General features: G+C 46.1%; 1 protein-coding gene across 1 annotated transcript; it reads right to left on the bottom strand.

Moving 5' to 3' along the window:
* Positions 1 to 3,410: 3,410 nt before the first annotated feature.
* Positions 3,411 to 31,816, bottom strand: LOC133027678 (thyroid hormone receptor alpha-B). Its single transcript, XM_061094752.1, has 8 exons — positions 31,761 to 31,816; positions 21,221 to 21,282; positions 16,575 to 16,675; positions 15,274 to 15,421; positions 14,690 to 14,895; positions 7,059 to 7,205; positions 4,650 to 4,908; positions 3,411 to 3,661 (listed from the first exon to the last, which is right to left on the bottom strand). The coding sequence occupies exons 1-8, from the start codon at positions 31,814 to 31,816 to the stop codon at positions 3,411 to 3,413; spliced, it is 1,230 nt and encodes a 409-aa protein (XP_060950735.1).
* Between the last annotated feature and the right edge of the window lie 40,273 nt (positions 31,817 to 72,089).

Consider the following 72,089-nt stretch of genomic DNA (forward strand, 5'->3'; position numbering starts at 1 on the left):
TCCTGTCCCACGTATTTTATTTTTCTCTTTCTTCTCTTTCATCCTCACATTCTCTTCCAAGTCTCTCGCTCCTGTTTGCCGCTGCTTCGCCGTTCACATTCATTCGGTGGCGCTGCTCGTAAAGGACAGGTATGGCCGGCCTTGTCTCACAAGGGGAGGGGCCAGGAATCCCAATTTGGTGTAAATGATTCTGAATCCAAACTGCGGGACCACCCACCCACCCGGCGGCGAGTGGGTGAGGATGGCTAGGGGGGGCTTAGGGAAAAGGAGAAGGGAGAGGAGGCTGTTTGAAGGAGGAGGCTCCGAATTGTGAGAAGTCACCGGGCTGACTCTTTGCTGCAGGACGGGGGGGTGGTTGGGGGCGGGACTAAGTGCTACACTTCCCTCTCTACCCTTCTACACAGGGATCTCTCTCCATCCCTGGCCGGGTCGGGGGTGAGGGTCTAATACTGACAACAGGACAGGTTTGGGACTGAGCCCACTGCAACTGTTACACAGAGCAGGTCAGACCAACCCACATGGGGTCACTAATGGTTAATCTTTGACGAGTAAGGGGGAGGGGCCTAAAAGGGGGCGGACCGCTGCAGTAGTGCAAAGAACTCCCACCAGCCTGGCTAGGTGGGGCCGTTATAACGGTCAGTCAGAGCTAGGCTCCAGAGAGAGGTGGGGTGGGCCGGGGCAGGTCAGGTGGTCTCTGGGAGAGGTGAAGTGCTTGAGGGGGGGGGATTCTTCTGCCACGGCGCCCCGAGGTTCTTCTGAGGGGGGGGGGGTGCACGTCCACCCGTCCTGTACAAGTGCTCCAGTATGAACTACTGCTCGGTACTGCTGAGTATAAAATAGATTTTCTTTTAGTCTCTCTCTCTCTCTCTCCCGTTTTTTTTCGTTTCTCTTCCTGCGAGAGTGGTAAACCCAGTGAGATTTGGCTTGGCCCCAGAACTGGAATGAGCAGAGTGGGCTTTTTAAAAAAAATCCAATCGACATTCTCCAATGGTCATTTGGCGAATACACGATGAAACCTGCCATGGGTAGAAGTCCCCAGATGTTTCTGTTCTGTGCACGGGACTGAAAGAGAAGTCGAGTGTCTTCTGATTCTGAAGAGGCTTCATCTCAGTGGAGAACATCTTACTTCTTACGTCAGATGCATGAGAGCAACGTGTGTTTCCATGGAAATATTCATCCTGATCCGATGGCAGCAATCATACGCGTAGTTTGGAAGATCGCCATGTTGCAGACAGAAGCCGCCCTTTCTCTGCACGCTAATTCAACGGACTCGGCCGCCACTGGTTTCCTCTTCGCACTTGGACGGGCGTCACGTCCACGCCGTCCTTCCTTTCTCCTTCCTGTGAGTTTGTTTCTGCTTCCACAGAAATGAGTAAAATCCAAATCTCAAAAGATGACACTTGGTCCCATATAACAAAAAAACGCGATAACCCGGGTGAGATGGGAACCAATCCCTGGAGCCGGTGACCCCTCCCAGGGGGACGGCCGGCCCTCCTGTCTTCAGTGGCATTTCATTTCAACCAAGTCATAGCACTGAGGGTGTGTGTGTAATATGCTGTGAGTGTTTTGTGTCTCCGTGACTACAAGTGTGCACCTACACAAAGATCCTGCACACCTGCGTGTTACTCTACACGTGCGCCAACTTGAATGGGTTGTGTGTCTGTGTGTAGGCTGCGGGCAGCGGCCCTGTGTCCACGGAGGTGAGGTAGTGCCTGAAACCACAAGGGGCAGTATTGCTGCACCAGCCTGGGGGGGGTGTGTCCACATTGAGGTAAATGGTAGCCTGCTTGGCATTTGCCTGCTCTCAGTGTCGCCCACGGTAAAAAAAGGCAAATGTGTATGGAAGCCTGGAGGGGCCACACTGAGCTGAGTCCGTGAGGAGAGGACTCGGCACAAACCCTGCAGGTCGGGCTGTGTACTACACCGCCGCGCAGTGCATACAGTAAAATGAGGCATTCACGTTACTCTGAGGTGATGTTGTCTGTTTTTATGTACATGTGTTTGTGTGAGTGTGTGAGAGAGAGAGAGAGAGAGGAAGAGAGAGAGAAAGAGAGAGAGAAATTGTGTGTGTGTGTGTGTATATAAGATGAGCTTTGCCTTCCTGCTGCTGCTGCTTTACAAACCCTCCTTGGAGGCTGCGCTGGGGAGATTTACTTCTGACCCCTGGCTCTGAATCTACAGTCCAGCTATTAAATCCCTGCTCCTCCTCCCTCCTCTCCGCTGCCAAGTGTCCCTCTCTTCCTCCTCTTCCTCCTCTTCCTCGGCTGCTTTCTCTCTTTCCCTCAATGCAGTAACTCCTTGGAGAGAGAAGGGCTTAATTGTGATTCATAAGACGCCGGGCTGCTGGCATAAGCAGCGCGGGCAGTGACTAGGCAAGTCTGCTCGTGTGTGTGTGTGTGTGTGTGTGTGTGTGTGTGTGTGTGTGTGTGTGTCACAGGAGCCGGTCCAATGACAAAATGAAGGTAGATATGGAGCCATGGTCTGCACGGTTTTCAAAGGTAGACATATATAGTTGTATAAATATAGCACCGAGTGGGATCTAAGAAGAAGTCGATCCAAAAACAGCTGTAACGGCTCAGATTGATTTGAGGAATTGACAAAAAAGTAGATCTGGTGGCTTCACTACAGCCGATATACACCAGAGTCATCAAGCGTCTACCGAAATTTTCAATGTGCAGTGTTTGCTGATTGTGTGTGTGTGTGTGTGTGTGTGTGTGTGTGTGTGTGTGTGTGTGTGTGTGTGTGTGCCTGCGAGTGATAAGATGTCACTGTTGACCATGTTTTCTTAATTACAGCTTTAACACTTATTCATAAATAATACTGAGAGGTGCTGGTCAGCGTTGGAGCTGGAGACTCAGGCTCCGAGACGAGTAAATCTGTGACCGCTACAAAACACCAGAGAGGGAGAGCGGACCCCTGCAAAGACCCCCGGCTCTGAGGAACTGAGGTGGAACAGGCTGCGGCTGTGTGTGTGTCTGTGTGTGTGTGTGTGTGTATAAGTTCGTGCACATGTATTTAGTATATCTCTGTGTGTGTGTGTCTTGGCAAATGGCTACAACTCTTGCTAGATAAGACATCATGCTCAGACAGAAGGGCCCCCAGACGGATTTCCAAACAGGGGTAAGTAGAAGGAGGGGGTCGAGGTGGAGGAGAGGGCGTTCAAAAAACAAAATCCTTTTGTTTGCTTGACTCTCCTGATGCTGGTGTGTTGTTTCTGTTTCCATTGTTTCCAGTTTTTTTTTTTTAAAATCACATAGTGTAAATGTGATGTCGGAGAAATGCGGATTCCTGCCGAGAGGTGGCGCTCCCTCCATCCTTCCCCCGCGAAAAAAACCACAGACGACAATTTCCCATCTCCCATTTTTCTCCCCCCCGACTTCCTCTTCGCTTTGCGCGTCGGCAACTGTGGTTCACACCTCCTGGTCCTCGAAGACCTCCAGGAAGAGCGGAGGGAAGAGCTCGTTGGGACACTCCACCTTCATGTGAAGGAAGCGGCTGGCGTGACACGCCCCGATCATCCGCAGGTCGGTGACCTTCATCAGCAGCTTGGGCCAGAAGTGGGGAATGTTGTGCTTGCGGTAGTTGATGTAGTGCTCGAACGCCAGCAGGTAGGTCTCCTGGCACTTCTCGATCTTGTCCACGCAGGTCAGGCCAGAGCGGTCTGTTGGAAGCAGAGGATGGGGTGAGTGATGGTGAAGAGGAGAGGAGGGAGGAAAGAGAGGAAAGATGAGGGTAATGAGGAAGATATGGAGGAGGAGCAGACAAGAGGTGGAGCAACCGAGGAGGGAGAGAATTTGAAAATGAGAGGAGAAGTACTACGCTAATAACTAAATATTAAAAGGATGAACAATTTCATTCCGTAAAATTCTACAAAAAACAACTTAAATGTAGGGCTGGGCAAGTTAACTCGTTTCAATCGAGTTAACACAAGTGATGAGTTAACTCGATTAATTATTTTATCTCGCATGAACTCAGGTTTGATTATTTATTGTTTTATTGTGAAAGTCAGGCTTTTATTTTGTGAAAGTCTGTTGCTGACTGCTGCAGAACAGGAAAAAAGAAAATAATTGGCGGATAAACAATCGAGTTAACTCATCGCTTGAGTTAACTCGATTAAAACGAGTTAACTTGCCCAGCCCTACTTAAATGGTATAACATTATTGAGATTATTCATTTGATTTGATATTTTTATGATATTCAACAGCCTCTCTACCTCCGCTCAGATTAAAAAACACATTTTCTATTTGCATTCGTTGCATTAATTCAGATCCAGGAGCAAATCACGTGACGCTGCTGAATCCACAAAGTCTCACATCGGAGCTTTGACTGTAACCGTCTAAGAGTTGAAGGCTTTTTAATAACGTGAAGGATTGAGCTGAATATGTATGTGCGCTTTTATCTCCAGGCAATTATTACATCTTGATTCACAATAGGCTACAATATATATCCTGGGAGTCGCAGCGGGTAATCACCAGGAATATTAAGTGTCGTGAAATTGCGCCTCCAAGGGCGCTGCAGACTGGAATTTACATTTACATTACATTAGTCTCAAACTCCTGCACTTCCAATGTTATTAGCCGCCGCCGCAGAGCGAGGGCGCCGGCGAGCCCGAGACGCACAGTCATGAATTTTCTTAAATCAATAACAACCTGAGCTCATGAGCAGCACGGCCTGCAGCAGCGCCACCTCCGTGTCGTCCAGGTTGAACTGGGCCAGGCTCTTCCCCAGGTCGAAGATGGCGTCCGACACCACGCCCAGGCCGCCGTTCTTCAGCTGCTCGCGCTTCACGGCCATCTCGCCGCTCAGCGTCAGCGTCTCGCTCTCGGGGTCGTAGCGCATGGCGGCGCGCAGCGACATGATCTCCATGCAGCAGCCCTTCAACAGGATGATCTGGTCTTCACAAGGCAGCTGCTGGTCGGAGAGGACAGAGCTTTAACCACGAGTTCACACCATCAGCAAACTGTATCCACCATGATGCAACATCAAATCTGGGTTTTACAAATATTGATATATATAGTGCATCTATAATTACCTTGACCAGTTTACAGTAGTCCCATTCTACACACAGATTCTACACACAGCTCTTTTTCCTCACACACCGTTCATACACTGTCGGCACAGCTATCTGGGGACATTGTGGGGGGGGGCTGAAGGAGCCGCCGGGGATTGAACCAGCAACCTTTGGATAAGTGGACGACCTTCTCTACCTCCTGAACCACCGCTGATATAATCACAAGCTTCTCTTTTATTTTAGATCTATGGCAACAGTTCTAGAATAACAGGCCGTAAAACGAGTAAAGAAGGATGAACTGAAAGGATGTATTTTAGATTAGTAATCAATTCAAAATCTAATTCTGTTTCATCTCATCTTCATAGTTGAAGCTTCACTAATAACTTTATTTGTGCATTAACTGACATTAATGTTTTTATCGCATAGAAATAGAACCACAAAGTGAATAAATGTCAATCTCATATTAGCTCAGACTGAAATATTAGGATTCTAATCTGTGAATATAAAAGTTCTGTGTTCAAACTTGCAGGAGGAACTTTAGATGTTAACATGAAGTAACTAGAATCATGAGTGCATGACCCAGTCCTCCATAGAGAGAACATTATAACATGGGCACTGCTAAGTCAACCGGACAAGTTGAAATAAAACAATCCCAGTTATTACAGTTTGAAGATATCAGAATCAGGAGCAGCTCTCGACATCCGACCTCTCAGGATAACTCCTGTTTATTACCGCTGCTCTGACTGATCACCGGACTGCAGCGGCTTACTGGAAGAATCGAGCTGCGTTGCCGTAAGTTGCAATAAATCAGAATTAGTCTCAGAAAAAAAAAAGAGAAGCAGACGTCCAGGGAACAGGAAGTGAGAAGGAACATGACGACGGGGGTGAAAGGAGTCAGACGGTTTCTTCTCCTCCGCTGATGAACACAGATCTGCACTAACACCCCCTGATTTACATGGATATTACAATCTGAGTGTTGAATATCATCTGATTAAATCGACAGACTCTGGCGTGCTGAATTAAATCTCACCTAATGTAAGATGGTTTCTTATTCCGCTGCTCTCGACTACCGAGTAGATTAATTGGCATTCACCGGCTTTATTTGTCTTGTAAATTTGTACCTGGAGGGCAGGCTTAGAGTAAATGCTTATCATGCAATTACTGCTGCATCAATTTGCCTGGAAAAAAAAAAAAATAGAAAATAGATTTATTTTTTTGTGGCTCGATGAGTGGCGCCTTTGTTTCTGTGCATTCTTATCAGCAATTGACTGCAGCGCCATGGAGTGCGTGTAACAGGTTCTCGCCCTCCATCTCCTGCATCAGATTAAAAGAGGCGTCTTTCATAATGTAATTTATTATATTTGGAATAAAAGATAACATTAAACCGGGTGACTGATTATCTTCCTCAGTGTCTGGAATACTAACACTTTATCCTTATCTGCGCCTGTTGAGTTCCTCGACTTCGAGAATTAATAAAACGTCCGGCCGGCCGCGTAAAGGAGGAATTTATTATGGTTTACGCTCGGGTTTGAAAAGTCGCATTCATCATAAGTGTGAGATTCTTTACGGCGAGGGAACAAACCTGAATTACGTTTACTTTAAAATATGCCGATTGCAAAAGTACAGAGCGTCTGCGTTCACAATTTGCAAAACACGGTGATGGATTACAGCTACGACTTCTGCGGTCCTGTAATTCATTACACGGCAGACTCCCACACACACACACACACACACACACACAGATACACAAGACAATAACTCTTCATTCGCTGATAATTGTCCAATCACACAATGACTCATTACAAGCAGCAGGGACAAGAACACATAATCACATGTTGCTGGTAAAGCAAACTGGAGCGGGAGTTCCTCTCCGACTGATGGTGGAGTTACAGTACACTGGTCACAGGTCACACATCACACACAATGCTGTGGTCTCTCTACAAACAGTGAAATGACTAATCACACGACACACACTGACCTCCTGGAACACACTGTGGCTGTTTCTGCCGTTGTCTGTGGTTCCTAACGAGCATTGACCTCCGCTCACCTCAGAGAACATGGGCAGTTTTTTGGCAAAGTCGACGACGCGGGTGATGGCGGGCGTGATGATCTTGGTGAACTCGCTGAAGGCCTCCAGGTCCACCTTGTCTCCGTCCGACGTGGGCGTGACCGGGGACTGGCCGATTTTGTCTGGCTGCGTGGGAAAATAAACACGGCAGGGCCGATTAGATCAGAGCGGAAAGTTAGAGAAGAAGGAGAGTTGGATAAGTCTGTGTAGACAAAGCCTGATGTGTCTCATTCCCTCTGAGCCCCAGAGCTGCACTTCTGTCCAACAACTGGAAACATACATGAGCGACAAGGTTGTTTATATTGAGTTAAACACACACACACACACACACACACACACACACACACACACACACACACACACACACACACACACACACACACACACACACACAGACACACACTCAGACACACACTCAGACACACACTCAGACACACACTCATACCATCCTGCTGCCAAAAATTACATATATGGACGACATGACAGCTCCTCAAAAGTGAAGCCAAATCGTCTCGATTGCCCCCTGGTGGTTGGATTCAGTACAAGCCATTAACCATGCCTCCTCCATGTTCGCAGATGGGACATGGACCAAACAAAAGAGTCAAAATAACAAATGCATGTATCTCAATCCACCGAGTTCAACTGAGTTTGTATCTGGGATATTTCGGTTTAATTTCTGGACAGTGTTACACAGTTTTTAAACATTATACAATCTATGACAATCTGTCTCGAGCTGAAAACAGCCCGACATCCTCTCACGGGCTGGAGACCGGGGTCATCTGGACGCTTATCTTTTTCAAAATTCTCCTCGATACGGGAAACAACTACATCATCCAAGCTTTTGCTGGGAATTAGTCATTTTAAGGACGATGCTCAACTTAAACAAATCCCCCCCCGAGGCAATAAAAAGCAGGAGCATCTTCGATCATTTTCCCGCTGGAAGACGAACCGCTGACAAACCGTCTTCCTACTTTTAAAACACATTTTCACAATACACTTCTTACATTTCAATAAAAACTGGGAAAATGGAAAAACCTTTTCGACCGGAGACAAAAGAAAAGAACCAAGTTGGACCAACACAGACACAGTGCATTAGCACAAGCTGCAGCTGAGGGTTCGGGTGTGTCCTTGGAATTGAAAAGCATAAAAGAATAAAATAAGATTAGAATCGATACAAGTGGTGTGGGGCTCAGAGCAGAATAAAGCAGAGGAAACAACACAGTTTTAAATGAGTTTAGACCCTTTCTGCTCCCTCTTACAGAGAGCTCACTTGCCTTGGGAGACAAATTAAAACCAATTTATCAGATAAGGACGGCAGATCGTGCTGCGTGAAAGGAATGGGACATGTCACCAGACTGATAATGCTTACTTAGTGGAGGACTGCAAGCGAGGAACTACCGAGCAGTAATAAATATGTTTACATGCTCGGCTGCGACTATGAAAAATATTGTTTCGCGCTCGGCTGAATAAAGCGCGTGTCAAGGCCGGAGTCGTTTGTTCAGGTTCGGCTTCGACAACAAACGGGACGAGATAAAAGTGTAAAGAATAATCACATCACACGAGGAACTGCCAATCATAACGCAGAGAGGAAACAGAAACTCATCCAGGTCCAATTACAGACATTTGAAATAATTGTGATAATGACTCTGATGGACTGCGAGTCCGGGCCAAACAAAACATCGGTTTCACTGGTGGAGGTCAGTGGCTTCTTTAATTCCAGTGCTGAGATCACAGCCGGCCGCAGGGGGAGAGAAAGAGCAGCTGAGGTTCAGAGCTGCTGAAATCCTGCCACGTTCCCGAGTGGAGCGGAGAAGCGTCGACACAAAACCACGAGACGGAGGTGGTGCAGGTGGAGGAGGAGGAGGAGGAGGAGGAGGAGGAGGAGGAGGAGGAGGAGGAGGAGGAGGAGGAGGAGGAAGAGGAGGAGGAGGAAGAGGAGGAGGAGATGGAGCCTCTAACACATTTTCTCAGTTACCTCCGGTGGCGTTCAGCCAGCGAGAGGGTTTTAGGTTTTTTATTTGTGCAGACTTCACGATGTAATAACGTTTCTGTCTCATGCGTTAGTGATGACAGAACTGAACGTCAGCCTCTGTTTCCAGTAACTCGCCCTCTTTCCCCCGCAGAGAGAGAGCGGTGCAGGGTGAGGAGTCCGGATCCACCATGACACTGATTCTGGAAACAGATGTTGCTGATTAATTTGATTTAATGTAATTTTCTAAATGGCATCGCTCCATCTCCAGTCGGGTGGCGGCAGAAATCTCAGTGACAGATATTTCACATGAGACCAAAACTATCTGGATACCATGTGATGTGCTGACACCGACACTTTAAAGCATCACTGTGGAACAGCGCCCCCTGCAGCCACACATGGTGATTCATTCTGCTGGGCTCGGGTTCCCAGTGATGAAGTGGAACTGAAACTCAACTGAACGCAGGATATTACCCACGATCCCCAGCGTCCTGAACCACAGGAGCTGCAGCTGTAACAAATCCACCAAACTCTGCTCGGAGACTTAATCGTTTCCTGCTGAATATTGGAGATAAACTCTGTTGTTTTTAATAACTTCCGAGTCTATTTTACCTGATCCTAACTCGTCTAAATGAAAGATCCTTTAACCGTCCTTTGTCTGCGTGTGAAATTTCACGAGCTAACTTGCTAGCGTCGGAGCTCTGACACGTTCACAGGGAAGTTAAAAATCTGTGTTAACGCCAGACATGGGTTTTAATCTGTGGATGTTCTCGACTTCTGAGGCTCCTGGAGCTTCATGTGCACCTTCTGGTGGATTAATGAGAGTTTTCCCGGAGCTGCTAATGTTTGTTTATGAACTGGACTCTGGGTCTTTGCTGCTGCACAGACACACAAAAGAAACATCGTCCCAGAAGAGCCACACAATATTCGGACACTTGGCTCCAACTGTTGACCTTTTACCGGATGGATTAGTTCTGGAAAGTTTGTTCCAGTCGAGCAGCCTGGGTGGGGGGAGAGAGAGAGATGACGACCATATATGGTCCATGTACTGTACGTTTCAATCTGCCTGATCAAAATGGATCGAGCCGTCACGGTTGTTGTGCAAACCGAGCGTCTGGGTCATACTTCATGTGATTAAGATACGCTCTAACCTAATAGAGCTAATCGCATTGTGTGTTTGGTTTTCACGTCACTTTGAGCAGAAAATATCACTGAGCAGTCGCAGAGACTCTGAGTCATAGCAGCTGTTTGTGTCTATTACATCAAATTGTAGTGGTTTGTACTTGTACATGCACTTTAAAGGGAGACCAGGAGGATTAATGGAGTTGGTGATTAATGATAATAGCACAGTGAACGCCTCACCAGTGCGAATCCGCAGCTCAAACTTTACGTTCTTTGTGTTTCACGTCCAGCTGTGATCAGTCCGTGTTCCCCCCCGGCTCTGAATCACGGCTGGTTTCTGTTTCTGATTGTAAAGTTTGAGTGTTTTTCACTCAGTCGGCTTTTTTTTTTTTGCTTTATGTGAATAAAAAACACACTTTAATCCAATAAAGTTAATAATCGTACTGTATGTTTTTGTTTTAGGATGAAAATATCACAGAGATCACAGGGAGAAGCGGCTCAATAACAGCTGCTAGTGTGAGTGAAAGAGTTTTACTGCCTCATAACTTACATACTGTGTAAATACTTTAAGAGGATGTCAGAAGGATTGAAGGAATCGTTGATCAGAACTAATAAGTCAGGAGTTACTGCCCAGGGCCCTGAGGTTTGTGAACGATCAGCTGGTAACGATGAGTTCAAACACACTGGACAGTGAACGCCTCACCAGCGTAGATCTGCAAGCGTTGCATTTAAAAATGTATGTTTTGGAACGTCTGCTTCTCTGTGAACTGAATCAAGGTGGTTTCAGATTGTAAAGTTTTAGTGTGATTCGGTTTCTGAACCCTGAACACGCCGAGCGGAGCTGGTTCCTCTCCGGTTGGTTTCTGCCAAGACAGCAGATGAAAGTTCACAAGTTCACGACCTGATTGAAAGAAGGAGATTTGTGTGATTTGAAACGCTGCCAGGCGGCTTCATGCTTCACTTGGCCTGGAGAAGGAAATAAAAAAGACTCGGAGCATTAAGTGAGGATTGACCTTTCCCCAAACGCTAGCAGGGACTATTAAAAAAATCTATTCTTTTACCTCTGAGGAGAATCTTTCACTGTGTTTTTGTCATTTTTATGCCATTTTCTTTTATGAGCTTGGATTGTTGGTTTTGGCTTCTGAGCCTGAAGCTGCATCATCTGAGCCTGAGGCCCCACAGAACTGTTTTTAACATCTACATCAATATGCATAATGACACACTCATAAAGTCATTCTAATTGCATTAACTTGAACGTTTGGAATCTAGGAGACGTTTGCAAAAAATGTATTAGGGAAGAATAAATCATCTTTCAATTAATAAAACGTTTAGAAGCAAATTGGATTCTTAACACACATATAGATGATGTCACTGATGCATTTAGAGAGTTATCCTCATCATCTTCTACTTACTCATTGATTAAATATTCTCTGTTTATACTCATCCTCAACCATTATATGAAAGGTTCCAATTTAAAATCCTGATGACTCATGGAGGTGTTGAGTTCCACCTGCTGCTCCTCTGCTCTGGACAACAGCTCGATGTGACACGGAGCTTCATCAGTGCTCCGTCATCGTTAGTGACCTGAAGTTCAGCGTCGGAGGGTCCGACTCCCTGCCGCCGCTTTATGGCAGCGATCCCCATCGGGATGAATAGACTCATCCTGCTGGGCTTAGCGTGTAATTTCAGATATTCAGGGTTCAGTGGCTGCAGCCTCTGGAGCCCGTTGTTCCTCTCGCTCGATTCCATAGATCAGAGCAGACTCTCCGACCCGCACCTGGAGGAAGTCCCTCTTCAATGAAAGAAGAGGGCAGGACTCCAATAACATATAAACTGGCCCTTTTGTTTTTGGTGGTACACGTCTTGGCTGATTTATTTTAATATCCACTTCTATGCTGATGATACTCTGTCATATATATGTGTTTGTGTGCTTCAGGATATCTAAACCTTGGAGGTTTCTGTGCACAGCAGATCCTAAATTCTGTCCCTAAAGTCTTGAAATGCCTAAAAATGCCGCAGTTTTGAACCAAATCCAGAAAATCTGAGCACTTTCCCTCCATTGGCTCTGTATCCATGTCAGATCAGACGTTAAGATGCTTTTAATGGCACGGGGGACAAACGGGTTTGCCCGTCTGATACCTGTCTGATCTCCTTAAGCCTTACACTCCATCATGAGCTCTGTGTTCTCAGAGCACAGGGCTCTCGTCTGTCCCCGGAGTTTTACAGCTGAAGGGCCTGATCTTATTGGGCCCCCCCCCTCTGGAATAACCTCCCCACTGACACAAGACGGGTTTGACCTTTGAAATCCAAAACTCATCTTAACACCTTCAGGAATTCTTTGATACCATTTCACTTGTCTTATTCTCACTTGTGCCCAGTAGAACTTAATCAGTGCCTGTGAACCACCTGCTGCTGCTGGTTCATGTCTGACCGCACCACTCCGATCCAACCAGCAGGGGCGGGGGGTTCATGTCAAGATATTTCACTTTACAACACCAACTCTGCTGGGATGTGAAAGAAATTCTCAGAGAAGTAAATCTGTGAAGTGTGCACGGAAACTTCTAATATCAAAGTAGGTCACGGAAATGATTGTGATAAATTATATAATTGTCATCATTTTGAAATTGATCAGATTTGAATAGAGTCCCATTAGAGAGTGAAGCCTGTGTGAATTAGAATTGATCATTTAAACCAGTGGTTCTCAAACATCTGCACCTCAACGACCCTTCAAAAGAAAAACTAGATCAACGACCCTCTTGTGACAAGATTTTTGCTTTTAGATGTTTAATCATAGAAAGAGTAAAAGCTCAGTATCTGACAGCACCATTTTTGCAGACTCTGCTCTCACAGGCTTTCGTCTCCTTCAGTCCTGATACACATGTAAGTGTGGACCTGACAAAATGAACTCTCCTCAGTAAAACAAAAAAAACACACAAAAAATAAAAACTAGGCTTTCGAGTGTGTGTTTTGTTTCTAATGGAATTCTTATACATCTTCCTCAGTGCTCTACACCACCTCACCTACGTAATCCCCATATGGCCCACTTCCCATCACACCCGGCCATGTCCTGCTTGTTGCCTAGCAACTCCCTCCTCGAAAAAGTGCTTTCAACCCTTCTTCATGTGAACACCCCTCGTTTCTCTCATCTAACAACCCATCTCCAAATCACAGCGTTTTTTTGGCTTTGGTCCTGTGCTGCTGCTGCAACTGTAGCTGGGAAGTGAAAGCAACTCAGATAATCCAAAAAACACGAAGGTCTGTGTCCGTGTCTGTGTCTGTGTGGGAAAGGGGAAGACTGATACTCGGCAGGGACGCCCTGACACGGCCGCCCGGGATAAATCTGAGCACCAGCACAGCAGGAGAGACAGTTACAGAGAGAGAGAGAGAGAGAGAGGGAGAGAGAGAGAGAGTCTCCGCCTGCCAACCTCGCTGCCAACTTGCAGATGAGCGCTCATGACTGAGGATTTGCTTTGGCTGAGATAAGCTGGGAGCTCACAGAAAAGCAGACGGGCAAAACAGAGGGGAGAGTAAGGGTAGAACGCCGAGGAACAGGGAGAGAGAGGAAACACAGAAGTGAAGACGGGGGAAAGAGATTAAAGCGAAAAGGGAAAGACTCGGGGTGTGAATGAACACTATGAAGGGAATTAGGTCTGGTGAGGAGCCCAGAAGGATTAGGATGAATAAACCCCCCCCAAAAAATGCTGGAGAGAACTGAGGAGGAGAGAGAGAACAGTCGGCAGAGAACACGGAGCGATAGAGTCATAAAGAGCTTCTGCGACAGTCAGTCATGTGAGGAAGAGAATGAACCCCTATCATATCTGACGTCAGCGTGCACGTTTGTGTGCGCACGTAATCCATATTGTCCTGTTGTGTGTGTGTGTGTGTGTGTGTGTGTGTGTGTGTGTGTGTGTGTGTGTGTGTGGTTAGAAACTGCTGAGGAAATGCAGCAAAAGCACTAAAGCAGCATTTTACAGTGAGAAATTATTGTGTGTGTGAGAAATTAAGTTGTGGAAGTGTTTCCTTGATTTCAGTAATAAACATTTTAGCGTCCAGGCAAATTTCCACCTTGGCCGAGTTACTTATATTTATATCGAGATTATTTGTTTGTTAGTTTGCAGTTTTTTAGTTTTTTTTTTGTATTGCTGTCCTGGCTCCTTAATGGTGGAATGAGCTCATCATCGACATCCGGACATCCGAAAGTTTACACATCTTCCGCCGCAAACTAAAAACATACCTCTTCCGACTATACCTTGAATAAAAAAATAAACAATTTTTGTTTATTTTGTTTGAAATTAACAATTTAGTAGCACTTAAATGTCACTTACTTATAGTACTTTGTAGTCTTGCTTTATTTTTAAAGAAATTGTACTTTCTTGATCCTTGCTGTTCTTGGTTTGTACCCTCTGGGTTGAATGCATATGGTTGAATCCACTTATTGTAAGTCGCTTTGGATAAAAGTGTCAGCTAAATGTAATGTAATGTAATGTAATGTATCATCCTCCCTCTCACGTCGTCTTACCAGGAATTTGCGCTTCTGTTTCCACTGGGCGCCCTGAGCGTTGGTGTGGCGGTGGGCCTCGGTCACCATGCGGATCAGCTCCCACTCGGCCCCGGTGGGCTCTGGACGGTTCTGGAGGGTCTTCACCATTTCCTCCTTTTTGCGTCGCTCCCTGTTCTCCTCGATCAGACGCCGCTTCGCTACCCGCTTGGAGTCGTCCAGGACCACTGGGAGGAGGAGGAGGAGGAGGAGGAAGAGGAGGAAGAGGAGCCACAGAGAGAGTGCCAAAGAAAAGGAAGCAAGAAAAAGAGGTATGCAATTAGTTTGCATGATGCCTGAAGTGGCAGCGTCTATATAATTCCTATAAGTAGGATCCTCCACTCCGTCTAAGAGCACAGCGCTTTTCAAATATAATATGGAGCCAGTCGTTTTAAATTCCTCACCAGCTCCTCAAACATAAAGAGCAAGAAAAACGCAAGACTCCAAATAGCATTAGATCCACGTGAAAGTGCATTAATGTGCTTTCTTTTCTCTTCTTCTCCCTCTCTCTCTCTGTGTGTGTGTGTGTGTGTGTGTGTGTGTGTGTGTGTGTGCAGACCACTCACAGTCCATGGCCATGCCCACTGCGATGCATTTCTTGAAGCGGCAGAGCTGACACTGGTTGCGGGTGATCTTGTCGATGATGCAGCAGCAGTCGTACTTGCAGGAGTAGCTGGGGTGGAGGTTCTTTTGAATGGTCCTTCGGAAGAAACCCTGGGTAGAGAGAGAGAGAGCGAGGGATGAATGGGAGATAGAGGCAGTGAAGGGATGTGTACGGGGGGGAAATGAACAGAACACGGAGGGTTTTATGGAGGGTACAAGGGCGAGATGAGTTATTACGAGTTATCAGGATGAGGGGAGGAACACCAAGAGGAGAGAGGGGGAAGGAGGAGTAAACACGAGTCTGACACAACCACGTCTGCAGTTTAACTTCCATTACTGCTCATTTATCTCCGTGTGATTAAATTAATTAGGAATTATTAATCTAATTTGTTGCTTGTCTGACTTCCTTCCAAATCTATGCAAATGCTGCCATCCAAATATAATTAGAAGAAGGCGGCAATGTGGGAGCGAGAGGAAATAAATCAAAGTAGGAAATAAATACCCATCTTTAAAGTAAAACCTCAGTATTGTGAGTTTATTATTAGATTAAACACGTCGGAGGGAAGGAACCTGTGCATTCAACTGCACACACACACCGAAATCAATACGCTCATCTTTTAGGAGGCTGCCAAAACAACCACACATCAAACACAGCATCGCTCTCTGAGTCTGAACCGAGCTGCTGATCCGGTTAGTTCTGGTTTCACGTCGTAATATTACTATTTACAGAGAATGATTTAGTGTGAGGAATGAAGGAGGGAATGTTATACATGTATAAATCCAATATATCTGGTAAGGTGCAAACAACAGTACGCTGTCGTATGGAGTCGCTGTGCAGTTTATGTGCTGATGCAGATGTGGTGTTCAGGGTGTAATAAATACGATGTGGGTGTATTTTAATTTATCGTAACACTGTTATTTCAGTTCAGACTGAACCTGTGTGCGTGTGGAAACGTCCTCAGATAAAAATGTAATTTCATGAAGAAGCAGCAGAGCCGAGGGAAGAGAAGCAGACGGATCACACGCCTGATACCAGGCTGACCGACGGGTTTAAATCTAATATCTTCATATATCATCTTCCTGCAGCTGCACATAGCGTGAGGAGCCATGATCCCGGTGTGGATGCGTGTGCTGACTTTGAAGGGACGCTGCGTGTGTGCGTGTGGAGGAGCACACGCCAGATATGGGACGGTAGCGTGTGCCGGGGGGGAGGAGATGACCTCAGGGGGGTTCACGTCAGGTTTCCTGAGGGGGGGGGGCCTACCTTGCAGCCCTCGCATGTAATGCAGCGGTAGTGGTAACCTGTGGCCTTGTCCCCGCACACCACACATGGCTCATCCTTTTCGAGGTAACTGGGGATGTACCCTGAAACACAGAGGAGCAGGAGAGAGGGATGAAGTCACACGGAGCAATAACGAGATCTATTTCATCACAGACAAGCCTCCTGTGTCCGTCACACTATTACACAACAGTAGAATCGTATCACTCTCGGGCTGCAGCTTCAGGACGTTTCAGATTTCATTACCACTGAGAGCCACAGGGCCGAGTTAATGTGCTGCAGCACCACACAAGGTTCGTACTCGTCTCCGTCGTTGAGCAGCAGCTCGGAGACGGAGACGTTTTTTTGCTGATTTACCAAAAACTATGGAAAAACTTCCCCGGTAACGTGAAATGAAAATGAAATGAAAAACACATTAAAAAGCTGAAATCACCACCGATCACGATCTCAGTTTTCCGACTGATGAATATAAAACGCTTTCTGGTCAGTGTCAGATGTCCGACCTGATTACATTGATTTCCTTGGCAGGGAGAGAAGCTCCGAGCTCGACCTCCAGAGTGAGAGAGCTCTGACGTCAGAGAGCCGGCCCCGGGATGGAGAAGCTCTTTGTGTGCGTCTTGCTCATGGGAGAAGTTTGCCTTCAGGGTTTTACAGCGAGAAAGCTTTTCTGGCAGAAAGCCTGAAGGAAGTCGGCTGAGGTGGTGTCAAGTGCAACCGAGTCTGCATGCAGAGCAGGTGGGGGTGCATGAGCGGGTCAAACCCACGGAGGCCGGGGGTTCAAATCCCATTTTTATTCTTTGACTTCATCGACTTTATTATTTTTAGTTTTCCACCGCTCTTTGGTTTGGTTTAAGAGACAAAACTTTTATGAGGAAGGAAAAAACACAAAAATACACATTTGTCTCTGGTGAGAAACACTAAATTTAAACATAACTATAGTTTGTTTACTAGTAAATTCTACAGGGTAGCCTTTAAAGGCCCATATAGCGTCTTCTACACACATCTTGTAAACTCCACCACACCCACACACAACGGCTCTGCTTCCAAACACGACCACTGTAAACCACAGCGTCTCGGAGAAGCAGACCGGTCGATCCCAACGTAAACGAAGCTGCATCTCGGAGGTTATGGAACTTTGACGACTGCCAAGAGCCGAGCGTCAGGACGTCCGTCCGCCCGCTCTCTAATTACTGTCTAATCGACGGACATGTCTTTTAATAGATCGACTAGAAAGTGGACGGCCAAAGTTGAGAATATGATGTTTTTTGTCTGGTCTCCGTGCTGTAAAAGGTTAATCACATTAGAAGAGTCTGTAAAACTTTTGACTTCTGTCAGACGCTTATTTTGAATTTGACGAAAAGCATGAGACCGCTCTGGTTCTGTGCTGACGTCCTCAGATCCGTGTGGTCGCAGCATCACAGAGTCTCTAACCTTATGAAAACTACATTTTAACTAAATTCACAACAATTATTTCAATATGTCGTGTACAGTGAGTCCTTCTCTCTCTCATTAATACCCGTCTCCCTCTCTGCACTCGTCTCTGCAGTTTAACTTGGGAAAAGGACAGTATGTTCTTTTTCCATATTGCCTGCGAGACCAGTGAGACAGAGGGCGTGAGCACAGACACACACAGGAAATAGCAGATTTCCAACCATCTCCTACGATATATGGCAGCGAAAGAGGGAGAGGGAGGAGATGGTACACTGCAAGTTGCAAATAAACACACACACGTGCACACACACACACGCACACACACACACACACACACACACACACAGCGCTTAAAGGCAGATGGTCGCATTAAAGACATACACTACATGTGATGTTTTCATGACATATAAAATTGCATGTGTGTGTATTTTTTTGACAGGATCTGTTGGGTTCTGCCCACGTCGGTTTAGTTACAGAAAGGGATTGTGGGAAAGAAAGAAAGAAGAAAGGAGACAGAGGGACGAGAGCAAGCGTTGAAGGGGCATAAGTGTGTGTGTGTGTTTGTGTGTGTGTGTGTGTGTGTGTGTCATAATGGAACCTGTTGATCGCCAGATGCTGCTGGTTTTTATATATTGTTAAACAGCTTAACAATTAGGGATCAAAATTAATTAAAGACACTTGATAGAGAGGAAAAAGTGAAAGAGTCAAGAAGCAGCTTCAGTCTGATCCTCGATCCTTAAGAGAGGAATGAGAGGAACAAAAACACACACACACACACACACACACACATATTGCAGCCAGAAGATGACAAGAAAATACAGAGAAACACTAAGTGGGGGAGGAGCAGAGGAGGAGAAGAGGGGATGAGAGGAAGCAGAAGAGGAACAGGCCACATGAAAGATAATGAGGACATCAGAGGAGAGAGAGAGACGTCAGCTCCAGTGAGTCGGGCGAGCGAAGCACGAGCAGCAACCGGATCCTCCAGTCAGTCGGCTGCGGCTGGGTTTGGAAGAGCCAAGCCCAGAATCAATACTGCTGCAGCTCTCCTGCTCTGCCCCCCCCCCACTCATACGACAAGCCCTGCAGTACACACACCCCCCCCTCCAGCAAAGACCTCCACAAGGGGGAAGACTATTTGTGTAGCGTGCCTCGGTCAAGACTAATATTTAAGCTCCTCGAGATATTTTTTTTGCAAATGGTAATAATCCATTGTTTCTTTGTTTTATTGTTGTATTTTGCATTTCGCTTTTTATATATTTTTTAGGTATTTGTATATAGATATGTTTCTGTCTAAATAAATGTTACTTTGTATAAATATGAGAAAAAGTGAGTAAATAAGAAGTAAATAGTGAGTAAATGTAAATATATATAGTTTTTTATTGTTTTTCTTATGTGTGTTGTATTTATTGTGTTTTTATGTTTCTATGCTCATTGTATGCACCAATAACCAGAGCAAATTCCAGGTAGGTGTAAACCTACTTAGCAATAAATACTTTCTGATTCTGATTCTGATTCTGAGTTTGAAGCGTGCGGAGCGGAGCCGGGGGTCCGATGTGGATCTGAACCCTGCACGGTGGTTTCTCCCGGGTCCTTTACACGACAACACAACTCCAGAGACGACACCCGAGAGCATACAACACCGAAGAGTGTCTGTGTTGAAACGACAGCTGGTCAATAAAGTCTAGTGTGCCCACTGCTGCGGTGTTTATTGGTCTCTTCACTGACTGCCACAGATACACTGAGGCTCCGTCAGGTTTTATTTAAAATTCAAAAACTCTTCACACTTGTAATAAAAAAAAGCCCTCGACACACACAAGGGAGAAATGAAGCTGCGAGTATTTGTGTCTTCAATTAATTTGCCGATTTGATGGTTTAGTTTCCTCAAATCGTCAGAACGTCCCCAGGAGGCTCAAGATGTCGCCTTCCAGTTTGTTTTTTTTTGCTTGTTTGGTTTATGAGTCGCTGGAATCGACTGTTTCACAGATGAGAACAACACGGGCAGCCTGGACACGTTATCGCCTTATGAACCCGGCTCCGCTCCATCGTCTGTTAACACGTCGTGGAGAAACGTCGGCGTTTATCTGGAGCCGTGTTCGAGTCCAGCTGATGAGTCGTGTTGTAATGTTCACAGCTCCGTCGCCTCCTGAGGGAAAAATACACGACTTTCTCTTCTCCACTATCTTCACCCGAGACCTGTTCCATTCATCACGGAGTAAACTGTGGTGAACCTGCTGCTGCGATTTGCTTCAACCGGCCCCTTTGCTGGCGTCTTTCTCTCTTGTGCTCTCAATAAACGTCTTTAAAAAACACAATAGGGGTTTTTCCACGGATTTTTACAGCCTATATATATTGTGTTTTTGGACTCTAAACTTTCCCTTCTTGCTACATCAATATTTCACTTCTTAAATATTATCGTCCCCACTGGTGCATCTCAGTAGCTCTGGTTTAAACAAAGACAAACACCGGTCGTGAAGCATCCAACGTCTGAGGCTGACATCCTCACAGCGTGTGACACTCAATCTCTAACCCTAACCCGCGATATATATATATAAATATATATATATATATATATATACGCCTCAGGCTGATATATTGTCATACTTTCCCAGTTCAAATGGAGCATGGCAGGCGGAATAAGGTACAAGGTTCCGGCAGCGATCCAGCTGGGGGGGGGAACCCACCAGGAGAGACCAGGTGTGTTTTATAAAACGCCACATCAAGAGTCCTGCGCTGCTCTTACAAACATCACTGTCAGTATCGCCCTCTCTCTGCTTCGGGGGGGGAATCCGGAGCCGTCACTCAGACAACGGGCTCCGTCCGACAAGGAAGCAGAGAGAGAGGAAGTCTTTGGTTCATTGATGACAGATGCCAAGATGTTTCACTTTTTCTCTCTCGGTGACAAATCCGAGGCGTAATGTGCACGAGGCCGCGGTGAATCACGTCCAGCAGCATCTGCTTCGGTCGCTCAGCTGCTGCCTGACAGCTCTTCCCTTTTCTCTCACTCCTCCAGAACATGTGCAGAGGCTCCAGATTTATATCAAACCTTCATAAACACGATTCAGGCGAAGGGATTGTCCAAAATGAAACTTGGAAGACTTCAGACTTAATTCGCACTCGCACTCGGTGGAAGGTTTGTTGTCTCCGAGGTGCCAACTGGCAGAGAGTGAAGCGATTAAAACCCCATCCATCACCGTACTCACCAGTCATACTCTTCACCGAACATTGGCTGTTCTTCCTCTTCCTTTTCGGGCCATTGAGCCACCTGACAGAGAAGAGAGAGAGAGAGAGAGAGAGAGAGAGAACAATACAGAGAAATCAGTGAAAGTACTTGAAATAAATACATTTAGTACATAATAGTGTATCTGGATTCAATACCTCTGCAAAGAAAAACACATTAAGGTAAATACAACCCACCCACTACAGTCCCTCAGTGTTTCCTCTCCCAGCGCAGAGCCAAGCATCTGGTGCTCAATTTAGATATTTAAAAAAAAAGGAGCATGTTCTGCATTAATTTCAAACATAGGAAGGGAACGGAGGAGCCGAGGTTTCTGTCATAAACACTGTGTGAAAGGAGAAGGGAGCTTTTCTTACTACTACGCCAAATGCATTTTGGCAGGAAAAGCTCTGATCCCGAGGCCGGGTCCGAGCAGCGGCAAGGAAAACAACAAAAAACTGATTTTGTGGGGCAACACAAATAAACCCACAAAACAAGTCTAATTATTGAGGGCCGGGTGGGGTGTTGGGGGGGTGGGGTGGTAGGGGGGGGCCTCACAATAACAGGAAACTCAACTCAAACATGACATGAATCAAGAAAAATGCAAAGCAACACGCGATCTCAACAAGTACCGACAGACACCTGCAGCCGCTCTGACACATGTGAGAGACATGTAGAGCACAGATGGGACCTGGCGGCTCGGGGGGGGAATTATGAAAGAGCCGAGATGGAGGGGGGTGGGGGTGGGGGGGAGTTAAGTAAGAGAGAGAGAGAGAGTCAGAGAGAGAGAGAGAGAGAGAGAGAGAGGGAGAGGGGTGAGTTTGGGAGGGAGTTCTATCCGTGGTGGATGTTGGATGTGTTCAGAATCCCAAGAAGCTCTGTGCCCCCCCCCCCCCATGGTAGAGAGGGAACCGGACTCCATTAGCGTCATTAATAAAACAACACACAGGTCCACGGTTTACAGTTGCCCTGCGATAGAGTTGTGTTACAGTATGTTTGTTGTCGTCTGGAGGAGGGAAGTGTCCTACGGAGAGTTTGGCCTACATAGGTAAAAGTACTATAGTTATTAACCTGAACACTCTATGATTAGGTTGGACAAAACATTATTTTGAATATTCAATTTTGTTTTAATTTAGTTGAAACTAAATAAGTAGTAGTTCATTGTAATTTTTTGTACTTGAATTTATGTTGTAATCATATCTTAGCAATTTCTGTGACTTTTGTATTATTTATTTCCATTTTATGCTGCCATATGTTCAGGTTGGGGAAGGGTCTTATATGTATGTAAATTGATGTAAATGTTTAAAACTATATAAAACCAATTAATATATGTTTAAGAAAAAAAAGGTTGGACGAAACAGCTTGATCGCCCCCTGGTGGCTGGCGGAAGAATACCTCATAAATCCTGCCTCCTCCACGTTAAGCAGATTAGATGATATCAGAATGAGCTGTGACGTCATGATTGACACGTTCTCGCTGAATTAAAACATATATTTTAATAAGTTTCCAATCTTTATCAGGAACCCTACATGCAAAGTCACCCTTTTGTTCCCTATTAATTATTTAAATGTAAACATTGCAAATCTGCTGTCATAGAAAAGACCCAAATGTTTCTTTTTAATTTGATAAGTCGGCGTGTTTTTATTTTCCGCTCCAGCAAACACAGTTTTCCCCTGTGAGGATCAAACTGCTGCTTGAGATGCGGAGCTGCTGTAATTGAGCTTAAATAGAAACTCACACTGCCGTTCACATTTCATCTTAATTACAGCGTCGTCTCGTTCTCACTTAGCGTCTCGTTGCCCTTTGCAGAGCACATCAGGAGGATCAGTGGGACGTTAAAGAGCAGCTCTGATTGAGTTCAGGCTCGATGCCTCGTGATCGTCGTGTCTGTTCAGTCTCACAGAACCAGGATCTGACTCGTGGACATGGTGTTCCTGTAGAGCTGGGCTGCAGGAGGGCGATCGGGGGGGTTCTAACCTGTGACGTTTCACCGAGACTCTGAACGTGGACGGTGATTTTCGTTCACTTTTCAAATAGGGTTGCAAAATTCCGGGAATATTCAAAGTTGGAAACTTTTCATGGGAATTAACGGGAATTAACAGGAATTAACGGGAATAAACTGGAAATGTTGTGGGTAATTTATACTAACTGTATTTACCTTGTCATATACAGACATAAATATAAACATTTTGTTGTGTCATAGGCTGATTTGAGCCCTGAGGAAACTTTGGACACTTGACTATATGCTTCAGCATCGTTGTGTCATTCTTAACATAGGTCTTTGCACAGTATTTGCAAATGTACACAGCCTTTCCTTCTACATTGGATGGGGTGAAATGTCTCCACACATGAGATAGTGCACGTGGCATTGTTCTGTAGAACAAGATGAGAAAAAAGTTTGTAAAAAAACACTAACGCAATGCCAGAGATATAAATAGTTAGCCAAACAATTGGAATCGTCTGTAAACATATTTTACAATTGATGGATAAATGAATGTAAATAGGCTAGATGAACAGATGAACAATCCTCAATCAGCATGCTAATATATTTTCCCAGTAATATCATGGAAACTTACCTGACTAGTCCTGCACACTACAGCAGGCCTCAATAGCCCTGCTGTAGAGTGAAGCATGCTGGGAGTTATCTGTGCATGTGATGGAAGAATGCACAGTGGAGGGTTGAAACTCAACGTTCCATACGTCTTTAAAATAGAGTTTTGAATGATGTTTTTATTGATCAGCGTTTAATTTGCGGTTTTTTTTTTTTTCAAAATTCCCCAAATTCCCGAGCTTAACTTCCCATGTACGTTTCTGCCCCTTTGCAACCCTATTTGCAAATAAACAAACAATTAAGGTCTGTGACAGCAGCAGCAGAAAGATCAGGTGGAGTTTTTCGCTGCCACTCAGAGGTAAACGTCTCCGTCTCTGTCAGCTGCCGTCACACGGGGGGGGGGGGGGTGGTGCTGCAGGCGACAATCATCAATCTGTCAGCTCGGTGACAGTTGAATGCACCCACGCAGCAGCAGGTTGTTTTAGATGTAAAACCGAAGCACGACAGGGACAAAACAACGCTCTTTATTCCGGTCTCCATCACTCCTGCGACAACTACACCTTCTCTGCTTCTCCGTACGACAACAGGTCCCTTCACAAAACGACAATGCGACAACCTGCCACATGTGAGAAGGCTTTGTTTTCCCTTATCGGAGCCGTGCAGCGTTCTGTTGTGTCAAGCACACATCACAGACCTGATGGCACAACAGCGAGAGCGTTGGCACAGCAGAGGTACGATAATGAAAACATCACAAGAACCAGCGGCTCCATTAATAGGCTGCGGCTCCGGCTCAGATCGGATCGATCCCTAAATAGCGCTGAGGAAAATATTAGCGTAAATAATAAGAGTGAGTGAGAAGCAAGTGGCCTCGGGAAGAGAAAGCAAATCAGGAAACAAACCACAGGAAAACCCGACGAGCACAGAGAGAGCTCCGTGTGACCGTCTGCAGTCCTTTTTGGATTTTTCCTTAAGAGGCTGCACCTGAAATATTAATCAACGTCTTGTCAAACACGAGGGTTTGAAGCGACGCTGCAAAACAACATGACGACAAAGTTTTGCTTATGCAAAGAGCGAGCGGACCGACAGGGTTTCAGACGCCATCAAACCGCCGGAGAACGTGCGGCCGTTTAGCTCCAGATACGAGTTCTCCTGTCTGCAGATCAACACATCGTGCATAATTGAGTATTTTTTGATGGAATGAGAGTTTTTTTGCAGGTTGGGGCACGACGCCGAGCGCAGGAATACCACAGAGCGATTCAATATCTCCAACTCTGAAGGAAATAGAGATTGCAACACATCTCTGAATACGTACTGTGCCTTTACAGAAACCTGATCCACCCGACACACACACATGTACTGTACTCGCTCTGCAGCTTCTCCCACACACACTTTTAAATCTTCAGTTGGTGCGTGAAAGAGAGAGAGGGAGAGAGAGAGAGAGAGAGAGAGAGAGAGAGAGAGAGAGAGGGAGAGAGAGAGAGAGCGAGAGAAAGAGAGCAACGCTTCCATTCCCGTGGCCCGATGGCCGTGCAGAGTTTGGACACATGTTGTACACACAGACACACACATGCACGGGTACTGTACTAGCTCTGCAGCTTCTCTCACACACACTTTTTTAAATCTCCAGTTGGCGCGTGAAAGAGAGAGAGTGAGAGAGAGAGAGAGAGAGAGAGAGAGAGAGAGAGAGAGAGAGAGAGAGCAACGCTTCCATTCCCGTGGCCCAATGGCCGTGCAGAGTTTGGACACATGTTGTACACACAGACACACACATGTACGTACTGTACTCACTCTGCAGCTTCTCCCACACACACTTTTTTAAATCTCCAGTTGGAGAGAGAGAGAGAGAGAGCGAGAGAGAGAGAGAGAGAGAGAGCAACGCTTCCATTCCCGTGGCCCAATGGCCGTGCAGAGTTTGGACACATGTTGTACACACAGACACACACATGCACGGGTACTGTACTAGCTCTGCAGCTTCTCCCACACACACTTTTTTAAATCTCCAGTTGGCGCGTGAAAGAGAGAGAGAGAGAGAGAGAGAGAGAGAGAGAGAGAGAGAGAGAGAGAGAGAGAGAGAGAGAGAGCAACGCTGCCATTCCCGTGGCCCAATGGCCGTGCAGAGTTTGGACACATGTCGTACACACAGACACACACATGCACGGGTACTGTACTCGCTCTGCAGCTTCTCCCACACACACTTTTTTAAATCTCCAGTTGGCGCGTGAAAGAGAGAGAGAGAGAGAGAGAGAGAGAGAGAGAGAGAGAGAGAGAGAGAGAGAGCAACGCTTCCATTCCCGTGGCCCAATGGCCGTGCAGAGTTTGGACACATGTTGTACACACACATGTACTGTACTCGCTCTGCAGCTTCTCCCACACACACTTTTTTAAATCTCCAGTTGGCGCGTGAAAGAGAGAGAGAGAGAGAGAGAGAGAGAGAGAGAGAGTGAGAGAGAGAGAGAGAGAGAGAGAGAGAGCGAGAGAGAGAGCAACGCTTCCATTCCCGTGGCCCGATGGCCGTGCAGAGTTTGTCCACATGTTGTGCGACTCAGCACGTGTCGCTCAGCCCAAAAACAACCAGAGACCAGAGGAATCAACAGCGTGAGCCAATCAGACGACAGGAAAACAGAGACTTGGCGTGCTGACCTGATGAAGCGCTGGTGGGACGGTAACACATGCATCTCCACGGAGGAGCAGCAGTCGGAGGTGAAGTTGCAGATGCAGCTGCTGCACTGACTCCCGAGTCACTCCCTCACACCCGGAGGTCTGGAGCTACAGGTATGTTTACTCTGCCAACCCCGCTCTCTTCCTCCAATCCGCGAGATGCTTCGAGTACCCCCCCACCCCCCCCCCTGTCTACCCTGATTGGAGCGCAGCCAGTTCCTCCACCTGTGCCTCTGACAGCCGGCGTCCTCGCAGGTAATTGCTGAGCTGTCAGGTTAACACGGCGCTCGCATCAGACTCAGCTATTCTCAGACAGTGCAGGTTTCATTAGGGGGTAATTGCATAAGACAGCAATCAATACTGGGTGAGAACTGCATGTCCTCAAAGCGCCGGTTCACCTGCAGGTCCGACTCCACCCGCGTCAAAAATGCCTAAATGGGTGGGTGGGGGGGGGAGCACAGCTGTTTCAGGCGCCAAAGCATGAAGCATCAAAACTCACAGCACTGATTACAGGGTTGGCAAATATTCTGCGAATGATGAGGACTCAGCCAGCAGAGATTCAAAAACTAAAGGTCGAAGATGAGCCTCCCGTGTCTGACTAGAGGGAGTTAACGTGTGTCAGGTTAATCATTTCAATCAAGGTTATTACTTGGTTTGCATTGTGCAAATGTGGAGAATCGTCTGTTCTGTGGAGGAGAGGAGCTCAGAGACAACTATCAGGTGGAAAGACAAACACATCCTATATAATCCTTTGAATCTACAGATGTGTTGAATTCCCAGCAACAACGTCTTGTTTACTCTCGACTCTGAACCTGGAAACACACAGATCAGTTTTCGGAGTCACTTCCTCCCGCTGCAGAACCCGTCCTGACAGAAGCTGCTGACACGGCGCTCCGTGGAACTCCGACACTGGATCTGAGGAGACATGTCGCTGCTACACCTGCTGAACGTCACTTCTCATTACTGCCAGAGCGCCGGGATACGGTTTCCAGTCCTTTGTGTCTGGATAGAAGCAGAGATCTCAGCGATAGACGTTTCAAAACGTGGACAAATATAATCCACACTACACAGCAAAATCGGGAGTGTTAATTCAACTCACAGAGTGTTAAATTAAACACTTTTTTTTGAGTTTATATAATCCTCACGGATTCTGAGTTAAAATTACACTTTGAAAAGTGTTAATATTTTAACTCTTCAATAGTGATAAATATTTGAAACCCTTGGTGTTATTTTATGACACCACATAAGTGCACCTTTAACTCTAAATTGTGTTATTCCCTTTCACTGTGCGTGTTAATTTTTAACACACATAGTGTTATTTTATGACACATTAAAGTGTTTTTTTAACACTAAAATGAGAACAAGGGTCAGTCTCACACCTGTCTTGATAAAGAGAGCCGAGGGATTTTGTTACGGTTCATTGGGTGCAGAGATTTGTGGTGAAGCTCCTCCCATATTTTATGATCAACTCCACCTGAAGTGAATCTAACTCAGTCACAGGTGTTAACATTTACTCGCAGAGCAGGTGTTGAAACAACTCCAAAATCAACACCCACCAACTCAAAAATATTAACACTGAAAAAACAACACTACAGATTTTGCTGTGTATGTGCACGTCCCGGCACCACACGACACAAGTGAGATAACGTGTTTTATGACATATATCTTTTTGTCGAACTGAGTCTGACTCTCAAATATGGACGGACTGAGAAGCACCTGCTTTGAAGCCCACTCGCTGTAAAAAGCAGAAACAACACAAAGACACTGAGAATAGCCCAGATAATTATATCTATAACTGTCTGAATAAAAAGCCCCTTGTCCTATGTTTGGAGCAGCAAAGGATCCGATTGTTCGGGCTCTACACTGCAGCTCGGCCCCCCCCCCCGGTCCCTTTACATGCAGCACTGATGGACACTTTGTTCCCTCATGTGTTCGGCCACTGTGTAAATTACAGGCCGAGCTCTTGGGGGATACAGCAAAGCCTCAAGAGTGAAAGCAAGACAACTCCCTCTGTCCAAACACACAAGTGCACTGTAAACCACATGCAACCAATAATAAACTCGGAGCTAAATCCTCAAATATAAACAGCTCGATACTTCCTGTGCATTGACTTGTATTCATTTCCTGAGCCGGAGTCTTGCTCTGACCTTCAGGCCCCTACATTTCATTTCACATGCTTTTGTATTTTATGTGTGACTCTGTATAAAAACTGTAAAGGGGTTGTGTACATGTAAATTCATGCATAAAGCAAATGAAACAGCTCCATCTCTTTTGTAGAAATACATGTCCACAATGCAACTTCCATTCTATTCAATATAGAATCATTTCAAAGCCCAACTTGTTCACAACAAGTCGTAAAATCCACAGCAAGACCGAAAACAACAATGACTTTAACCTGCACATGACAGGAAGTCCTCGTCCCGGCCGAGGAGGGGCGGAGCCTTGTTTACGTTGTTCAGCTGCAGCACAGACACACTGAGCGTGAGCGGAGGAAAGAGTCCGATCGACCCACAGCGGCTGTGGTTGATATTTAAGTCAGTGAGTAAGATAACACAGGGAGGCCTGACCTTCATGTCACAGGAGGTTAAGGAACCACGATAAGAACAGACTTTACAGAACATGGCTGGGAAAGGGTCGCACTCCCTGCCAGCGTGTCAGGATGCAAAGGTTTTCCTCTGCGTGTTGAACAGGTCCTGGCTTCTCTCTGCGTGTGTGAACGTCTGCTCGGTGGATTGATCGTCCTCCCTCTGGACGCACGGAGACGTTTAGCGTGTTTCCCTGACATGAAGAAGGCTGCAGAGTTATCCTCAGCCGTCTCCTGCTGTTTACACCCGAGTGAAACCCTTCAAACCTGCGGTAAATATGAAATTCAGATGAGCTCTGGGTCTCAGAGAGATGCTTCACCTGCACCGCAAGATCCCAAACACTCAATATGTGCTACGGCTTCAGCTCAGGTGACTAACTGATTGACAAAAGGATGATGTTATTATAAAAATAAGCTTGTGAGATTGATTTATATGAGTGTATTTAATCTGGTGCAGCTTGATTATGTTTAAGGGAACTGTCGGGTCTTGGCGGAGGTTTGCTCTCGACCAACGTACCAAATTTAATCCAAATTGGATTAAAAACGCCCCGACAGACAAATGCCACAGATTATAACACACCCCTCTGCTCCTGCTCTAATAACATCCACATGCAAATGCTGCATCGGAGACACCTCAGCGAGTCCATCTGCTCTGCTAAGTAAGTAAGTCATTACGATAACTGCAGTGAGTGAGTTTATCTTCACAGCATCGGGGGGGGACTGCAGCCTGAGACGCGCCGAACAAACAATTATCCGAGCGCTGTGATCTGCGGTTTGACTGGAGGCCCTCAGAGGAGCGGAGAGGATTCAAACTGGCCCCGTGAAGCACATCGGCAACAAAGATCCCTGCAAACAAACAACACACACACACACACACACACACACACACACACACACACACACACAACACAACAACACTATGGTGCAAGCCTTTGCCAGTGTTAATGCAACACAGTGCAAACAGCCTTGCATCAGCTGCGGTGACATGTGAGGAGAAGTGATGCAAGCACGAGTGTTGCAAGTTCCAAGCACGACATGTTAATGCAGCTTAATGAGACGTTAAGCCCAAAAATACTCACGATTTAAGCATCAAACTTAAAAATAAATAAATAAACTATGTGACTGTGATGTAATGTAGCACTTTAACATATCTACCTCAGCCTAAGAGGTTCTAAGATAATAACACAGCGTAACAAACGTATCAAGACGAAACAGACATGAGAGGCAGGTATGTGCGGAACTTTTACCATCCCTGTGTACGTGACAGATAAAAGCAGCACATACCAAACAATCTTCTATCCATAGGTACAGTGACCTATTTTTCTGTCGGCACACTTGTAAGCATAGCATCGCTTCAAAGAGTCGAGCGTTCCGAACAGGAGGCTGACAACATGCAGATGAAACTCGAACCCAGCACACACACACCACTGGGATCCACTCCTCCAGCACCAGGCCCCGGGAAGCTGTGCGCTTTGTGCCTTTCATTATCCCGGAGTTGCAAAGCGCTGCAGCCGGGAACTCGGTACAGGTGTCGGGAAAACACAAGCAGGCAGACACACACACAACGCTCGCGCTCGAACGTGTCGAGTGAAAGCGAGAGGGCCGGGGCGTTCACTCCCACATCCATGACTGCAGCAACTGTCCCTGTCGCCCGGCAGCCGAGCTGTTAATCTCCCGACAGGTGTCCGTGTGAGCTGAGGAATCCATCCAGGCTCCGGAGTGACTTTCTTAACACAGGCTTGTAACAGGGGGGGATCCGACGCTGCATTCCGGGCGGCCGGCCTCTCTCTAATAAAAACACAAAACTCAAATTATCTACGTTGGGTTTTGTATTAATTGAATCTTAATCGTGGAGACAGAAATCGTCCAGCAGGGTAACGGCCTCTCTCTGGTGCTTCGTCTCATCCACTTACTTCTTCGCCTGAAAAAGTCAACACACCCGGGGGCGAGCACACACAGCAGACCCCCCCCCCCACTTCAACTCTAAACACACCTCAAGTCCACCGGATTCAAATTCAAGTCGTTCGGTTGAACTTTATCTTTTTAATTTCAATGAAATCGTATTTTTGATCATGAACCGAGCTCCTCTCTCCCGAAGCCGCAGCAGACGGATAAAGACTGATAACCTGCTTCCCTTCACCCAGAGGCCTCTCCCACAGAGGAGGACCACCCCCCCCCCCCTCTTACAGCCAGGCCCCATTTCACTAATATTATGTTTTCATTAATGAGAAGGGGCTCAACCAGTCCCGTGTTTGTTTGTGTTTGGGCCGGCCCGACCGCCCCTTGCTCTTAGAGAAGTGAAGCAGCGAGAGGAGAGGAGCGCCTCCGAGGTCCGATGGAGCTTAAGTTCTCTGCAAAACAATTCAGACGAGAGGACGACAGACAGAGACTGAAATAAAAGGGGGGTCGGGGGGGTAGGGGTTGAACTTGTCTGGGTCCAGAGATGTAAAAACAGTGAGCACCATGAGAAAGATTCAGATGATAAAAGGAGGAGGGACTGAAAAAAGGAAAGTTCTCCTTCTCGGTGTCCTCAGGAAACCTCGTCCATACATACCAGCGTTACACAACCCGGTCTGCTTCTCCTCACAGGGGAAGTTTACTTTAGGAGCGACAAGGCAGCCGGCTCCACCGTGATCCGCTCGACTTATACGGTAAATCTTTATAATATTACCCCCCGAACAACACGAGAGCCGAGCTGAGGAACACCAAGGATGTTTGAAACGTTCCACTCACCCTTTCTCTTCGCCCTCCGATGGGTTCGAGTCCTGCTCATTGGACATGTGTTCCATTCACCTTAATTCCATCCAGCAGCCAATCACGAGAGACTGAGGCAAGCCCCACCCTCGGATGCGCGCTGGTCATCCGCCGGTTGGGGGGTGTCAGTCAGTGAAACATGACAGAGGTCCCGCTCCTGGGGGGGGCCTGGGCTGGGGGGTGGGGGGGGGATGGGGGTCTCCAGAGGGGAGCTGACCCCCCTTTTGAGGCTGTTGTTCTGCGGCTCGGTGTGAAGCGGCGAAGATGCGTCGGACGCTGGAGGTTCTGATGGGGCGGGGGGGCTGGAGGTGGAGGTGGAGGTCGGTCTCAGGGATACGGAGGGTGGAGAGAGATCCAGCCTGGAGGAGAACAAGGAGGCAGAAGTTTAATTTCATATCACAACTTGATCAGTGATGACGATATCATCAGTTTTATGTCTCCTATTCCTATTTTGCAGTTTGCATCTCTTTCATTGAGACAATTACCAGACTCCTTCTAGTGAAATCATATGTTACAATAACTTATTCCCCCTTTAAACTTCTAATAAACTCCACCTTTAGCTGGACTTTCAGATTTGTGCTTCCAGACCTGATGGATTCTATGAGAGGCTCCTGGAAGATGCTCAGCTCAGAGTCACTAACATCTGAAGCTCTGCCTTTATACCATCGACTCTGAATCCAGACCCGGTCGGCGTCTGGTCGCTCGCTGTAGACCAAACTAAAACGCTTCTGTTGGTTATTAGCAAGCGGAGACGTGTTGTTCATCTTTAAATACAGTCTTTGCTTTACACCAAGACTCAATCCTTGCCAGAAACCGATCTGTATAACCTGAGTCGACTGGTAACTCTGAATCTGAGACCTAAACCCGACGTGAGACCCTGCTGCTTCGTAATCAGCATTTATGCAACTTTCAGCACATGTATAGATATAGATCGCCCAGTGAGAGAGAGAGAGAGAGACATTTCAAAACACATTCAATGTCAAAATTACGAAACCAAAGCCCAAAATCCCCCTCAACGAGACGTCCCGAATCCCGAGAGCATCAGGTTTTTGTGCCAGGGATCATTCAATTATGCTTAAATTAAGTGTTCAACCAAAACCTCTTTCCCTGCAAGTGACCAGATGAGCTCTTTGCTAAAAGCTGGACCGCATGTTGTGTCTCTGCCGTGTCATGCTGTCAACTCCCCCAAGTCTCCCGTGTGGGCGCCTGTCACATTCCACCTGACACGACATGACCCTACGTCATGTGAAGCGCCGGCTCTACCTCATGCGGCCGGCGGCAGCAGGATTCTTACAGGTCACACACAGCGAGTTAAGAGGGGAGACGGTGGCCCGGAGGTCAGAGGTCAAGCTCTCTGACCTCAAGTGTTGCTGCTACAACTGGATCGATGCTGGAGAAAAGTGCTTCCTGGTTGTCACCTCTTGCTCAGGGTTAAGTAGCTGTAGGATGAGCAGCTGTGTGTGTGTGTGTGTGTCTGTCTTTGTGTGTGTGTGTGTGTGTGTGTGTGTGTGTGTGTGTGTGTGTGTGTGTGTGTGTGTGTGTGTGTGTGTGTGTGTGTGTGTGTGTCAGCACTCAGGAGGTCTTGATCCTTTAGCCCCTGCCTCCCTCCTCTGTTGTCCAAGGAAGGCTTTATTCCTTCCTCCGCTAATCCCCGGTTCAATGACTTTCTAATCCGGAACAGTGGGATACAGGGCAGGACAATAGCCTTAGACGTGACTGATATTATTATCGCTATTGCTCCTAATAGAGCGATTATAAGCAATATTCAAAACAGCCTTTCTCTGCAGGCAACATGACTTTCATCATCTCTATGCACGGTCATTATTTTTGCATTTGGCGACTGATCCGCATCCTATAAACCTTCTGTGTCTTCTGAAGGCAGAAAATAACCATCACTGAAATACATTTATTTGTATCTAAGAAGCAAATCACACAAGGTTGTAAGGTTCCAGTTACATGTTTACTTCCGTCTGTTGGTTTGCAGGATTACGCAAAAAAAAAAACGTCTGGACGGATTATGGAGAAACTTGGACGGATGTGGTCGGGATGTGAGAGAAGAATCCGTTCCAATTTTCTGGTGAATGAAGCACTTTGAAATTCCTGCTGACACCAATTTCCACCATTTGGATCAACTAATTGCATCTGAAGCATTCACACAGCGAGCGAGTGCGAGCTTATTCCCGTTCAATTTGTTTCTAATGAAAAGAAGCTTAATTAAGACTCATGTGCACAACACATCAAACACTATTCTTCAAGTATGCCCTTGAGGACATGCACAGATGTGACACACACACACACACACACACACACACACACACACACACACACTGTCAGGGAGACACTGAGAGAATCCATTCATGGTTCTGAAAGAGATCAGGCAGATTTGACCCTGAGCGAGTGCGTGATGATGACACTCTGATCCCCGGAGGACGAACCCGTCTCTCCCTCACTTTGACTGTTGGAGTGCCTCACTGTTGTTGTTTGTGTTTGCAGCACAATTAGCTGTTTATCACAGTGTGACAGAGAGAACACACAGGAAAGGAGGCTGGTGGGTGGTGGTGGTGGGGGGTGAGAAAGGGAAATTAATTCTAAGTATCAGCAAAGCAAATGAACAAATGTCCCACGTCTGGGAAAAAAAAACGTGGAAATTCAACAAGTGTGGCCGAACTTACAGCCGTGGTTGTGCACCATTAGTAATTTAAGACGTCTCTTTACGACAGGGGTGGGCGACTCCGGACCCCCAAGGCCGTGTGTGGCCAAATTAAACTTTTTTTTTTGCGGGAGAAAAACCAACAAAAAAACATTAAAAACAGCAAACGAACGTGTCCTTCAGGGTGGTCCCAGGTCCCGGTCAGCGTGCACGTAGCACATAATAATAAAAAGGAAAGTTTTGAAAATGTCTTGCTCTCCGAGAGAAGTGGACAAACGAGTGTTATTGTTTTGTAGAAGTAAAAGACAAACAAGTGTCTGGATGAGATGAGCTCACGGTGATGGACGAGGCCGAAACCCGAGTGTCTCTGCAGCTCGGGACGTGCTAACATGGACGAGTCCCAAGGACGAATAACACTCGGACAATGTTAACACTCTTGTCTACCCACCCCCCCCCCCGCGCGCCATATAGCTGCCATCTTTCATCTTAACTACTGTGTCCTTGTATGTACTCCTTCCCCCCTCCCTCCCACCCAGAAAGTTATGCTTACACTAATATCCCTTATATATCCAGGGTCGACTTGTCAAGTGAAGGAGCCCATAGCATGTTCGAGGAAAGACGCTGGGAAAATTCAGAGATAAGGATGAAGTGGGTAAGAAAGAGGGAAATGAAAGAGTGCGAGATAATATAACACATTATGTTCTGGAGAGACGTATGGAGGTAGAGCCGATGAAAGGGGGGGAAAGAAAAACTTGACTCAGGCGTCTCTTGGAATGAGGACAAAACAAACGCACTTATCAGGAGACGAAGACAAATAACAGGAAAAGAACAGGACGTGTCGCAAGACAAATGTCGGGCGTGGAGCTGGTTTCAGCACAAACGTACATATATAGATACGCGTCTGCAAATGTGTTCACGGGTCAGTTACTGATTTATTATACGACCGCTTATGGTCGGCGCACGTCAACGAGCAATAAAAGGTTATTACCCAGCTCGTGGTGCAGATCTTTGTTTGTAGAGAAAACTTTATGTAAAACTATTTTTATACGCAAGTCTGCTTCAAAACCTGCCAGGTGGCGCTAGAGGGTTGAGGCAGCAGTGGAGCAATAGTGCGAAAGATTCTGATGCAGATCTTTGCAGCGTATGAACGTCAGAGATACGATATTTACGCAAAACAAACGTAAACAATAGAGTTTGATCGCAAGAAGTTACGAAGAAAGTTCCATTCATGTGCAGCAGAGTTTGTTCTGTAGGTTGCTGCTGTGCTTCTCTACTATAGACTTTATAAATAAATACAAATATGACTGTATATAAAGATGGACGACATGGCAGCACGCCAAATAGAAGACTGAAAATGTCTTGGTGGCCCCCTGGTGGCTGGCTGCAGTATAGGTCATGAACCCCACCCCTAAATATACCAAATTAAAACTGTCATTTTAGGTTAATACCTCACCACACTGACTGAAGTGTCAACAATTAAGTTTCATTTTAAGTACTTATTTGATTGACAGTTGATATTGATTTGTGATTGGTCATGGGGGGGGGGGAGTATCATTAACACTCAGACTCTGGCCCTGAATGATGTCACTGGCACAAGATGGCAGCGTCGGTATCTGAGCTTCTTTGGCTCCACTTTTAGTTGAGTTGTTTTTTAAAGAGGAAGTGGTGCGTGTCGTCCATCTTTATACGGAGTCGTTATAATTAAAGACGTTTTTCACGACTGATCATAAATCTAATTAGTGGTTTCAGTCTTAAGTGTGAAATCTCCTGTGAAAAATTAAATGTCTCACTCTCAAACGCTCTCAGATGTTTGACAATAACTCGCCCACTCCCACACATGCCACAACTCACATGGCTCAGACACATGCACCTTGATTTCCCCACCCCCCCACCCCCCCCCCTTCCAGTGCAGCCTGCAAATTTTAATTGGGGCCTCCAAAAAAAAAAAAAAAAATGGCATCCCCCCCCCCAAGCAGGCTTCACCTTTAATTGCATGCTCTGAAATACAGACTTTAAAATGCATCAAAAGAATAACTAGTGAGTGCATGTTGATGCTCAGAATTAATTAAACATGACCTACTCTCTCTCTCTCTCTCTTTCTCTCTCTCTCTCTCTCTCTCTCTCTCTCTCTCTCTCTCTCTCTCTCTCTCTCTCTCTCTCTCTCTCTCTCTCTCTCTCTCCTCTGTTCCGGGCCAAAGAGATCGATGTCCCTCTGTTCATCAGAAAGAGAGAGAAAGAGAGAATCCTTCAGTAACAAGCAGGGAGCGTGAAACTGGGTTCTGCAGCGCGGAGATATCATTAACTTCAAGGATGTTTAGGTTGTTGTTGTTGTTGTTGTTGTTAAAGAAACAGGGAACTGAAACAACATTTAGGGATTTGTTTCTGCACAGAGAACAGAGCTGAAGCACTTTGATAGTTTGCTACAAAGAGCAAAGAGGATAAAGGGCAGATTTTTAAGTTGCTGTTGTCTAACATCTGCTCACAGGAGATATATTAATGCTTCTGCCTTCGAGTCTCTCTGGACTTTAAGGGACTTCTCGGAAACTTAAGACGAAACCTGAAACACAAACTGTTGCTGCTTCCAGTCGAGCACCGAACTGGGAATAAACGTAAACTGTTCGAGTTGCTGCTCCTTTAAAAAAAAGAACGAGATTTTGCTCTCGGTCTCAAAATGGGTTAAAAACGTCCCAGAGGAGATAAAGACGAACCACCAATCATCTCCAGTGGTTCTGTAGCTGAAGGGACCTACAGTAATTATACATTCATGACCTTTCCATCTGCACTTTCACAGCTTATTAAGATACGTGCGCCGAACTTGACAATTATAGTTGATTTCAAAATAAAAGCGAGTTGAACGAATGTCAAATTTGGAGGAGAGATCTGATTGAATTTTATGTTATACAGGTTTATTTTTATTTATTTATTTTTTTTTTAACTTAAGTTTTAATTAAACTTTTCTTAGGCATGGTTTAACATGTTTCTTTATACAGGAACAAGTAGTATATGGTTGAGAATTGACTCTAATAACAGACTTCGCGCATATTTGTCTCAAAAACAGGCAGCTATTACAAAACAAAGTGAGTACATAATGATATCCACTCATACCTTCATTGCATACCTGCACACCCACTTGGGAGAAACACAGCAAAACAATAAAACCAGAGTCCTAGTGGGGATCATTATTTACCTTTATGTTATACAGGTTATTTATTAAAACTCTCAAACTGAGTAGGAGCAGTTTGAGTCTCTTACTTTCTTTACTAAGCGTTTCTTGACTTCAGTGAAAGAACTAGGAAAAAAAACACTGACAAAGAGACGCCTGGCTCTTTGGCGTTATCTTCTCCCCCCCCCCCCCCCCCCTCTGACTCTACAGTTTGATTCTCGGCTCTCGGACCAATTATTTGAATCATTGACTTTAAGCTCACTCTCTACAGGTTGATCCCACGTCGACCTGTGGAAACTCTGCTCAGCTGCAGGCGTGTTCCGACCTGCAGCCGATTACAGATGTGCTCACATGTGTCATTTACCTAATTCGCTGGAACAAACCTTCTGTGTTAACATTCACTCAAAAGTATTTTCATTTAAATATAGAACGAGCCTAAAATAACCACACAACAATTACAGAATCATCTTTCACCCCATGACTGGCAGAAGGGCTCGGCCGCGGCAGGTAGAGTGAGGATGGTGCGCACGCCGCTCGCAGATTCCAGCCCCTTGTTAACATTCACACCACGAACGCCGTGGCGTGAAAAATGTCCGGGTCAGAGCCCCCCCCCCCCCCCCCAGAACTCCCAAGGGTGGCTCGTGCAATTAGTGGTTAAGTAATGGAGCAGGATAAGGCCGAGTTGTTGATGAGCCGTGTGCCGTCTGGTCACGGAGGAAATGGAGGTGGCGAGCGGGGGGGGGGGGGGCAGGTGGGTGTTAGCACCCCCCCCCCCGAGCCGCCAAAGGCAAAAAAAAAAAAAGATCATGTTTCACGCTACGTCTCCGCTCCGTCACTCGCCAGGATGATTAGTGTTAAGGGCTTACGGAAAGGTCACGGAGACTAAACGCTACCTGTGCAGGCGTCTCTCACGTTCATAAAAACGTTTAACGCTTTGTCCGACGGAGGAAAACAAACACAACTAATCTGAGGCTGCACACGTCCGTTTATTTATCACGCCGGCACCTGTTCCCGTTCAAACAAAACAAAACCAAACAGGCGAGGCACGGATCTCTGGTTTCAAAACGCCGTGAACTTTGACCCACTTTGACACGGAGCCTTCGGGCCTCGGGCGGCTCACGGATCCCAGAGTCAGATGTTGAACAAGCAAACAGCAGTTCCTTTAGGTTTCTGGACGGATCCTCCTGACTGGCGGGTGAAGATCCGGGTGTTTGTTACTACAACACATTTCTGAAACAGCCCACATCTCGGTGTGTGTATCAGTAAGCCTTTATATAGTACACACTCCAAATCCCTCTGTGCTGACTGGCTGGAAACGGGAACACAGTGTCCTACCCGGACTCTGCTGGTAACAATATGTTTCTTATTCTGTTTGCATGTTCGGGGCGTACGTATAGAATCGTCTGCACCCGCCAAGGACACACGGGACAGACTGGGCACGTGGCCACATGGCTGGTTCTGTACGGTGGAATCCAAACGTCTGAGTGAGTGCAGCTTCGGGGAAAGTTTGAATTAAGCGTCTATATTTTCCTTCTGGGAAACTGATCTCAGACGCTTAGATTCCAATGTATGTTTTCGTCGCCGTTTCTCTTATTATCTTCATTTCAATTACTCTGCCTTATCTGCTCCTTTCATCTGATTTCTCCCCTCTCGTCTCGTTTTTCTTTTTCCGTCCCGTAGTTTGCTTTAGTTTTTCCACAGATCTCTCACCACCTCTCCGGCTGTCTTCACCTCGCTCGCCCGGTCGCCTGCGTGTCACTTTCAAGAACTGATGATGATAATGGCTGTGATACGGCTTTGAAACAGAAAAAAAACCCTGGGAAAAGCTGAAGCTCCTTCACAGCTCAGTTAGGTTTGATCCCTCGAACTTCAAAAGAGACGGACAAATTAACACAATGAGAAGCAACACGGCCACTAAACAACTTCAGAGACACACAACAACAAGTGAAGTAGTTGTTTCAAGTCTCTTTAAGTCTGGGTGTCTTCCTCTCATGTCAGAGGGGACGAGCTCTTTTCAGCTTCTCTGTCCAGGGGGTCCGTGTTGTCTCAGACCGCACCAAACCCCAGGAGATGGACGGAGATGAAGACAGTTGTGTAGCTGGATGTGCAGAGACCAGCAGCTCTAGTTCAAACAGGAAGACAGGAGCTCATCCTCAACCTCTCTCTACCCAGGGACGAGCACAGAGAAGTCCGGTGGCACAGCCAGGCAGAGCCGGCCGGCGCCTGGCACGGGGACGGATGAGCAATCGAAGACATACATTTACACGAGACATCTGCATACAGGCTCTCTGAGGGTCTGCCAGCCCCCCCCCCCCCCAGTGTCACAAAGTCTCTCATTCTTATCGCTGCACTGTGGCCAACAACATGAACATGGTAACGAGCCTCAGCATGAAATCGCTTTTCTCTTTAAACCTCGACTTGTGTCCTGATCTCTTTCGGTCCCTGTGTGCATCTTTTAAGAAGTTGTTAGATTCATTATTTACCAAGCGTCGGAAAGTTGTTCAAAAAACATGAAATCACAAACTCCAAGAGCCCAAAGTGATGCAGTTGAGTTTTGTTTTTTGTTTAACCAGCCATCCTTAATTCGATTTATTCCATTTGCGATGCTATATCATCACGGAATGATAAAGAAAGTGAAAATAAATTCCTGAATCAAAAGTTTACGGGTTCTTCTCTCCATACCACATCCTCACAACAGGCCTGGTGGAAATCAGCTCATTGAGCAGGGGTGAAAACATAACCTCCTGGGACCTTGAACTGATTAACAGAGTTTAACGTCCATTCATCTTCCATCAAGATTCAAGATTCAAGATTCAAGATTCAAGATTCAAGATTCAAGATTTTTATTGTCAAATGCACAGAGATAACACGAAGCAGTCGCTGGCAATGAAATGCTTGAGTCACAGGCTCCCTTTTAGCAATGCTCAAGTAATTACAACCAAAAAAAAGAAATAGTATAAAATAGAATAAAATAGAATATCAAAAATTTAAAATAGAAAATAAAATATATATATCTAAATATATATCTTTACAGATGAAGAGAAAAATAAAACAACAATAGTGCAATTTGTGCAGTAGTGCAATTATTCAAATATGCCAGGGTGCTGGTTTGGTTGTCAGGAGACAAATAGACGGAAATTGTTGCTGTACAGTTAATCGTCATATTATGTTTACGTTTTTATATTTTTAAATTTAAAGACAATTTAAACTGAACCATAACCAACTTTATTTATTTTTTAATTTTTTTTAAACTTATTATTTATCTTTGTAACAGGGATGATAGAGAAGAATAACGGTTTCTTCAGCGACCAGCTCAGAGCAGAGGGGACGTCCTGTGACTGGTTTGTGTAACTCACGAGAGTAAACACCAAACAGGACATTCTGTCATCGGGGGCCATGCCAGGCAACGTATATAAACTTTTACACAACCTATGTGTACGTGGAAGAAAAGATAAAAAAAAACACACACGTCTGCTTATAGGTGAGCCAAAGATTAAAGGGCACCTATAGATGCATATTACATATTAACTCATAATGAACTAGGCAGCGAGCCAAGAGAAAGAGAAGAACAATCTGCACTTTCTCTCATTCCACATCCACTTTCCCTCCCTCTGCCCCTCGGCTCTCTCTCTTTCTCTCTCCCTCTCTCTCTCTCTCTCTCTCTCTCTCTCTCTCTCTCTGATCCCTCCCTCTTTTTGGCCGGGACGAGTTAAGGTGCTGCCAAGAATGTGACTGCATTTGGAAAACAAATCCAGCTCACTTCTCTTTTTTCACTCCTCTTTTCTGAAGGTGGCTCGGGAGCTCGACACTTCTGCAGATTTTCAAACCATATCCGACCAATCGTTGCCTTTTTGTATCGGCTCGTCGTGTCACTTCCTGCCCCCCCGAACAACACTCAAAAAAGCAGACATTCAGCTGTTTCTCCTTCCTTACATCCCCACCCCAGCCCCCCCGCTCAGGCCACCTTAAGGAAAACTGCTCTCTCTGTGAAAATGGAGGCTGGATGCATGTGTGTGCTTATGAGTATTTTCCTGAGTCGTCCACTTATCTGCATCAGTTAATTTCCTGGCAGCTAATGGAAAAGCCTCTTTGTAACCAGACACTACACTGATTGCTTCTGAGGTTAAATATGCAGAGGTCGTTTACTGGTCTATAACAGCGAGTTCCACAGGAACCACACTGTCCTGTGTGAGCCAACAACTTTATCTGTGGTTTGATGGAAATTAGCCTCTTTAACAAAACACTCTGCTATTTAAAGAACAAAAAGGAAACTATTCCTAATGAGGGAAACCAGAAACCATTCATTTCAGCCAGAGATGTGATGGATTTGACTGCCAGCAGGAGTTTCTTTATACTCAAAGTATGCAGGCGCACACTCACCACACACACACACACACACACACACACACACACACACACACTCACACTCACTCACACACACTCACTACAGACACACACACACTGACTGCATGGGTAACTTTGTGCGGCTGTGCCAGCAATCTGGGTAATCGCTCGACTCTGCCTCCCGTTTCTCTTGCTTCATCTCTGTGGTGCGCCCACACAGGTGCTGTTGCTATGCCAACCGCCCGGGGACAGGTCTCCTCTTCCAAGATTAGCGATGAGGCAATGGGGGAAACCCCCCCCCTAAACAGCGTGGACAGGTTTATCATAAAGAAAACTATAAATAGATGTTGACTACGGTTTTTGTTTCTGCAAAACACATACTGGGGAAAACCCAGAATATGTTTATTTGTAATATAAAACACAAAATAGATTTTATATGAGTAAAGATTTCTGTAATGTAAGTTGATTGTGTGGATTTTTACAAAGTCTGTTTTCATTGTGTAAAAAAAAGTGAATAAACATATCAGTTTACAGGCTATTCTGTTTATTAATATACAGAGAGGCATTCTCATTTATAGACTTGTTTGTTTTATATAAAATCACATGTCTCCCACAGTGGTTGTGAAACAACAGCAATTATGTGCACGTAGTGTTGCAATACACAAGCCAGTCAGCGTGGCGTGTGTGTGTGTGTGTGTGTGTGTGTGTGTGTGTGTGTGTGTGTCTGTGTGTGTGTGTGTGTGTGTGTGTCACTGCGTGCACTAGGCTTCTCGGAGGTTACAAACAGGGCTGGGATCCAGGCACCAGCCGCAGCTCAAATAAAACAAACCCGACTCGTGTCAGGCGAATAAACAAGGGCACAAAATAAAATGATATAAATATAAAGGAAAGCGGCAAAGACCCACGAGGAGAGAAGCATTAAGAAGAGACTCACAGCTCCTTCTGAACTGAAACACGTCTGTTTGATTCCGTCTCAACGTCTTTATGAGCTGTCGCGGTGGAACAACGTGTCCAGGTGCTGCTGTGGCTGACACACATTGTGCAGGTGGGTCCTGGGGGGTGCAGGAGTTCTGTAAGTAGGTCAGTAAACATGCACTGATTCATGGTCGAGGCCCAAGTATAGCGACCGGCGAGAGGAAAACAACGTACATCACACACGACGCCCCATGGCCTCACATCGCCCGCTTGGGAGAAGTCACCCGGCGACACTGAGGCCGTCAGGAACATATTTGAGATTTCGGCCGCGGCACGAACCCGGCTGAGTCCCAAAGAGGAAGGAGCCGCGTGGTTGAGTTATTCAGGTCACGTGCAGCCGACCTCCTCTCCGGGGTCACAGAGGTCAGATGCACAGAAACACAAGCAGGGGAGTGGATCTCAGGCTCCGGCTGGTTCCTGAGCCAACGTGTGAACGAGAAACACATTTCTGTTTCCTCCATTCTGTCGACGTGCTCGTTCGGCACGGAGGAAAAATATGAAATTAATGTACAGAATCTGTTTTTTGGGGGGAAAAATGTGAATTTAACTTTAATTCTAATGTGACTCATTAAATGATTTCCCTGCAGGACTGACAGGAACTGTTTCTATTACAGTGTTTGTACTTTACAGGACTAACAGGTGTGCACAAACCTGCACACGCAAACACCGTGTGTCACCCCCCCCCCCCCCCCCAAGCTTTTCCATTCATGTCCACATCTCACACACCTCTGTAATGAGCAATAAAACACACTCTGTGGAGGGACCAAAGATACACACACACACACACACACACACAAAGGGTGAAATGAAGCCTACGAGGCCTGGTGGGGCCCCCCGGCCCCCGGGCCCCAGAGCCACAGCTACACCCCCTCACACTATGATCTCCATCTTTTCCTGACTGGAAAACAGCAGAATATGTGAAAGAGGAGAAGGTGGTAAAGGAGGAGGAGAAGCTGGGGGGGGGGGGCGGAGCCAACAGGCTGGAAGGTGATTTTCTTGGCACAGACTCGGGTTCGGGAACCGAGGGCCAGGGGCCCCCGATTCCCACCGGCTCCGACTCCAGCGCCTGTGTGGTCCCATCCAAGATGTGATCAGCTCCGAGGCCTTCTTCAAACACAACAGACACACACAAGATGCAGATGTGCATGGCAGTATAGGCCAGCTTCTACACACAGACACACACACACACACACACACACACACACACACACACACACACACGCAGAACCAGTGCAAACACACCTCATTGTTTAGAGCTTCACTTCTCTCAACATTGTCAGAAAGGTTTCAACTCATAAATGTGAGACGATGATAAGAAACAGAGCAGAATGGTGGAGGAGGAGAAGGAGAGCGGAGGAGGAGAAGGAGAGAAGGAGGAGGAGGAGGAGAAGGAGAGCGGCTGAAGAACGAGACCAGAACGAGTCTGTTAGCGCTCAGAGTTTCAGAGTTTTCATTGCAAACATCCCCGAGGAATAAAATAAAACAGTTACTCAATCATTTCATCTTTGCCATGTTTTCTTTTCATGGATATTACACACACACACACACACACACACACACACACACACACACACACACACACACACACACACACACACACACACACACATGGAGAACATATAGATTCAGGCCTCAATCAGACACGGGACTATATGCACATTAAGAGATGTTTTTCTTGTTGCGTAGGAGTTCACCAGGAGTTTACCAGCGTGTATTTGCCAAATAAACTTGAGGGAAACCGTGTCCACGTGGAGTTTCTATACGAAGCCTGAGCCGGTTTCTGCGTGTGTGAGGAACCGGGAATGTGTCTGACGTTGGATTCTTTGCTTTGACTCTTCAGTGGAACGGCAGAGGAGAGAGAAAGGCGCCCGGCTTCAGGATGTGTGTTCAGACGTCCACACCTCAGGAGCGAGTCCACCAGATGCTCACAGCTTAATGAAACACCCTCTCTGAGGTGTAGCATATAAAACAAAGAGTTTATATATAAAGACGGACGGCTTCCTCATGTGGAACAAAACACATATCTGAAATATCCGAGATGTAGGAGGTGACATCTTGCACTTTGCAATGTGCAGTCAAAGTCATATTCATGTGTATGATATATTCCAAAGAGTTAATACAGACGAGATACTTGGAGATTCTAGGATGTTTATTTTGGCTTTCTAGTTTGGTCCATGTGCCGTTCACTAACCTGGAGGAGGCGGGGTTAATGAGCTGTGCTGCTGCCAGGGGGCGATCAAGGGGTTTGGCCTCACTACAGGGGGGGGGGGGGCCGTCACGTTGTTCATCTTTACACACACACACACACGTTCGCTGTTGGTGGGTTTTTATAACCAACCTCCACTTCCTGCTATAATTTTATAGCCACATTAAAAAAAAAAGTCATCCAGAATGTCTCACGTTAAACTAATTAACTCAATGCTTCAACAATTCATTCTCGCACTCTTCTATTATTTTTTCCCCAATTAAATCTGCAGCCACATGCCACCAATGACGACATTGAATTAAGTATGTGTACGTTAAATAAGGTGTGCGTTTGTGTAGTAGTGTGTGGGAACGGTTGGAGAAACCCAGGAGGAGGAGGAGGAGGAGGAGGAGGAGGAGGAGGAGGAGGAGGAGGAGGAGGAGGAGGAGGAGGAGCTGTCAGCAGCCCGTCACCACCACCTCCGCTTTGTGTTTCTGCTTTGGTGGATTCGGAATCTGCGTAATGATCGGGAAGCCTTTAAAAAAGAGCAACGTGTCGGGAGCTACTGTACATGACAGCGTCTCTGGAGTTGGTGTCGTGTGAATGTACAGCGAAGCATGTTCCTGTGACTTCTTCCTGTTCACGTTACAATCACGATGCACATGAATGTGTATTGTGTGTGTGTGTGTGTGTGTGTGGATTCAGATTGAGTACAAACTGAATTATACCGCTCTAGATAAAAAAAATCCCCTCCGGCTCGTTTTCGGATATAAAAACATTCAGCTGTGGTTTTTATTCACAAAGACAAAAAAACAAGGAATACCTCGTTGAAGATTCTTAGAAAGACTCTTTCTCTTGTCTTACATATAATTTAAAAGTATGCAAACCTGTAAAATATATATGTATATGAATAAAGTCCTCGACAAAACCTACAGAACCATGTGATTGGTTGAAATTTAAGATCTATATCAAGTACGACAGAGAAAACGGAATATCCCAGAATGAATTACAATATCTGATAATATCTGGAGAAAGAACTACAACACACATACATAATAAACTAAGCATGATACATCCTCATATTAATATCCAGCCTCTTCTGTGCATTTATCAAACTGAGGTTTTAATGTGAAGAGAATAACAGATTCCTGCAGCTTGTGAAAACAGCCTCCTCATGTCTCGCTCTGCACATGCATCACTCTGAGCAGCAAAGGTCAAAGGTCAAACATCCAAACCCAGGGAACAAGAAGCACACTTCTATTTCCTGAAGGGGTTGAGGACATTAAAAAAGGAGTCAATGAGCGGCTGTCGTCCCTGTCGTGTCTCTTTGTCCTCTCCGGTCCCTTAAAAGTCCTTCAGGTGGAGACAGACAAACACTCGACTCGTTCCAGCTTCTCAAGAGGAATGTGCAGACACAATATATATATACAGGCGCAGGACAAAGTGCTGTTCACCGCAGGATTTAGCTCCTGATAAATCCTCCCTTTCTCTCCTTTAATGCGTCGAGGTTTCGATCGGCAGGATCTTCCCCGAGCCCTCGGGCCGCTCTGGCTTTTAACGGCTTCACATTCAATGGTTCCACTTTTTCCTCTTTTCAGTCTCTTTTCTTTCGAGGCAGCGTTTAGAAAAACCAATCAGCTCTAGCCCGCAGGTGGGTTATTCTATTTGTCCGATCGGACTGCGAGGGAGCATCGGATCCGGAATGTGAAAACCAAGTGTAATTGATCCAAAAACATGAAATAAGTCGTTTTATAAGACATAAACATAACAGCTCCTATTCCCCCGTTACTGTTATAATCCCTCTGTGCTTTCTCTTTCTCCTTTAGGACAGAAAAATGTGATTGAAATCATCGTCAAACTATAATAGTATATTTTCCAATATATCACACGATGGTAAATTTATGCAAAACCCACATAGAATATAATCAAAGTCATTTTCAAAGCAAATAAAGTAATTCTGCAGCATATAGATTACATGGAATTCTTGTAGTTCGCTTGTTGGCTTTTAATTAGAACTTGCTGAGGATTATTAAACTTTTAAAGGAAAAAAAAAACCGCAATCGATCATATCCATAACACAGGACTGTGTAATTATACACGCACTGTTATTCATGGTCTGGAATGAACTTTAAGTTATGGGGACAAATGCCAGCAAATGTTCGGTATCTGATGTTGGGTAAAAGACTTTATATGGACTGATGGACATTGTGCTTATGATCCCACGTCATATTTAGTTGTTCAGTAAAGTCGACATGCATTTTCCATATGAGGTCCCTGTGACCTTTGACCTTTAAACACTGAAAGCTAATCACCTAATCTCTGTCTCCAAGTGACAAGTGGTCAAAATCGAAGAACTCCCTCAGAGGAAAAACTGAAGCTCTTGTGTTCAGGAGGCCAGTAACAGCTTCTTTAAGCCCAGCGCGGCCTTGACCTTTGACATTTAACCACCGAGATCCAATCAGTAAATCCACGAGTCCAAGTGAGCGTTTGTACCAAATTGGACAAAACGCCCTCAAGGTGATCGTGAGATATCGTGAAAACAAGAATGAGACGGACAGAAAACGTAAAGGCTGCGGCCACTGGACGTAAAGAGCAAGAAAAAGCATGTATAGGTGCAATTATATATAGGGCTGCAGAGGGGCAGAAAGTTTCCGGTAAATTTCCGGAAACTTTCCATGGGAAGTTAAGCTCGGGAATTTTGGGAATTTTGAAAAAAAAAAACTACGCAAATTAAACGCTGAGCAATAAAAACATCATTCAAAACTCTATTTTAAAGATGTATGGAACGTTGAGTTTCAACCCTCCACTGTGCATTCTTCCATCACATGCACAGATAACTCCCAGCATCCTTCACTCTACAGCAGGACTACTGAGGCCTGCTGTAGTGTGCAGGACTAGTCAGGTAAGTTTCCATGATATTACTGGGGACAATATATTATCATGCTGATTGAGGATTGTTCATCTGTTCATCTAGCCTATTTCCATTCATTTATCCATCAATTGTAAAATATGTTTACAGACGATTCCAATTGTTTGGCTAACTATTTATATCTCTGGCATTGCATTAGTGGTTTTTTTACAAACTTTTTTCTCATCTTATTCTACAGAACAATGCCACGTGCACTCTCTCATGTGTGGAGACATTTCACCCCATCCAATGTAGAAGGAAAGGCTGTGTACATTTGCAAATACTGTGCAAAGACCTATGTTAAGAATGACACAACGATGCAGAAGCATATAGTCAAGTGCCCAAAGTTTCCTCAGGGCTCAAATCAGCCTATGACACAAACAAAATGTTTATATTTATGTCTGTATGTCTATTACCCACAACATTTCCAGTTTATTCCCGTTAATTCCCGTTAATTCCCGTTAGTTCCCATGGATAGTTTCCAACTTTGAATATTCCCGGAATTTTGCAACCCTAATTATACATATAATATATATATATATACATATATGAGCAGAGTCTGGAGCTACATGAAACATATGGTTTGACAAAACTGCAGATGAGGCCGCTCGGTGTTAATTAACCTGTCTGGAGATGAAAAGCTTCTCGGACAAATGGAACATGACGAGCGTGAGTCAGTTCTCGTCTGAGCAGTAAATCCCCTCCGGGCTCAGCCGGCGTTGCATATATTCTCTTTGACCGGGACCGCGATGAGGATGAGCCGCAGCAGGAGCGTCTTGTTTGACCTGATGCACAGCAGCCGTTAGCCGCGAACACAGATGGCGGCGAGACTCTGTCACACCTCAGAGAGTCTGTGTTCAAAATAGCCCAACGTACACAAACATACCTTCGAACATTCCTCACATACGCGCATTGAATTTTGCAGGCGCCGACACACAATTACACGCATAAAGAAACCCCGCCTCCCCGCCCGCACGTACCCTATGGATGCATGCACACAAAAAGGTCAAGGGGGGGGGGGGGTTTGGTGCGCTCAAGTTCACCGTGCGGCCGCGGGATGTGTGCGAGGCGGCCGACGCTCTCACACACTCCATTTCACCCGAGAAAATAGCTATTCAGCGCTGGGCCAATTTGGCCGGCTGACCCCCGCATGCTCCACAGCCCGAGCTCCTCGGGACTCAAAGAGAAGGTGGAGACAAAAGAGGACGGAGAGAAGCAAGGAAGAGAGAGAGGGGAGGGCGGCGGCTGCTGCAGATAAACAGAGACGACAGAGATAGAATGCCTGCACGGTCGACTTCACAGCACGATCTGTGTGTGTGTTTGATATACAGTACGTGGGTGCATGCAGGCGTGCACACACACACACACGTGCACAATAGGGGAAGCTGTCTGTCACATCGCCCGAGAAACAGGCTCAATTAACAAGTGCAGATAAAAGTTCACCCGCACGGCTTCGTGTTGTGTTTGTCTGACAGCGAGTGGGGTCAGGGTCGTGTTTAAGAGGAGAGAGTGGTTCAGTTTGAAGTTTGGCAAAAAAGAAAAGAACACGAAACGTCACAAGTTCACATTTGTAATGTATAATTTAAGACCTGCTTTTTACGCCCCTGTCATAAAATCCAGTCCCGCGAGTTCATATCAAGTTTATATGAGGGAGTTATATATAAACACTGTGTATCCATGAGATACACAGTGACAACTGTTTTCTATCTAAAGATACAGTGGAGTGACGGCGTCCTGAGCAGAGAGTAACACCCACTCTCTGCTTGTGTGTGTGTGTGTGTGTTAGGTTGTAGAAGTACACAAGAAATACACGAGAAATACACAGGTACAACTTGTATGGGTTCCACGCTGATAGCAGCCGTGCAAGTCGGTTGAGTTCTCAGTTTTACAAACACACCTTCACGTCCTGAAGCGTCTCACGCAGAGACACCAGGTTAAAGACACATGTCGGTTTTACCATTGTCTGCTCCACAGCGGTTTTGTGTGAGCACTCCTTGACATAGGTTAACCTTCTGTGCTTCTGGTTTAGAATTTTCCCTGCAGGCAATTTGCTGATGATACATAAGGGAGGGGAAGGGGCGTGGCCGACACAACATTTCTTTTAGTACGAGCAGTAAATATCTAATATATAATACAAGTCTTTCTGTGCATCCTTTGAGAAGTGCTAAGAAGGAATTTAACATTTAAATGAACATTTGCATCTGCAGAAGCCACATATTAACTTGTGCATTTTCAGAGAATCTGTGTTACATTACATGACATGTCATTTAGCTGACGCTTTTGTCCAAAGCGACTTACATTTTTAGTACACTCAACATTTATGAGGGGCCATTTAGGGGTTCAGTATCTTGCCAAGGACACTTCGGCATGCAGATGGAGAAGAGAGGGGATTGAACCAGCAACCTTCTTGTTGGAGAACACCCACTCTACCCCCTAGGCCACACCGCCCCATTAGTGTTCACGTCAGGTTTAAAGTGCATTAGGTTCAGAGATTCATTCACGTCCAACATCAACAGGAAGGTTTTTACGAAACACTTGAGAACTTGTGACTCTATCCTCCGCAGTGTTTTATACAATTCAACGAGGAGTCATCGTTCAGAGACGGAGGACAAGGAAGCAACGGAGGAAAAACACTTGAATCGCATTTGAAAAAAAGGGTTAGAATTACAAACATACCCCGAAAGAAAAACGAGTCCCAATGCGAGTTTAACCCAAAGACAGAAAAATCACAAAGTAGAAAACATGTCTGAGTGGATTTCTGCCATCGTACACCAACGTTCGGCTTTAGTTGAATTAATATCTTCATTTATCAATTTGAGACAAACAATCTCTTGTGACTCAAAGACAGTTAATTAACTACTGTACCTGCAGCTATTCTAGGCCACAGAGTGTTTAACGGCAAGATCCAATATCTGGTGCACAGCCGGCAGCTTCTCCTTCAGGTCTCATTAGTCGAGTGGGACCGAGCCAACGCCAGCGCCGACACAAAGGCGTAAAACGTGGCCTTTGTTTCACTGTAACGGTTAAAGTGCGTCCCTGGGAATTAAGTTCAAACGAAGGCGATTATTAAATTAGGACCCAAGTGACATAAATAGTGAGCGAGCTCTGCCCGGCTCCATTAGGGCCGGCGATGGAACGCAGGGCTCCTGGGATCTGGAGTCAGGATCACAGACAGAGATACGATGGGGGGGGGGGGGGTGATATGTTGCCACGGGGCACTAAGCTACAGCTGTGCATGTAGGATTTGTTGTGCTTAAGCCTGAGTGAGAGAGTTGTGATAGATTGGAGATTTTCCTGCAACAAGCTCTGAAATGGAACTCATTGCTGCAGAGGGAGCGGAGGCACTGGGAGAAGCAGAGAGAGGAAACCAGTTTGTCTGTAGCACTGGGAGAAGCACAGACAGGAGACCAGTTTGTCTGTAGCACTGGGAGAAGCACAGACAGGAGACCAGTTTGTCTGTAGCACTGGGAGAAGCACAGACAGGAGACCAGTTTGTCTGTAGCACTGGGAGAAGCACAGACAGGAGACCAGTTTGTCTGTAGCACTGGGAGAAGCACAGACAAGAAACCAGTTCGTCTGTAGCACTGGGAGAAGCACAGACAGGAAACCAGTTTGTGTGTAGCACTGGGAGAAGCACAGACAGGAGACCAGTTTGTCTGTAGCACTGGGAGAAGCACAGACTGGAAACCAGTTCGTTCTGTAGCACTGGGAGAAGCACAGACAGGAAACCAGTTTGTCCGTAGCACTGGGAGAAGCAGAGACAGGAAACCAGTTTGTCTGTAGCACTGGGAGAAGCAGAGACAGGAGACCAGTTTGTCTGTAGCACTGGGAGAAGCACAGACAGGAAACCAGTTCGTTCTCTAGCACTGGGAGAAGCACAGACAGGAGACCAGTTTGTCTGTAGCACTGGGAGAAGCACACACAGGAGACCAGTTTGTCTGTAGCACTGGGAGAAGCACAGACCGGAGACCAGTTTGTCTGTAGCACTGGGAGAAGCACAGACAGGAACCAGTTTGTTCTGTAGCACTGGGAGAAGCACAGACAGGAGACCAGTTGGTTCTGTAGCACTGGGAGAAGCACAGACAGGAGACCAGTTTGTCTGTAGCACTGGGAGAAGCACAGACAGGAGACCAGTTTGTTCTGTAGCACTGGGAGAAGCACACACAGGAGACCAGTTTGTCTGTAGCACTGGGAGAAGCACAGACAGGAGACCAGTTGGTCTGTAGCACTGGGAGAAGCACAAACAGGAGACCAGTTTGTCTGTAGCACTGGGAGAAGCACAGACAGGAGACCAGTTTGTCTGTAGCACTGGGAGAAGCACAAACAGGAGACCAGTTCGTCTGTAGCACTGGGAGAAGCACAGACAGGAAACCAGTTTGTCTGTAGCACTGGGAGAAGCAGAGACAGGAGACCAGTTTGTCTGTAGCACTGGGAGAAACACAGACAGGAAACCAGTTTGTCTGTAGCACTGGGAGAAGCAGAGACAGGAAACCAGTTTGTCTGTAGCACTGGGAGAAGCACAGACAGGAAACCAGTTTGTCTGTAGCACTGGAAGAAGCACAGACTGGAAACCAGTTTGTCTGTAGCACTGGGAGAAGCACAGACAGGAGACCAGTTTGTCTGTAGCACTGGGAGAAGCACAGACAGGAGACCAGTTTGTCTGTAGCACTGGGAGAAGCACAGACAGGAGACCAGTTTGTCTATAGCACTGGGAGAAGCACAGACAGGAGACCAGTTTGTCTGTAGCACTGGGAGAAGCACAGACAGGAAACCAGTTTGTCTGTAGCACTGGGAGAAGCACAGACAGGAGACCAGTTTGTCTGTAGCACTGGGAGAAGAACAGACAGGAGACCAGTTTGTCTGTAGCACTGGGAGAAGCACAGACAGGAAACCAGTTTGTCTGTAGCACTGGGAGAAGCACAGACAAGAAACCAGTTCGTTCTGTAGCACTGGGAGAAACACAGACAGGAGACCAGTTCGTCTGTAGCACTGGGAGAAGCACAGACAGGAAACCAGTTTGTCTGTAGCACTGGGAGAAGCACAGACAGGAAACCAGTTTGTCTGTAGCACTGGGAGAAGCACAGACAGACAGGAAACCAGTTTGTCTGTAGCACTGGGAGAAGCACAGACAGGAGACCAGTTTGTCTGTAGCACTGGGAGAAGCACAGACAGACAGGAAACCAGTTCGTCTGTAGCACTGGGAGAAGCACAGACAGGAAACCAGTTTGTCTGTAGCACTGGGAGAAGCACAGACAGACAGGAAACCAGTTTGTCTGTAGCACTGGGACGGAGGAGCAGGATGCTGGGATGTGTCTGCTTCACTTCCCCAGAGATGTTATACTTCAGAAAGGTAGAGTACGTACTCTTAGTTTCGGCTCCACAAAATAGATTTAGGCTTTTACCCTCCAGTGAAACAACATCACACGGATCCAGGTAAAAAGAATACTAACACATGAAGCCAATTTCAACTTTTAACCCAGAGAACAGGACGTCTGACTTTTCAATAGACACAGTGTCACTGGAAAAACACTAGAAACCCTTTGCCTTAGATACTGTACAACACTTCCCCTCAATAATAAATCACACGCGGTAAAACATAATTCAGAATATATCAAAATGTACAGGCAGCATCCCCTTTTTCACCGATATATTTATGAGCCCTACTGCCTCTACTGCTGGCTCAGCATCCAATCAAGACTCTCAGATAAGAGGGAGGGGGGGGAGAAGGGAGCAGGAGATGAGAGGAGAGATTGTGAGAGGAGGAGGAGGAGGAGGAGGAGGAGGAGGAGGAGGAGGAGGAGGAGGAGGAGGAGGAGGAGGAGGAGGAGGAGGAGGAGGAGGAGGAGGAGGAGGACACACGGCGTGAGGAGAGGTCGCTCCGTTCAGCCACATCTCCAGACTCCATGATAAACATCTGTAACGGCCACGCAGACCTGGAGCACTGAGGCATTCTGGGTCATCCAGTGCGACCGATCCCCCGATGTGTGTTGTGAGGACGTATAGCATGTTTGTATGTATACACACGTGTGGAAGGATAAACCCGACAGAATCCATTAAACTGCTGGCGGAGCAGATGGGCTGCTCCATCCCGGCAAAAAGGGTTTTTTTTTTCACGAGGCCCCAGTGACCTATAGCGCTCTGAGGCTGGAGGCTGCTGGTTTAATGTATTTCTTCTGTATTGTCAACAATCGTACACAGAACTGTAGGAAGTTATTTCCTCGGGCATTTTATGCCATGCATTAAAAAGAGACTGCCGGGGAAATGGCTCACAACAGAAGCACCTGAGCGGATGAGGGTCTTAACCCCGGCAGGCTCCGGACTTTCCTCTTTTATTTCCTGCAACAAGGAGCCTTTTCATTTGTGTCTGTTTGTTTGCGAGTTATCAGCTTTACAAGAAAAACCAGTGGACGGATTAGCACAGAATCTGGGGGAAGGATGGGAAGTGGACCAAGGAAGAAGCAGATAAAGTTTGGTGCAGATTGAGGAATTATTTATCACATTGTGGAATCGGTTTTCCTTTGATTTCCCAAGAGAATAATTCATGGATCTGTAGGAGTGTTTGCAATTTGTGCAGATCTGAATACAGTCTAGTGGATTAACTGTGTGGGGACGGTTACGTGTTTTAATCTCAGGGTTTGTAGAAATATTTAGAGAAATATTGCAAAATTAATCATAAACAATCAAACCCAGTGAACATGGCTGACTTTTACATATTCAGGCTCATTTAAAGCCCTCCAATTGTCTCTTTGTTTGATTGATGATACAGAAATAAACTTTTAATTATTCTTATTTGCCTTCATTTTCATTTCCATCACTGTATAACACCATGTTGAATCTTGTGCAATGCTAAAATTTGCATTTTCTTCCAGTAGAGGGACGTTTTTTTTTGTCACTCTTCAACCTCTTCTAACCACAGCTCCTGTTAATGGAGCCGTCAGAAGAAAAACAAATAAAAAACCTGGAGCGAGCAAAGTAAACAGAAGCACCAGTGATCTGATGTCTGCTGCCGGAGACAATGGAGATGCAGCGGCTGAAAGGAAACACTGTGCTGCGACCACAGCCCTCAGCTAACAGCTGCACTCACACACACACACAGGCTTCAGCCCGGGCCAGCTGCCTGCAGCTAATGTGACCTATCATTAGACTAATGGGCGGTCGATTAATGTTAACATGCCAGCAGAGCTAATATCGCTGAGATCTACAGGTCGCTGCGGAGACATCAGTCATGTGATTGACTGGCAGGCGGCGCTCTACCTTTCAGCTGTGATCTGTTCTCTGTTACGTAACGAGAAGTCGTCCTTTTCCTCGGTAACATTAGATACATTTTTTTATTTATCCCACACACATGTACAAACATGCACAGACACACTCATGCAATTGAGGGAAATTTGTCCTCTGCTTTTAACCCATCTGGTGCAGGACACACAGAGCAGTGGGCAGCCATGTATTTGAAGAATCTTCTAAGAATCTTCTTATCATATAGCAGATATTGGGGGAGTAAAGTGCCTTGCTCAGGGGCACTATACAGGGAAGGTCGAATAGTCTTTTGATTTTTTTTTTGGACAGATCCAGGTTCGTCTTTTTGTTGTTGTTCCATCCAAGTAAGTTTTTGTTGAAACTCCGTGGAGTCGAACCAGCATCGAACCAGAGACCTCTTTCTGCCAGTAGTCCAAGTTTCTGCCACTAGTCCACCGCCTCTCCCGAGTCTACAAACATTACACCTCGTGGACAAGCTCAGATGAATCCTGGGTGGATTCAGGTAGTTTTCCCCACTTTTCTTTCACAGAGCGTATTGAATTTCTTTTTTTTATATATGTCATGTTGCAGTTTCTCCTCCCAGACGGTGAGAAAAAGAAACGAGATACGCAGAAAAGTGCCTGAGGACAAATCACATGTATCACATAATCTATAACACACCCTCCATTTAGTCCATATAGGCTTTGAACCGTTTCAGATTTCATCAGGTGACAGAGGGAAACCATGCAGAGCAAATCAGGCCCTGGAGATGCTCCTGATGCTCCTGCATGTGCAGAAAACTGGTGCCATGGGAGGTGATTAGGTCAATTACACACGATGTATAATTCATTTACTCCACTGAGGTCTTATGATGGAACATGAATCTGCTGACAAAGCAGAATATGTCTTCCAGGAAACATCCCTCCCTGCGGATTAAAGTGTTCATCCTGTTTATAACTTTAATCGCTGACAAATCAAAACATGTAAACATCCATCATAAGATTCTACAAAGCAAATGATAAAGATAATCATGATCAAACCCAATGAATGATAAGAAGATTCTTATCATCTTAGAAGATTCTGCAAATATTTATACCATCTCATGATCTTTTATCTATTTTATTGTTTCACTTTTGTCATTTCTGTTTCCACGTGTTTGAAACTCATCCATTTCTCCATCTGACCGCTTCCTGCTGCTCATCCAGGTTCAGGTCCTGCTGGCAGTCGGCTATGCAGAGTGACTCAGACGTCATTACCCACAGCGACTTCCTGCTGCTCTTCCAGGACGATCCCGAGGTCTTCCCTGCTCAGGGAGGAAATAACAACGCTCCCGTGCCCTCCGGCTCCGTCCCAGTTGGGCGTGACTGAAACCAGTGGGAGGCAATGGGAGATATTCTCCTTTTCTTCGACGCGGACCAGCGGGTCGACCCTGAATCGCTCGGGTTCCACGCCGCCCGGCCGGATTGTATCCGCCATCATTCTCTTTCCATCACCGACTAAACCCCAGGATGACAGGTGTGGGATGGGACATAAAGTGAGCGGTAAATTGAGAGCTTTGCCTTCAGGCTCAGCACCATGACAGTCCTACATCCAGCCACAATAACCCCCCCCCCCCCCCCCCACTGATGATCTCATGCTCCAATTTACACCACCTTGTGAACTCCCAGATGCCCGGGCTGCGTCCACACAGACACATGTGGGCATGTGAGCGTCGGTGATAACTGGAAGCAGCTTCGTGGCTTTTTCTTCACTCGCTTGAGTTGAAATATTTGAACATATGAAAGAGAAAGAGTTGGCTCTGGAAACAGAGGTCAACACGAGCCCGGCGCTTCCACAGAGGATGAAATAGTCCTACTCTCCTCTTTTCTTGAGAAGAATCAGCTAGTATTTGTGGTTATCGCAACATTTGAGGATATATCGCGATACACAATATATATCTCGATATTTTGAGATGTCCTCTAAATCACTTTACAAATGTTGAATTCATAAAAGTCCACAGGAAGCGGCTAAGCTAGCGGACGTTAACTTCAAGTAAAACTTATATATCGCCTGCCCCTAGGTCGTGATTTCCCACAATGCTTGAGCGAGTATCGCAAATGATTCTGCGGTCGTAACTCAAATGGTTTCAAAGAGCAGGGATTTCTTTTTCTTGAGGTCCATGGCCAAGGTGGAAGTGGGAATAAGAAAGTGTCGTGAGTCGTGACCGATAAGAACCAGGAAGTCTAGCAGCAGTGATGTGCTGTGGATGTGTTGAGCTTCTCTGAATCCTCTAATGTAAATAAATAAAGCCTCTAAGCGTCTATCTCTGACAGACTCAGGTTTTGAAAGCTCTGGTCGGCTCTCAACTGCAGTAAGTGGCTGAGCAAAGGGCCAGTAATGTGAAGTGAGCACTCAGAGTGAACCGCTATCACCATGAAGAGTTTCCCAGGTCCTGTGTTTCGGTGCCAGCCGGGCACAGAGGACTCGCTGCAGAGATGCCTTCGCCTGGCAGCCGAGCGGCAGCAGCTTCCCACTGTGGCAATATCCTCGCTTAAGAGGATTGGGAATTCAAACCAGGCATTTCCTGCTGAATAAAATATCACAGCTCAGGGTCCCGCTCGGCGCTGAGGTGTGCTGGTGCGAGTCTGTGTGTGTGTGAGACGCAGCCAAGAGGCAAGCTGCTCACCATCTGATGTCGGAGAGCGAAGGTGTTTTGGAGAGAATGTGACAGAAAAAGCCGCCGGACAAACAACACAACGGTGTGTTTCTCCTCCGCAGGGGTTCAGCATCAGCGCAGAGATTTAATCCCTTCACATGAATTACTACACAAAACAATATCTCCTCCGCCCACGGCACCGGGTGAAAAGCCAGACAGCATCTCTTGGCAGTGGAGGAGATGTTTTGGAGATGAGAGTGTGTGATTCTGTCTGATGCTGTCAGATATCAGGTAGCCGTGGCGAAGTGTGACACCTTTTGGCTCCGGCTGACTTCGTTTTTCTCTTTCAGCGAAGAGCAGGCAGGCAGGAGCGGTGAATTCATTCTGACGACTAGGAAGTGAATCCCGGAGCAGCGTGTAAAACCAGCGGTGAAACGTCAGTCAGGGTAAAGCCGTGCCAAGTCAATATTTAGTCTACGAGAATCACGAGACAAAGCCTGTGTCTGCGCCAACTCGTACAAGCTGGATGCCGTGTTTTTAATGTCAATAAAGACAGATATCGGCAGCAAGTGGTGTTTAACATTATTGTCATTTCCTTCCTGGTGGAGAGAACCTACTCCCGGCTTCTTTCTGCTGTTCCCCGTCACTTTTATTTGCAAGTTACTGGATGTTTTATTAACTGCAATGTTTGAAATAGCAGATATTTAATGTGACTCGGAGCTGGAAATGTTCCGACACACAAAGGAAGTCCTACAATAGACTTCAATTGTATCTGCACGGAAACATCTACTTTCTATTAGTGGAGACGTTTATTCCTGTGGGTTTTGCAAAAAGATATGAAAATATCCAAAATGAGCAGAAAGTAATGAATATGGAACAGTGACAAGTTCAAATTAGAGCTTCTTGTGCGTTCCCTATATTCAACCCTGTGGATGTTGGTTTCTCTCTCTCTCTCTTTGTACAGAACAAGCTCGAGTGATCTCACACAGCTTCCGGGTCAGAGAACGAGTCGTGATATCTCAAACTGTGCAGATCGTGAACAAACCGAGAGGAACGTTAGAAAAGAGGGCGACTCAGATGCAATGAAAACAAACAGCGTGAGTGCGGCGCTGCAGATTAGAAGGAGCGTAAAGGTTTTAGGTGGAGTTAGACTTTACATTTGCCCAAAGCAAATATAAATAACTGAGGATTGTTTGAGCACGTAAATGAGTTCAACTGAACTTTTTTTTGTTCTAAAAACATTCCTTTTAATGTTTGCATCCCACGACTCCTCACGAGAGGGTAAAATATTAAAAGTCTCCCTGGATGTTCGGTGCTGCCGTGAATAAATGAAAGAGAAAGAGTAGGTTGAGATCTAATTATTAATGAACTGCCGGGAGAAACATGAGATATTTATTGTATTTCACTCGCAGATTAAAATGCAGCAGTTGAATTGGCAGCCGGAGCAGAATCACAAGAAGTTTATAAATCAATAGTTTTGTTTTGAAACCATACGCGCGTTATTTAGGGCATGTGGAAAGTTTTTTTTTTGCGGGAGAGTTTTATCTCTGCTGTGTAATTGGACTATAAAACAAACGTGTGGCGTTTGATCTCATTGAAGTTGCAGCCGGGCGCTATGAATGCGGCCCCCCCACGGGGACGTTATTTACTGAGCGTTTGAACATGTATGCATTATTTGTGAAGCTGATATAATGATGCCTGCACCCTCCTGGTGCCTCTGCTGGATAAGCAACGAACCACAAGCCATTACCGGGATTAATCCAGGGATTAAACTGGGAAATCTGTAAACTGTGACACAAACCAGCAAACAGTGGCACGTGTGAAACGGTTCAGTTGAGACACCTGGATGAAGAGCAGAGATGCCAAAACCCTGTAAACACGTAATCCCATAAACAAAGAATACTCAGGTGCTTCAATGGTTTGCATTCATAAAACTCTTTGGAAACAACAGCTGAGCAACTTCAAAACGTATCTGAAGAAGATAAAAACGATGAAGAGGAGACTTTTCCCAGTGGAGTACAATCCTGCACATCACTATTTCCATGAATTATAACCCAGCAGCTCTAATTATTCATCTCAGCATCGTAAGAGCCAGAAAACAAGGGAAGGAATCGGCGGTGACTCGTGGTCGTGGTGCTCGAGGCCGCCGCCGCTCAGCGAGTCGTCTGAATGGATAACCTAGATAGCACGCCGCTTCCCCCCCCCCCCGTCTGTCCCACTCAACACGCCACACGGCATCAGGAGAGGTAACCACTCACTAACAGAGCTGGACATGCATGGCCGATGTCAGATGGGAAACATTAAAATAACACGGGACCTCAGGGGACTGGGGGGGGGGGGCGGGGGGGGGAGGACCGGAGCCATCCTGCTTCCCTTCGTTAACGGCCCCTCGGCCCCGGGGCCCGGGAACACGTGTCCTCGCCCTGACCTCTGCACGCTGCAGATAATCACATTGTATGCGACTCTATGATTACCTTGCTCATTAGTCCGAACCCCAGAGTCGTCTTTATGAGCCGCGGCACCGACTGTTCGGGGGGGAAACAGTCTCATGTCACCGTGGTGTCTGCGTTTAATTAGCTGCACTCTGAACGGGTTCCATCCCAGGAAACCCATCGCTTGGGAACATCTGTCCGGTCACATGGGAAAATGAAGATGAGCTCATTTGTGTAGTTTTTTATATTATTATCAATCAGCTGTTTATTACAGTGAGGTGGTGATGTCATGCTGCCACACCCCCTCCTCCAACCACTGAACATTTGAACATTCGTACATTGCACTGACTGTTACTTTGTTTTTTTATACTGTATTATCCCGCCGATAGTGTATTCATAATTATATATATTTATATTTTTATCCTGCTCATAGTGTATTCATCGTCCTTATATCTTACAATTCCTGTTAATACTGTTATATTCCATATATATTTCTACTGTACATGTCTTATTTATTACATTTTCACTTTAATATGCACGATACTCTGCACTTTTACTGCCTTTTTTTGCACTTCTGGTTAGACGCTGAACTGCATTTTGTTGCATATGTACTTGTACTGTGCAATGACAATAAAGTTGAATCTAATCTAAAGAAAAAAAATCTAATGTTCAGCCTGTGGGTTGTTCCTCTGGGTTTTCGTTTCCTCCCAGCATGAAGCTCCTGGGTTTGAAACTGACGGAACCTTTTGAGTTTCCATGTTCCCTACGTGTCCATGTGGGTTCCTCTCCAGGTTCTTCCTCCACCACAGTCCCAGGTTGTCTTCACCAGCCGTCTCCACATTGCCTGTAAGGTGTGAGTGGGACTGGTTCTATCTGTGTTGACCCCTTTTCCACTGGTCAGGAAACCCACTAACATCTGTTTTCTGTCTGCAATTGGGAATGGATACAATCAGCTTTCACTCCCGGGTCTAATTACTCTGCAGAAGCTATCGGCTCAACTTAAATCCAGTTAAATCCAATTTAAAGCTCTGTTTTTTCATCTTCTTCCTTGTTTTGACAGTGGAGATGCTGGTGCTGCAGCTTCTCTTGCTCCTATGGGACACTTAACTAACATGTAAATAGCCATGAAAGTATCAATTGGTTGAAGTTAGAGTTTTAATAGTGAAAAGAAAATAAACGGTTGATGACAAGAAGTTAAATTAGTTTTTACTTCCCCCCGGTTTGATTTTTTCCGTTTTGTCGTTGCTGACTGGAAGCCGACGCCCACCTGTCATTGACTTTTTCAGGTATAAGTGCAATTCATCATCTCTGAACAAACACTTCAACTCAAACACTCGTCGGTTGAAGGGTGTGTCTCTGTGCCAGATCACTGTTTATATTTTAATGTTATAGAATCCAAACAGCAGGACTCGCTCCACAGTGACACCTTTGTTCTTCATGCTGCTCCTGAGAGGAACCATTATGAAACCACTGTCTCCCAACACGAAGGATTTTATTTACCCACCAACAGTTTCCTGTATTTCCACTTGCAAAAAACGACCAGAAGGTTTTTCATGAAGCCACTGCAACGGTATAATTATATTTGCATAATATAGAAAGTGTGAATGACATGTAAGGTGATATCTTTTAGTTTAGTTTAGTGTCTTTCAAACCTGGAGTTGATGTCACATTCAGGTGGTTACGTGTCTACTTGCTCTCACTCTGACGTATTCATGAATAAACGCTGGAAATTAGTTTCTTTCCTAAATAGCGTTTTCTTTCCATCTCATTCTGAGGCTTCTCTCCGGAGGCGCCCGGGGTCCCTGAGGCTCAGCAGGGTGTTGACACTTCCACAAGTGGAGGTAAGGATGTGTATTCTGGCTGACCCTCTCCGGAACCACAACAGAACAGTGTGAGCGCCATTCTCTCCGGATTACGCCCGATACTGGAAATTGGAGCACGTGAACTGGAGTTTATCCCGGAGAGAGACTGGTCAAGCATCGCTGATTCCTCTGCCACGCGGCGTTACTCTCAAATATTCTAAACGTTCCTGCGTGTGTATTGAGCGGCAGTGATGGCGAGCAGGATCCCCCCCCCGTCCGCCACCTGCTGATGACGATGTGTACCGGCTGCAGTTAATTGAACGCCCTGCTGGGCCCCCGGGGCTGGAGGTGTCGGTTTACCACAGACATTGATCCCACTTCTGTCTCTTCATTAAACCAACAGACTTGCCAACTAAACTGTCTCCTCGAGCGGCTTCTCTCCCCGGAGCATCCACACATGTTCACCAACACACAAACACCGATACCTGCTGCAAGGAAAAGAGAAGGAACACCACGTGCCAACATGAAGGGGACGAGAAAAGAAAACAAGCCGGAACGACAGCGAGAAGCTAAAGAAAGAGAACAAGAAAGCTTCCACTGAGGACGCAGCCTTTTCAGCCGCTAAACTAAAGCCGTTAAATCAATTTCCTCTAATCTGGACAGGGCCGTCCCGGAGCAGGAAGTGCCAGGCAGCGAGCGTCCCGGGGGAGAACCGGTCCTTGTGCCGGCACGCGGAGCATAAACCGAAGATCTGATTTAATAAAATGTTCTTTTTTCTCTGCTGGAGGAAGGTGCCGCCTCGTTCTTTTGTCCTCTTATCCCATCCATCTCTCTCTCTCTTTCCTCACCCACACTTCTCAGTACACGACTCGGGCAAATTACACAGCTCATTACATGGATAAGGTGTGACTGATTAATACAGTAACCAAATTAATACAGCACTGACAGGCCCGGTGGTAAGAGGGGGGGGATAGGCCACACGCTTTTTCTTGGCGATGTTTATTAAGCTAATGTATGTGGAGCTGTAATGAGAAACAGAAAGTCGATGTGCGCGGAATAGTAAGAAAAATGCTCCGACGTTAACCTTGTGATGTTCTTCAGCTCCGGTTTCTCCCGGGGGGAATTTACAGCCGATGGTAAACGCACAAGCTTTTATAGAGACACTTTAAAGACACGTTTAACAAAGAGAGAGGAAGAGCATATGTACAGAGCATCGATTTAAAAAACGTCCTCACTCCAGGGAATAACATTATCTCTGATGAAACACCGGGCGCTGGCGGGGAAGAGTTTAGAAATCAAACGGAAGCAGCGTTTGGCCGTAACACAAAGAGGGAAAAAAAGACACAATATAATTCCTGTTTTTACAATGTTTTTGTCACAACACGGCAGAGGATCTTATTCTCTTACTCATCCAAACGGTGTCGGTTTCAAAACGTCATATTTCCTTGATTTCCTTTTTCTGCGAAACTCAAACCCCATGACCCACATATCACTTTCCACTCTGACAATGTCTCAGCTTCCTGGCTAATGCGGCTGTTGTGTCATTTGTCTTTTGTGTGACGCCGTTTCCTCGCCCGTGCAAACGCAGCGCCGTGCAGCAACCTGCAGTTAACGCCGCGGGGGGGGGGGGGGAGTGGGGGGGGGATAGAGATAAAGGCTTAATGTCATTCAATCTTCTCACAGGGAAAAACCCAGAACGCCGAGTGGCTTCTGATGCCTTTTGTGTGCGTTTGCAAGTGTAAGGAAAACGCCTTTACAACGTGCAGGTCCATTAGCTTCCGCTGCAGGAGTGTGTGTGTGTGCGTGTGTGTGTGTGTGTGTGTGTGTGTGTGTGTGTGTAGTCTAAGTTCTGCAGTGAAAGGTGATACCACAACCCTCCCACTCAGCCCACGCAGAAACACTTATTTATATGTGCATCTATATTCATTTTTGCCTCCTTGCGTTTCTTCCCTCAAAACTTCCAAATATGTCTCACACTCGTTGATATGATGTAACTTCATCGGTGGATAAACAGCAGAGCGGAGCAGAAACAGGCTGCTCCCTCTTTTCCCTTTTCGTGATCCTCTCAGTTCCCTCGCTGCCGCAGCACCATGTGTTCAAACCACAACTTCCTGCCTGAGCTGCGAGCCGATTGGCCCGGAGTAGCACACACCCCCGACACACCCACTCTGAAGCGCTCGCCGTGGTTCCTGGCCTCAGTGACTAGGCAATTAGAGGTTTGCATCTCTGTTTAGTGACTGCACACCCATCCACACACACTGACACACACACACACACACACACACACACAAATCCTAAATCCCAAATCCCCCCATGCACATTAAAAAAGAACACACCCACCCACAGCCGCAGAAGTGGGAGAGTCAGCGCGTTAGTGGACGTCAGACCTGGACAGAGCTGTGGAGGAGAGACAGGCTGTGTCCACACACACAACTCACACCTACACACCTTGAGGTGACGGGGGGGTGAGGTGACGGGGGGGGTGAGGTGACAGCCTCCCTGGAAAAAAGGCTCCAATGATGTACAGCACCTCTGGAACCACGCAGCAGGAAATAAAAAAACCCGAGCTCATTCCTCCGGGCCAAAGTAGTGTTTCCATCCCTGTGGTTTTTTCCCGAGAGCCCGTCCTCCACACCGCACACTTAGCCAATCCTCAGACCACCTATAAGAGCTTTCCATCTGCACGCCGCGCTCGGCCCCTGATGTATGAGTGCGGACGCCAGATTGAATGACAGCGAAACGCCTGCGGACATAACAGGGGGGGGGGGCGATAGTAAAAGAAATATGTTCTAATGATCTGCTAACATTAGAACCCCGTACGGTCTGGGAAACGTGATCCAGCCGCCTGTCATAAAGGCTGAAATTAAATTAAAGAAACGTAAAACTGCAGCTTCACAAAGTGAGTAAACACAAGGCTGGAATAGCACATGGCTCAGATGGGGGGGGGGGGGATTCCAGCTGTGCCTTTGTGATGGACAACCATGGAGCTCCAGAAAAGCCTTGGACCTAAATCCAAACGATAATGAATGAAGCGTATAGAGGATAAATGGACCTGTCTCAAGAAAACCAGACAGTAAGGATTATAAGACGGTATTAAATGTGTTTCTTGGCACTTTGCGATTTTTAATTTGACTCCATATGGTAACGAATCCGTCGGCGGCTGTTAGCTCAGGTTTGTTTGTTGTCTTTGTTCCTCAGAGAAACGTGATATAGGGTAAAGTTTAGGGCTTTAATGCAGTGAGCAGAAGTCCCGGCCGCGCTGCCAGGTAATGATCCTAATCTTTCCGAGCAGGAGCCGCTCCAGAGGTGGTGAGGGGGGGGGTGGGGGTGAGCGGAGGGAGAGCGCATAGGTGGTAGCACAGCAGAAAGTGGCATTATGGGTAGCACGGGGGAACGGCCATCATCGATTACGGCAATTAACGAGAGAGGAAACGAGTCTCGCTCTTTCTGCAACGCTGCAGAGGAGAAATGAAGGAGAGACGGAGAGAGAGAGAGAGAGAGAGAGAGAGAGAGAGAGAGAGAGAGAGAGAGAGAGAGAGAGAGAGAGAGAGAGAGAGAACGGAAGGGGAAAAAAGAGAGAGAGGGCAGATGGACGGGAAAACATAAAATGTTTAATGGAGAAAGGAGAAGGTGAAAGAGAGAGAGAGACGGTAATTTAAAAGGAGATGAGTGGGAAGGACGAGAGATGAAGCGCTCTGCAGCTCGTTGAAGCCGCTTGCACTTTATTCTAGCATATAGCTAACGTCAACATGCTAACCGGCGTGAAAATGAAACCGTTCACCCGATAGTCGTCCACATATTGAACTGAAAGCCAAACGAGATCAGAGTAGGAAAATGAAAAGCTTGAAAATTACCTGGTCTGGACGGATTCGCGGTAGAATTGCAGAAGACGTTAGCTTCTCTCATCAGGTCTGTGCACACGCAGCTGTGTCAAAATGGCCGCCTCCCTCCAAATTTGGACGAACGCTACGACCACTCTGCAAGAAAAGAAATGAATCCGTTGTTATTGCGATGCAGAAACAGACGTATATGAATCGTAGTTGCAATAAAAGTGAAGCCAGAACATCTTGATCGCCCCCTGGTGGCTGGCTGCATGTTAGGTCATACACAAAAGTACACTGCAAATCAAATTCCGTCACATTATGAAGCTCTTATACGCTGATGTTAGCTCAAGAGTTAGCTTTGCTGATACGTTATGATTTAACTTCACTAGCTTGAAGTATCTGCGGACATATTTTGGTTTCATTTGTATTTAATAGGAGGAAGTTGAGATATTATGCATATGTGAATCTATTTGTACATGTAACTCTGGTTTTATTTTATTTATTTGACTGATTGCTAACAGTCCGACAGAGTTATACTTCTAGCATGCTAACAAATTATATCAATCGCTGAGTCAAAGCTCAGAAACAAGAACCAGGTTGAAACCTTAAATAAAGCACCGTTAACATGTGTTTAAATTATGCTGCTGTAAATCAGAACCCTCACGTTTCATATTTCCCCCAAACTATTAAAAGTACAGCACTTTTATTTCTCTACCAAACCATTTCACCGATAAAGGATAAAAACAAACAGTGCGGCGTGGATACGTTTAACGAGCTTTAAAGCCACGACCGATTCTTTTTTAGTTTCAAGACCTTGTTTTATTTCTATAACTCACAAGGCTACTGAGGCTGCTGCAAGGCCGGGAGTAAAGAGAGGAGGAGGAGGAGGAGGAGAGGAAGAGGAGTGGTGAGGAGAAAAGAGTCTCTGGAGAAGTGTGTGTTTGTGTGTGTGTGTTTGTGTGTGTGTCTGTGTGCATAATGGTGGTGATTATCTGATCAAACGGAAAGACAGTGGTCCGGGCTCCTGCTGTGGGACGGCTCCAATAATCCACATCATTAGGTATTTGCTGGATTTGTGGTTTGAATGAATGTGTCTGTGCATCATTGAAGTAAATGAAATGAGCTGTTGAGCTCTGCAGGAGACTTCAGCCGCCACAGAACACCGACCATCCACCGGGATTCTGCTTTAAATGTTAACGCAAAAACAACGACTGCAACGCAAGTCAGTGGTTTCACACGGTTTGAATTAACAGCTCTGGAGGAGAAAAACGTGTGAAGGGCTTTTATGAAACGGACGTCTGACTCTACTGGAAACAAAGTGTTTATCTCACTCTGCTTCTCCACCAGAGAGACTCAGAAACAGAGAATACCAAGAGTTCCTTGTTTCAAACCCTCCTTCCATATTCCATTATAATATCTGATTCAAAATCCACCTTCAGGTCTCTAGTTCATCCCTCTTGTTTTCTTTTAAGTAGCTTTACAGTTGAAACAAATCATTAAGATTAAGATACATTTATTTGTCATGCACAAGCACACTCATGCAATTGTAGGGAAATGTAACCTCTGCTTTTAACCCATCTGGTGCAGGACACACAGAGCAGTGGGAAGCCATGTACGGCGCCCGGAGAGCAGATGTTGGGGGAGTAAGGTGCCTTGCTCAGGGGCACTAGACAGGGTAGGGAGAATCCTCTTGGATTTTTGGACAGATCGATCCAGGTTCGTCTTTTTGTTGTTTCTCCGTGGAGTCGAACCAGAGACGAACCAGAGACCTTTTCTGCCCATAGTCCAAGTTTCTGCCACTAGTCCACCGCCTTCTCACTGTTATCGACCTCTTCTCCACCAGAAAGACCCAGAAACAGAGAACACCAAGAGCCGAGTCCTCAGAGTCACAACGTCCCCGGGCTCAGAGTCTGGGTTCCTTGTTTCAAACCCTCCTTCCATGTTACATTATAAAATCTCATCATGACACTAAGTCTGATTCAAAATACACCTTAAGATCTCTAGTTCATCCCTCTTGTTTTCTTTTAAGTAGCTTTACAGTTGAAACAAATCATCGATGTTGTCGGCGAATGTCCTGAGATCTGAGCTCTTTCCTTGTTTTCAGACACCAGTTCTGTCCAGTGGGGGCCGGACCAGACGCTCGCCTGTCAGACCCAACCAGGCCCCAGCTGCCAGTTAAAAAAACGCAGACTCGTAACTTATATAAAAAGTGCAGCTCTGCCCGGTGCTGTGTGTCCCACTGTGCAGGATAAAAGTCCTCTCGACGTGTTTGTGTCCCGAAGCTGCCACGTCCCACATCCTCTCTGATGACATTTACGAGCTGATTGATGGGACAGTGGCCAGGCAGCAGCAGCGGTTTGTGTTCACGTGTTGCAGCAGAGCGCCGCCGCTCTCTGTACGAGCGCCGCTCACGTCACCGCCGGCCGAAACCAGACGGAAGACTGTTCACGCAGCGGAAAAATAAAAAGTCAGAAAAAAACAAAACATGAAGGAGGAAGAGGTGCAACATGATTTGGCAGCAACACAAAGATTTCTCTATGCTGTCGGCCCCTGATGCCTCGAAACACAATATTTGTCCCTGAATACGCAGACGCCATTTTTGGGGATAAAGTAGTGTGTGGATATTTATAATCTGACGTACTAGGGAGCTGTAGAATGTAAGAAACACAAACACACACACACACAGACACACACAGACACACACACACATGTACTGCAGACGGGCACTTCAGTTCCAGCATCCCTGTGTTTCTGTTGGTGGAGTGAGTGAGATGATGATGGGCGAGCGAGGAGGAGCGAGACGAGCCAAGAGATAAGCGGCGAGAGGAAGCGGACGAGTCATTACACTTGACAGGGGGGGGGGGCGAGCGTTGGAGGGGGGGGGAGGATTATTTGTTCTAGTTCATTATCTGATGTGATCGCTCTCCGAAGAGGGAAAAGTCTGAAGACAGCCGCAGCCGCTGACCTCAATGGAGTTATTTTTTTTTTTTTTTTCTGGTGAGGAAAAGCAAAAAACAAAACAAACAATAATCACCGCACGATGAATTACCCACGAGGCGTCTGGCAGGAAGAGAATCCAACACACGGAAAACCTCAGCGTTTGTTTTACGGATTCATCGATGCAGGAAGGAGGAGACGCTGTTTGCAATTAGAGTCGGAGGATTTTTGTCCAATTAGAGGCAGAGACTCGTACGTGTGCTTTTCAGAAATGTTTACCTGCAATGAAGATAACTTTATATATTTCCATTTATCCACGAATCCACTGAAAAACAAAGAGCTAAACCAATTCACACACATCAGCGTTTATGATTGCCAATTAGAAAACTTTTATTTTCTGAGGAATGCAGATTTATGTTTACATTTTGGCCAAAAATATGCGTTTATTTGTTTAATATAAGTTCTATGTATTAAGCTGTGTATTAATTACTGCCTGACATCCATATTGGAATCGCCTGACATATACTAGTGATGCATCAATACATTTCATTGTCTTGAATTGTTAGTTTTGTTTGTATGTCTTTTTTTTTTATTTTATTTTTTCTTGTTCTGTTTTCATGCCTTTATTTTATTCTATTTCAATTTACTCTTTTTTCTTTCTTTCTCTTTTCCTTTCATTTTGGCATAATTTCTTACTTACTTCTAGTATTTGTCTGTTTGTACTTAATAACCTGAAAAAACCTAATAAACATATTGAAAATTTTAAAAAAAAGTGTCCTGAATGCGTCTCCGGGTACAACTTGTGATGTCACTTCCTCCCCATAAACACATACGTCATTTTCTGTTGGCAAAGACCAAATGATGATGATTTTAACCAGTAGATCTACGGTTAAAGAAGACGTGAACATATTAATAACTAGTGGATGAAATCGTGCAAAACTCCTGCACAGTTTTCAGCAGCAGGAAACCAGCTCATACAACCTGGGACCTTCAGCCTCACAGCATGTATACAGTATCATAGTATATAAGCTGTATGTTGACATGATGCCAGGCACGAACATAACAGCTCATTAATGCTAACAAGCTCCAGGAATAGAGATTTTTTTTTTAAAAAGAGAGCCAGTAAAAACATATCAAAATGTCACCGGGCAGATGAATGAGTCTGCTCTTCAACCTGCAGCAGATAGGAGCCTCACTTGTGTGCGACAGCTGCAAATAACCACACACACTCACACACTCACACACACACACACACACACACACACACACACACACACACACACACACACACACACACACACACTCACGAGCAGCAGCCATGAAGTGCGGTGGTCGGCCGCCGGGTGTTTCCTGTTGTAATGTATTCAATCTCTCTTTAAACTTAGACTCAGTCCTGTTTGCCAGGAGGAGCGGGTGTGTGTGTGTGTGTGTGTGTGTGTGTGTGTGTGTGTTTGTGGGGGGGGGTAGCTGGTGATCAATGAGCTGTGGACAGGACGGCATCGGACAGCGGGTCAGTTCAGCTGATGATGCTCCGACAGAGAAGAAGCAAAGACAGAGTCCGGCTGATGAGGCCACGATCCTCTGTGGTCGTTGCAGGAGGGAGGGGTTAAACACACAGACCCCTCCCCCCACACACACACCCACCCACCCACCCACATGCCTGCTACGTGGGTTTCTCAGGGGGGGGGTGCCCGCCCACCCCACGTGAGTTCGAACCTCGGTGTTATTGTTAATTTTGGCTGAGTTTTACTTTGTATTTTTAGCCAGATACATATATACTGTACATATATACTGTACATGTATACTGTACATTTATACTGTACATATATACTGTACATATATACTGTACATTTATACTGTACATATATACTGTACATTTATATATATAAATGGGAGAGTGTGCGTTTTTTTAAAGTACACTTTAGTTATATGAGGCAGTTGTTGGTTTGAAGATGTGTTACTTTAATATTTCGACAAAATTCACTCAAGTCACAGAAACATGAGACAGATGGTTTTGACAATTGGTAATAAGCTCATGGAAAATATTATTAGTTTATGTGAATGTTTATTCCCATCTATATCTGAGTGTGTGTGTGTGTGTGTGTGTGTGTGTGTGTGTGTGTGTGAGTGTGTGTGTGTGTGTGAGTGTGGCCTTCGCTTGCCGTTACTGTGTAAACCTTCGCAGGCATGTGTGTGTTCTGCACCGTCATGTGAAAACGTCGACGGCGAGCGGCGGCAGAACCGTGTGACGTCACCTCAACACGTCTGCAGTGAAGGGGCGTGACAAGGGGGGGGGGGAGTGGGCGTCGACGCCTCACCCCTCCGACGCCTGGATCACCCTTTGAAAAGTCAGGAGACTGAAGATCTGTGAAGTCACCGGCAGCAACAGTAGACACTTATAGAGTCACACAAACACAGACACAGACAAACACACACACACACAGACACACACACACACACAGACACACACACACACACACACACACACACACACAGACACACACAGACACACACACACACAGTGGATAAACAGCGTCTCTGTCAGACGTGAGCTGGAAAATCTGAAGAATGTCAGACTCTTCCCACGATGCCTCAGTCAGACGGACTTGATCTTTAACGCAGCTCATCAAAAACAAATTCCTCAGAGCTGTGTGTGTGTGTGTGTGTGTGTGTGTGTGTGTGTGTGTGTGAGTGTGTAGTTGTGTGTCTACATTAGTCATCACTAGTTTCAATGATACGCAAACAGAGCAGGTGCGTGTGACGAGTTTCAGAGCAAAATAAAAGTCCCTGAACTGTGTGAACGAGTGTTTACTTCTCACACCGAGTCCTGCTTTGCCCCTTTGAAAAACACCTTAAAAACACAGGTACTGTAATTATCAGGCTGAAGCAACAGAGAGCCCATCAGGTCACAGCCTCAGTGCGTGTCTGTGTGTGTGTGTGTGTGTGTGTGTGTGTGTCTGTGTGTGTGTGTGTGTGTGTGTGTGTGTGTGTGTGTGTGTGTGTGTGTGTGTGTGTGTGTGTGCACGAGGGCACCTGTGGATGAGGGAATGTACATCAGGCCCCGGCTCCACTGGCACGCTTCCTCCAGCTCAGTTCACCGGGTGCACACGTCCTCGGCCGCGGTGCAGATAACAAGCCGAGCCCCCCCGACGGCCCGTGACAGTAATTGCTGTTTTCTTACTGCAGTTGTAATTCGCCTCATTGTCACTGACAACAC

Source organism: Limanda limanda, chromosome 21 (assembly GCF_963576545.1).
Source record: "Limanda limanda chromosome 21, fLimLim1.1, whole genome shotgun sequence".
Classification (NCBI taxonomy): domain Eukaryota; kingdom Metazoa; phylum Chordata; class Actinopteri; order Pleuronectiformes; family Pleuronectidae; genus Limanda; species Limanda limanda.

Bases quoted from the DNA above. Each gene is read 5' to 3' on its own strand.
- LOC133027678 (XM_061094752.1), bottom strand. From the start codon at position 31,816: ATGGAACACATGTCCAATGAGCAGGACTCGAACCCATCGGAGGGCGAA. The intron at 7,206-14,689 runs GTAAGACGACGT...TTTCCCACGCAG, and splicing joins AACAGAAGCGCAAATTCCTG to CCAGACAAAATCGGCCAGTC. The intron at 3,662-4,649 runs GTTGTTATTGAT...TGCTTCCAACAG, and splicing joins CGTGCTGCTCATGAGCTCAG to ACCGCTCTGGCCTGACCTGC.